The sequence below is a fragment of the Myripristis murdjan genome, chromosome 9 (assembly GCF_902150065.1).
Source record: "Myripristis murdjan chromosome 9, fMyrMur1.1, whole genome shotgun sequence".
Lineage (NCBI taxonomy): Eukaryota > Metazoa > Chordata > Actinopteri > Holocentriformes > Holocentridae > Myripristis > Myripristis murdjan.
Window position 1 is genome coordinate 28956245 of NC_043988.1, and position 72089 is coordinate 29028333.

At 41.5% G+C, this 72089-nt stretch overlaps 1 protein-coding gene across 1 annotated transcript; it reads right to left on the reverse strand.

Annotated features, from left to right (window-relative positions):
- Window positions 1-8771: 8771 nt before the first annotated feature.
- Window positions 8772-53800, reverse strand: rtn4r (reticulon 4 receptor). Its single transcript, XM_030060182.1, has 2 exons — window positions 53274-53800; window positions 8772-10796 (listed from the first exon to the last, which is right to left on the reverse strand). The coding sequence occupies exons 1-2, from the start codon at window positions 53293-53295 to the stop codon at window positions 9415-9417; spliced, it is 1404 nt and encodes a 467-aa protein (XP_029916042.1). The 5' UTR covers window positions 53296-53800; the 3' UTR covers window positions 8772-9414.
- Window positions 53801-72089: the final 18289 nt, after the last annotated feature.

Here is a 72089-nt window from a genome sequence, read left to right on the forward strand (position 1 = left end):
TCCTACGAATAGCCACACAGCTGCACACGTCCTCACAATAACTGACATGTAACTGGGCTATGTGAATAGCCTTGTTCTCACAGTGTGTATGCTTTTTTTTTAAAGTGTGCATGCCTGTTTGTGTGTATGTGTGTGCATGCACGGGTGTACAAGACAGAGAGACAAAGACAAGGGAGGACAAGGGAGAGAAAGACCATGCAGATAGGGGTGGTTTTATTCTTTTTAATCATATTAAGTTGGATCATTAGATGCGCCCATTCTATGCCGTGCTTTCATGAGGTGTACAGGACCAAATCCTTTTGGATATCGGCCTAATCTACTGCAAAAGCTCTGCAGATTCCATTCGCAGCTTTGGTGGGACTCGGTGTCCCTCAGTACAGGCTCGGGTATGAGCATACGTGCCGCATTAATTCGGGTGAATTGGGATTGAGAACAAATTGCCACTCTACATGCCCAAATCCAGGCATGATTGAGAAATAATGAGCAGCTCAACTCACATAAATGGTTCATGAGATTATCCCCTTCTGAATTATACAGCTCACCTCTTTCCCAGCGTGGAAGTCAAATGGTTTCGTAATGTACAGAATTATCATGGACATTACAAGCCTCGATAAAGTCTCAGCAAGAGTGAGTGTGATAGGGCGGCTCTCATCAGCTGATGATCCTCAGCATTGATGTCAATCGAACCATAATTCTTGCTCTCTATAATGAGCCTCGTGTTATTTTGAGAATGTTTTGCAACCTTGTGTCCTAGTTCTCACACATTCGGTGACTTATCACTTTCAGCGTGATGTGAATATTGTGTTGTGTTTGCATGTTGCTGAAAAAGGATCGCCCCTCAGATACTTTTGACCTTCCTTGGATGGTGAGAGCCTCATACTCTTTCCAGTCCCATCTAAAATTCTTACAGATTATCCCCCAGCAGCATTTCATGCTATGATACCACTAATGGCAAAAATAGACCCGTGATCCAAATCGTTTAAAAGAGGATCAAGAGGAAGGTCCCGGTGGCATGACCTTTAAAGTGGACTCTGGGGTCTAATGCCAATACAGTCAGAATTTTGGGGTTGGCTCTACAGAACGGTGAAATTGGTAAAGGTTAGAGGAATTACAAGACCTCAGCTCATATTCATAAAATGAAACTGCTCATATGGTGTTTATGTGAGCTCCTGCATTCTACTGAGAGGGACAAAGCTCCACGCTCTCTGATCCCGATACAGCTGAAAGTCTTGAGTTCATGGTTTCGACTTGGGAAGTTGAGAACACAATACGCTTGGTGTTCAAGTGGTGAAATTGTGAGCCATGGTCAGATTCTCAACAAAGGCTCCTCAACAAAGCTCACATGAAAGCTGCGTAAAAAACATGCAGATTTCCTAGTAAACACACATTTTCTGTCTATGCTCAAAAATTCCCACCAAAGCATATTACGTGTGTTCTTGAGCCATATTAAAACATGCTGAATGCTTCATTTGCAAAGCCTAATTCTGGGATATTTTGAAAGTTGCATTGTTCACATCGGCATGTGTAATATGTCTCCCTCATGCTCATGATGTGCTGGAAGAACATATTATGTGAACAAAGCAGACAAGGACCCAGTTAGTTTGCACTGTAGCACCACATCGCAAACTACATTGGGCACCTTTACAATTAATGTTACTTTTATGTATCAAACCCACCAAAGTTAATGATTTACCTAGCCAACAAATACATAGTTAAATTACCAAGAGGGACTATATACAAATAAAATTACAGTATAATTATGCTGGCCATCCACCCCAAGATGAATGATCCTTTGCTCCAACCTCTGAAAACCACAACCTGCACAGCGGTGGCTTGTTTATACAGTAACACGGTAAACACGACCCAAGCAGCAGGCAGCGTGACTTTCTTAATCTAATGAACTGGGTGGTGGTTTCAACAATTTTGGTGTAAATAAACAGAGTTCAAGTTCTAGTTATTACACCAAAATTGTTGCAATAAATAGAACTTGAACTGTATTTATTACACCAACATTGTTGTAATAAATAGAGTTCAAGTTCTGTGGTTCAATAGGTGTCTGCTAGCTGCTGTGAAATTGGCATTGGCTACATTTATTTGCAGCTATTGGCGATACTCTGGTTAAAAGTTTTTTTTTCTTTCTTTCTTTCTTCAGGTTAAACTATTTATACGCACTGCAATTGAGTATCCCAGTTGCCGTGAATAAACCAATTACAAGAATATTCCTGTCCACATGCAGAGAAGCCCATTGGTAAAAATGTATGAAACAGCGTCAGCCTGCCAGCTACCCGTCTTTGACTGAGCGGCAGGTTACTTCTAATACACAGCAAAGAAATGATGATCCCAATAATAGAAGGGATTGCTGCTGCCTTTATTGAAGACATCAAAATGTTCCCACATCACTGTGTGAGTCAGAGTCCACGCACAACTCTGACTCAGAACAAGTGAAACACCAGGAATGAAAGCAATGAGATGGTTGCAGGGAACATTTAGTGATACTGAAGGACCATACCTTTGTGCTGGTGTGTTTTAGCCCTGTTACTACACTGCGCCAATACTTTTTCATCACTAACCACCATTCTTCAAAGCATAGAATACATTTTTAGAGTTTAAGAATAAACTTGATTTCCCTATTTTCTAAAATGCAAGTGTTCAGGTGGAAAACATACGTTAAAATCCTAAATTCATTCCCAGGTCTGTTAATCAAACTCTAAATCTAATTCCTTTAAAAGTAATCTAAAAAAAAAAAAAACTTTGTTCCTTAGTTACATTATTACATTATCATATTTTTTATATTGTTACATGGGTTTGAGTTTCCAATCAAGTGTAGTTGGAAATCTGATGAATGCGTGAAGCCGTTTGACAGACAGTTTTTGAAGTCTGTGATGTCACAGCGTCCCAACACCATGTGAATGCACCAGAACAATTTTTTCCCAGTCTTTTCCAAAATCAAAATTACCACACAACAATGGAGTAACTGACAAAAATAAACCCAGGCAAGCAAGTTTCAAGTTTCAAGTTTCAAGTTTTCATACAGAACACAAAGAATGGAAACGAAAGGCTGCCTGGGAGCAAGGAAAATTCATTCAAATCTCAAAAAGCTCACTCGCTCCTCATGCAGTGTGATAAATGCAAAGCAGTGGTGTGGTCTTTTAACAGCAGTTCGATATTGGAGGAAACCAGGCATTTTTCTTATAAGGTAACCAATAATTAGAAGTATTAACTTGCCCAGGGTATTCTCATTGAGTTATTATGTTTTCACTGACCTCGCATATAAGCAGCAGTAAACAGCAACTTTAGAAGTCTGATTTAATTCCTGAATTGAATTTATCTGTGATTCTGTCTGTATAGTATAATATGCTGATACTTTCCATGTACATCCTACAACAAAAAATGTATTTTCTTAGATTGCAAATGTTTAACAGCCTCAAGACACATTGCATTTTTTTTTTTTTTTTCCTTGAAGAACTGGTGCTTCAGATATTATTCAGGAAGACTGGGATTTCATAGGCACAAACTGGAGTGTGTGTGCAGGTGAGTGTATCAAAGACCCAGAGAGAGGCATGAAGACAGTGACAGAAAAAGACAGGACAGGGAGACAGAGGAGGAAAGGGAGCAAGAGTGAGAGATTTGATGGAAAGAAGGAGTGATAGTTCATCCACGTTTAGTATGCAGAGCGGAAGGCAAACACTTTTAGCCTTAATTCTGTCGATGTGTCTGGGACTCCTCTGCAGTCTAAACTTTCTCATATAAGCCTTTGCCTCGAGCCATGAACTCAAATATTTCAGTCACATTCACTGAAGCTAAGAAAAAAAAGCCTTATTACTTATGATCAAAGGTTGGTGTTTTCTGGAGGAGACATGGAGAGTCTGATAGAATTTGCATTAGGAGTTGAAGGCGGGTCATTTTCATTGAATAGAAAGACATCCAGAAACTGGCTGGAATTCGTTGTTTTTTTTTTGTTTTGTTTTGTTTTGTTTTTTCCTTTCACACTCACTTTCTTTGAAGAAATTTTAAATAAGAGTAAACGCAGCTGTATGAGATTGAAACGTATTAAGAATTAAGAAAATTAAGATTTTCTTCTCTCTAAATCACATTCTCCAGACTTACCCATTTCCAGTACTTATGCCTGTTTTCACTTCCGTCTTTAAAAAACAATCCGTCTGACTTTATTTATTTGTTGACTTACTTATGTTTTTTTTATTATTATTTTTTACCTCGTTCATACATAATATATCACACAAGGTCTAAACTGCATTTCGGACATTTTTCCAGTCTGTGGAGAATGTAATTCTGAGGGAGATTTTGAATCCTTGAACATTTTCAACATAAAAATGGCCAAATAGTATTCACATAATATCAGATACTTGCAGCCACAATCCAAAATATTGGTACTGGCATTAAAAAACCCATGTAGGTCAAGTCAGAGCCTTCTATAAATGTTAAAATGTGTAATTTGTGAGATGCAAATCATAAACAAGACCCCTGACATTATTACAGTGTAACAAAAGTCATTAGTATTCACAAGCTTAACAAGGACTGTCATCCAACGTATGATTCACAAAGATGTGCACATCAGCTGCAGAGTGAAGAAAACCAGCTAAATGCAACATTTTGCTATGCTGATTATTTTCCTTTAACAGTGTTTCTTCCACAGCCCAAAGTTATTTTGGTTCCCTGCCAAGATGCTAATCCATGTTGCATCCAGGCCTTCACTGCAGATGGAGTGCCCATAATTAGTTTCATTTCCCTTCATCAGTGCGATAGGAGGATAAAACTGTTACTGAGAGCAAGAAATACACTCTTTGACTGAGGGGTGGGTTTCAGTGGTTGCAGCATCTGATGAGAAAGTTCTTGGCGTCCAGCAGGAGCCTGGAGGCTCAGGTCATCCTGTTCCTTGGCACTACTAAATGGAACTGTGGCCCCAGCATGGCACTGCTGTCAGACCTCACAGCCTCTGTTGGCAACTTTAGGGGCTTGTAAAGAGGCCAGGGCTGATGGGTTTTTGGTCTCCTTGGGCAGACAGTAGGAAGAAAATTGGAATGATGCTGTGGTGTGTATTTGGGTGTGCATGTGTACTGTATGTAGTGTGAAAGTGTATCTCACAGCAAGACATAGTTGACAACCATGTCCAGAAATAGACTGATCAAGATCCTCCCACAGAAAACATTAAGATTCAGGAAACTTATTTTTAAGCTTAAAAAATATAATACATGGATTACAATGGAAATATAATACAAACAACATCTGCATCTTTTCAGTTCATAAAATTACTTCTCTCTCAGTGTCTACATTTCACAATTTTACCAGAGTATAAAGTTGTACATATAATAGATTTGGGCCTGTAATGGGGCATTATACTCATTTGGCTGCAACCACCAGCAAAACCATAACCACAGAGGCTATATTTTTAGTGTAATTTAGTGTGTTGATTGTTGAAAAAAGCAGTGACAGCAGTTTTACTATTTTTAACATATATATGGTCTAGCCAGGAAATGATAAAAATTTGAATTTGATTGAAATATGGAAGAAATTGTGAGAAATACCACCACTGGAGAAAGCAGTCAGAAAGACATGGAAATTGGGGCAGTTAGCAAGTAAGCAGCAGCAGAGAGAGAGAAAAACTAAAAGTGAAATGTAGATTATAATGTATTCATATGTGAAGATAGGGTTGGGAAATGTATGAAAAATGCTTTTCTTGTGATCTGCGATGTGTTTGTGAGGGTGGATCTTTTTATCCTGCTCATGTTCCTGATGTTATTCATGCTAGGAAGAACTAGAGCTCCCTCTCAGCATGGGTCTGTTTCTCAAAGTCTCAAATCCACAGGCGCTGTTTGCCGAAATGGCAAGAACTTGTGATGATCAAGCTAATTTCAAAGTGTGCTCTTGAACTAAAGACACTTGATATTATTTTTTTTGACAGGGGAGTGCTTTGTAACTAGTAATCAGTGACATTCTCATAAAGCAAATGAGGAGTGAAAGTCATCTTGGTTGTACAGGCAAGGAAAAGAGCGCCACCTATGCAGAAAGTCAAATTTCATCAACCAAAAAAAAAAAAAAAAAAAAAAAAAAAAAAAAAATAGAACACAGGACACAATGATTGACATTGTGATTTCTGTGGAAAAACACCACGGCAATGACCATGTAGCCAAAAAAAAAAAAAAAAATCTCATGGATTACCAATTTAAACAGCTTATTCAACCCTGGTATGCTCACCCCAAAAAACCTCCCTCCATTCATCCACAACAGATAGCACAGCTGCAGAGGAGCTGATATCAACCATGTGGACAGCGTTGAGGCATCAGTGCTACTGGAGTCATTTATGAAAGCAGAAATTTCTCAGTTTCACACCTACGGTATGCACTGTGGCTGCCAGCATGATATCATAGCGAGCTACAGCAGCATCCTGCTCTTGAATTAAAGAAAGCATGTTATTCATATTCCAGTCATGCTGCGTTTGGAGTGTCCCTTACTGATTCTCAACTTACTATAAAGTGACTGTAAGGTATCGCTGAAAAATCCTCTCTTGTGAATATAGATTCACAACAGGGGGGCAGTTCATCTGTAGATATTCAGTATGTGGACTCGAGGATCAAATAGACGGGAAGAAAATCCCAAAAATGTGTTGTACCATTTTGAGTCTCTTTATTAAAAGTTGAGAAGCTGTAGGCTATATATGATGGAAAAGGTGTATTAGAAAATTGTTCAAAAATATGTGATGCTATTACTTGAAATTTTTATATAAGTGTACTGGTCCACCATGCAGTAACTATTCCATTTTCCAGGGAAATAATGTGATTTTAGTATAAAAATGTGCTTAAAAAGGAAATATTCTGGTTGTAATATGTTGTTGTATGGACATTTAGCCAACAAGGAGAACAAGTCATTTTTTTATTTTCATTGCAACTTTATGGATTTTTTATTTATTTATTTATTTTTAACTTTATTTTTAACTTTATTTCACATTATCTCTGTGCAGGTGCAAAAAAAAAGCTCACTGCCAAGCTGCTGTGCATGCTAGTCTCTCTAAACACATGTATGAGAATGAAGCAGAGTGCGCTTTTGGATGACTGCCTGAGAGGACGGACAGGGGAGGCTTGACTGAGTCAGGTGAGCTCCTGGCATCCTGTCAGCCTGCTCTAGCACATACACTGGGAAAGGGTAGGGGAAGTCTGTTAAATTGGAAAGAGGGTCTTGTTGATTTTCCCTGCTGATTCCCACTCTAGATCAATATCTTCCCAGGTCCTCTTAGGTCCTCTCACTTTCCAGGGTTAATCGACGACAATGAAAAGCTCCAGGGATTTGTGGAGACCCTGACTTCTAATCCTCTCACTTTGTAGGAGATAAATCCAGGCCATCTGACAAGATCTTAACTTAATTTGGTGCAGATTATCAGCCTCTATTATTCCAGCTTGTGGATATGTCAACACGGACTGATCGCGGACAATTCGCCCCAGCAAGTCTGCATGACAGCGTGGCAATTAAAACCTCATGTTATTCAGTATAGATGCAAATACCAAATGTTTTATACTACACTGTCCATGTGAATAAACTAAACTGTGCTTAATATGATGACTTGAGGCATCTTTCCCTCTCAGAGTCAAGGACTTGATGTGTAGTCATTTCTTTGAATATTCCTTCAACATCTCCATACAGTGTTTAATAATTCACTGATTTTTTTTAATAATATACATAAACTATGTCTAATCTTATGCTGAATTTTGAAAGTTGCCTGAGGCATTTCATTCAAGCATCACACTGCATGCACAGCAGTCACTAAGGTTTTATAAATATAGTGCATAGATGGTACCTCAGTTGGCTAGCTTGTTTTGGATTGCATATTATAACATAATCGTTGATTTGTTTGATCTTTTTCGAAAGCCCTAAGAGATTGTACCAAAATAACAGAGACTATAACTTCTGCAGATCAAACAGAGGCATGATAAATTAATGCCAAAATGTGTTATTCTTAGACCAGACGTCCTTTGACCAAAAAGATAAAAGATAAACGTGATAAACCAAAGAACTAAAGGTCCAAGGTAAAAAGTTCAGAGTGCGTGTTGTTGAAAAGCCCAAGGGTGTAAGGTGAACTGTTGAACATGTTGTCCCCAGTCACCTTTTTTTCTGCTTGTATTTGAGCAGCAGATGAATGGGCTCTTCACCATGAGTGAGCTCATGCTGGTTTTGGGCAAACCACACACTCACTCTGGAGTTTTCCAAGCAACTGAATGCCAGCGTCCTGTAGAGGCTAAGGAGAAAACCAACTAAATGAGGAGAACTGAGGTTTGGGATGAGGCCAGACTTGACAAAGCAGTCGGTCATCGCTCTCCCAACTACCCCCAAAACAATGAGCATGCTGCAGTATTCTCACCATCTGCTTGGGAGGGACAAGAGGAGGGATGTTGTTCTGCTTGCAGTGTGACTGGGTGAGACATAATGGGATCCGACATTATTGTTCACAATAGACTCAAATGCATCTTCATACGTATTTAAATTGGCTTTTGCTGACATGATCTTAAAGAAAAGTGGGGTCGATTAGCCTCAAAACAGTACACCAGCACAAAGACCATATCTTTATGAGTTCAAGTGTACAGTGTATTTTGCTTTTTCCTTATGAATATGCAGTGTAATATCTGGGTGTACAGGTTGTATCAAGATGTCAACTTGCACTCTGCTTTATCATGAAGGCATGCTTATGAATAACACACTGTCAAAAAGTCCTACGAAATAAGAACTTTTATTCATAATATATTCATACTTGTACACAAGTAAAATAAAATGCATATCTATGGTTCCATTGCAATCTCCATGAACAATATGACAGCATTCTTTTAGTAAATGCTACCCATATACCCTCTCTGTCATGAAAATAGAACTAAAATTGGGGGAGGTAAACATTTGTCTTTACTGAATTACTTATAAACATAAAAAACATAACAGTACCCAACAAATGCATCACTTTTGAATAAATAATGGGGAATGGAGATCATCTTCTTCATTAAACGGACCCAAACATTCTTTGTGTGCGTTCGGCCTTTGATATCCTGTATTTCATTTTTTTTATTTTTCTGGTGGTCTGTCTAAGCAGTCGCTGTCTTTGCAGTAAAAGCTTTTGAGAGGGGAAAAAGGGAGGAGTCTCCAAAGTGTAGCTTAGACACAGTACAGTTAAGTACATACAGAACAAACAATTTTGGGCACCGATTCATTATATACATTAGATCTGAAGTGTTCTGTAAAGGCATCCATTTTGTTAAATGTACGCTAACGTCTTCATTATTGTTAGTCTTTACCCATATTGGGTCAATGTGATCTCTTACTTTTCAGTCACTGCCTGTTGTAGATGTCACTGCATCAACTGTATCATTGTCATGAGCATCAACAATCTTGAGTCCTGTGTTTATAATGTGGTCAGGAGTCCTAAGACATGGCTAGAGATATCCAGATCATGGGAATGAGGAGAAAGCTCAGCACTTGCAAAGTAGATCCCTGGCCTTTGAGACAATGGGTGTCTGATTTGGGCTTTTTGGAACACTTCTTTTTCTTTTTGTTTGGGGCTGTAGATGGTTCCAGATTGTCTATAAGCTCAGGATTTAGGTCTTCCAAAGACTTATCTAGGTTGTTGGACAAGGTTCCCAACGGTCCATCACTCTGCTTGTTCCGGGTGTCATTTTTTGTTCGTTCTGGCTCCTTGTATTTAGTCTTAGATATGTTCTCCTTTTCCTTTAGGGGGTTGTTGGTGATTTGGCGGCTCTTGCCTGATAGGATGGAGGACTTGTCATTATCTCCAAGACAACATCTGGGAATGGTGTCCCCCAAGGGATTTTCTGTGGAGGGGAATTTCCCTGATCGTGCCTTGGAGTTGAAGAGATTGGTCTGAATTTGAGGCGTTTCCACACACCCCTCCAAGTCATCACTTTTCAGTCGTTTCAGGTCCTTCCCTGCCAGGAAATCGGGAACACTGCACTCCAGTTCAGAGCTGGAACCTTTGAAACGTTTGAACCAGTCCCACAAGGTCCTCGCCCGACAGTCACAAATCCACTGGTTCCCATTTAGACGCAAATACTGGAGAGACACCAGTGGGTCCATGGTCTCTCCTGTCAAGACCGTGAGATTGTTGAAGAACAGGAACAGGGATTTCAGCTTACCCAGATCACTAAAAGCCCGTGGTTGGACATAGATAACCCGGTTCTGGTGTAGCAGCAGTCGGTCCAGATTGATCAAGCCACGAAACATGTTGTCCGACACTATCTTGATCTTGTTGTTGTGAAGATAGAGATAGGTGAGGTTGGCAAGGTCCAGGAAAGTGTCATCATGCAGGGTTAGAATGTTATTGTCCTGCAGGTAAAGGTACTGTAGGGAGAACATTCCTCGGAAAACTCCAACAGGGAGCTCTGACAGGCCACATCTGTGCAGGTGGAGGGTGTGCAGCTTAGTTAAACCCCTAAAGGCAGTAGGGCTGATGGTACGGAGGTTACTGTTGTCTCCAATGTCCAATTCCTCCAATTTTTCTAAGCCATAGAAGGCTCCGGCCTCAATGTGGCTGATGTTGTTGGAGTAAAGCCAGAGAACAGTGAGGTTGTGGCAAGAGCTGAAGCTGGTGGACCTCACCACTGTCAGCTTGTTGCTCTGGAGGAATATCCGTTGGCTCCGCACAGGGATTTCAGTGGGAATGGAAAACAGTCCTTGTTGCTGGCAGGCCACAGTGGGCCTAGGCTCACTGTAACACACACACTTGGCAGGGCAGCCCTCAGTTTGAGGCACAAGGTTCAGCCACATCACCAGAAACAGGAGTCGCCCCCCTAGTGAGACAGAGGGAAAGAGATGAATGGGTTAGTGTATGTATTTTAATCTATGGCGGTTCAAATACAGTCATAGAAATGTATATAAATAGTTGCATTCAGGCCAGGTTCTAACACGGATAAACCCTTTCAAGGACACTGTACATTTTCTGGGTTTTCAAACCGACGGCTTAATATGAGAATCAGCCATTCTGTTATACAGCATGTGGGTGCCTGTAAAAAATTGAATAAATAGGCATGTAAGAGATTGTAGGTGCATATGCTTGTGAAGTTTCCTTTTTCTTTTTGATCATTATGTTTTGTGATTCATGTTAATGTTTTGAGAAAATTGATAGTTTCAAACCACAGCAATAATTTCATGGTATCAGCAGCTTTCTACTTTAACACTGAAATACCAAGAATAATATTATGCACACCCTCATATTACCAGTGTCAGATATTTTCCTGAGCAAAGTGTAATGTTCAGTGTGTAGTACGGAATACCCACACAGGGAACTCAATTCATAACAGTGATGCAGTGCATCTTTTACTTGTGACCTGTTTGTAGTTATTTCACACACACGCGCACACAGGCACACACGCACACACACACACACACACACACACACACACACACACACACACACGCACACACACACACACACACACACGCACACACACGCACACACACACACAAAGTCCTGAAAACCTGAGCAGTGGAAAGGAGTCCCGTGAAGCCAGACTCATTTAAAATAGGTGGGTGGCTTTTATGTGGAATTAGCTAACTCTAATAAGGTGGAAGTAACTAATGGTGTTTCAGTGCTCCTGAGGTTGACATTTAGGCTGACGCTGGGAGATAAGCTTTCATGGCAGGCTCAGAGATTGATGCTTGAGGCCAAGGTGGAAAGAGGGCTACAGAGGCCCCATGGGAGGTTCCACTGTGCGGCCATGACTGAAGCATTTTTTTCTCTGTGCAGCATGAAGATGAGATATACAAGATGTGTGGTAGTACTCAGAGTGAGGCTTGTGAAGATTCCTGTATGTGTTTGCCCTGAAGGCATCCATGTTCAAAATAAGGCATATTCTGCGTTTGCTCGCATTAATTATTAATGCTTGTCCTCCACCACGGTTCAGATGAGCTTGCTACACAGCACCATGTTCAGTGCAAAGGCCGGAATTATCACATATGAATGATCACTTCTGACATTACATGGTCGGTGTTACAGCTGAGGCAAAAATGAAGTGCATCTACTGGGGCACACCAATTCTTCAAGGAGAGATGAAGGTGTCAAAGTGTCACAGAGACATCTAGCTTCAACATATCATGGCAGATGCTCCAAATCTCCGAATCCTCCTCAGCTTCTGTCCTTAGTGAGGATTTCCAATCTCTGCTCCCATGCACATGGGAGGAATCCCAGACTTGCTGGCATGACAGGTAGAGAAGCACTAGAAAATGCATGAGTTTTACTCAGCCCTCCCTACATCCCTCTCTCCCTCTTCTCATTCCCCTGCAATGTGTTGTGGTGCAGCTCATCTCTGGACCTTGTTAAACGGAGCTCTGGTGTGGCCTGACAGCAGCCCTCTGCTGCACTTTCCCTCCAATCTCCCTGCTCAACCGTCAGACTGCCACCGGAAAGCTGTCAAGACTTTCCACTCTTTCTGCATCGCAGCACTTTTCCCTTTGCACTGCCTAACAATAGCAATATTTTACCGCACAGCACGCTTCGTGTATCTCTTCTGCCATCTTCATTTCTTCCCCCTCTGCTGTCTATTCATTAACAGGCTATTTCTACCCACGCGTTGCATGTCAAAGCCTGGTTTCCTCAGCTCTCAGCATAATATGTCTCGTCTTTGTTACCGTCGGTTGAATGACAGCGTAAGCCACTCAAATGTCATCAGCTCTGGACCAATTATTATTTGCTCGCCAATGCCATCTTCAAAACAGTGTCACATTGATTGCATCACCTGTGTTAAAAGCAAAGCTGACCTCCCCGTGTGCTTCCAGACCTATACTTTTTCACTGTTCAATATCCATGAAAAACCTCTGCATGACTTCACAGTAGACCTCTCACCTTCCACCCAGGGGGAGTTTTATCTATACACAAAGATGTAAGAGCTGTGTTCACACAATTGATCAGTTAGGTGCCAACAACACTATCCTTTCCCCTTATCTCCTTATTCTCCTACCATGTTTTTGTTGTCCTCTGTTCCAATCTAAATCACACCGCTGATAACATGCATAATGGAATTTACACGTCATGTGCGTTCGTCTTCAGCTCTGTTGCTGAGTTCCTGATGCAAACTTTTATATCTTGGAATGCCATATAACTACAGCATCAAGGTTGTGAAACAAGCCATTCCTTATCGTCGTCAGCCAGCTTTGGATTCAACACTTAATCTTCCCCTATCTGGTGTGTCAAAACACAGCTCTGGGCACCTCCAGGACTTCCTGTTTCAGACCCTGCCAGTGGCCTCTCTTCTGAGAGCTCTATTATTGTACAATAGCAATCATCATTCTGTAAGAGAGAAGACAAGCCTTCTTTGTCTACTTCTGACTGACACTGGAGCCCCTTCAGCCTTGAGTAAAGCACATCACTTCACCCTCTTCCTCTATTCCTAGACAAGCTCTTTTCTTTACAGTGAGGGTTTGAGAATATATGGCAGATTGACAAAGCACTGGCAACTGGCACTCTTTGGTGATGCAGACTCCTTGCATGAGTAACTGAATTATTTGCACAAAATGTATATTCTTATGCTCAGAACACTAGGCCTAGACAGATATATTGGTCTGATATCCATGTCTTAGTGAAAATCAGATTTAAGCTTGTCGCCGAGTCCCTGGCTGATATGATGAAGGTGAGGATATTATTTTATTTGATCAGCTTGAGTACTGGTATGTACTGGTATATCAAAATGCTGTTTTAGAGGCTTTTCCACACTGAAAAATCAAATTCCGGGGGCAATACTGACAACCCTTCATGTGTGTATTGACCCCCCAGGAATATTTCAGACCTTTGGGAAACACTATGATGTGTGTATTATGTATTGCATTTAAAGACCCTGGATACTGGCTAACGGCAACCCAAACCCAAACATAATGGTGTCAGTACTGACCTTTAAAAGTCCTTAGTGGTCAATACCTTGAGGACACAACAGACAGTGACAAAATAGTGGTATGTACAAAGGTGTTGTATGAGTGTTAGCAGCCAGCTTTGTTTACTTACTGTAAATTAATGCATCACTTAGCCAGACTCCTTGCTCATTTGCATGTGCCCCTGGCATGTTTGGGAGCTCTAAACAAGCTCTCAGCCCTCCTTTGTCTTAATGCGACAAAAGCATCCAAACCCATCCTCATGCTCGGAAACTCGCAGTGCCCTGAGAACATGGAGGGCATGTCAGGACAGCAGATTCAGAGAGCCTCCGATTCATCACGGTGGCTTTACTTTGAAGGGATGGGGATTGGGCAGGGACGGCTAACATGACAGCCTTATCCCCCTGGCCCAGAGTAGAAGGGATGTCTCTGTCGAAGATGAATCACAGTGGTTCTCCAGAGGGCCCGCCTGGCCTCTTTCTGAAATCATACATTATTGTGTTGCTCAGAGGCTTGCCTGCACCTAATATAGTCATGATCTCTCTCAGCAAGGTTGTGTATCTTTGGTAAACCCATCCATGCATCCATAAATTGTTCTTATATCATGTTGAAATGAATAACGGCGACGAACTCTATGGGACATCATGATGGCCACCGATGCTGTCAGAGCCAATGCTGCAATAAATGAATTTGTGTGGGGACAATAATAAGGGCCAGTGATTTACCACAACACAGCAGCACAAGTTGCTGTATAAAATAAAATAAAATAAAATAAAATAAAATAAAATAAAATAAAATAAAATAAAATAAATCATGGATATGATTATGGGTTGTAGACAGAAAATATTGTGTTGATTATGTTCTGTCACCATAAAACTATTTTGTAGCACAAATAGGACGTGACAGTTAACATCTAAGTTTGGGAAGTGAAAAAAAAAAAAAAAAACAACAACTTTCTTTAAGGTTGGTGTTTGTTTTGTTTTATAGCAATAAAAAAGTTCAGATTAGGTTAAGGTTTGATCGTGGTGAAATAAGAAAAAAAACAAAACACTGCTGAAAGTAAAAACTTCACTCGCGGCATAGCAATTCTTTGCATGAGTTGGAGGTTGCCCTCGGGTCACCAGAGTAGAAGGGAAGTGTATACCCATCCACCTCCTCACCCTCAGCACATTTTGTTTCCACAGCACTATTCAATGTCAAACTACTGTCTGTTTCTACTTATCTCTTCTACATATAATCCTTTCATGGTGGGCTAGTTTGCCTTTCTGTAAAGGGCATGTTACAGGTTGTAATCATTTCACAAATTGCCGTGACAACAGAAATAAGGAAATAAACTTTTTCCCTCCAGTCTGCCCCCATTTTTGACAGAATGTCTCATCATCAACCAATCCCAAGGGAATACAGAGTGTAAACTATTCCCAAACACACGCACATGCATACAACATGCACACACACACGCACACTCACTCGAACTCTCGCACGGACACGGATTTGCACTTGCCCCTACAACATTGATGAACCAGATGCTATGATCTTAAATAAAGATGCATGCTTTAGATCAAACAGGTTATTTAGGACATGATGGACCAGCGAGTCAAGTAAGACTCCCTCGGCTAACTGCGGTGCGTTGCAGAGGCATCAGTGGCGGCTTCAGCATGCAGACTAGGACACAATTAGAAGAAGAACAGGGGGGACAGATGAGGTCCTGTTTGACACACATCTGACACAGCACTCGTCCAAGCAGATGGCTCATGAATAACTGAGGGAACCGGAGGTCGGCAGGCGGAGGCAAAAAAAAAAAAAGAGAGAGAGCCAAGCAACAGTGTGTTTGCGCGTGTGTATTTTCTCTGTGTGTATGTGACTGTGTGCATACACATGGAAGGGTCCCTGGCTGTTTGTGTGTGAGAGAGAAATCAAAACAATAGCAAAGCATATAAGTACCTCTGGCTCTGCATAACTGTGTTAGGCAGATAGGCTGTCATGTGGCACTACTGAGAAGTGACAGCAGTAACAATAGACAGTGGAATGGCAATATCCTAACACGGAGCGAATGAGCCTGCAATCAGAGGGCTGTCAGTTCGAATCTCTGCTGAACTGGCAAAAAAGAGTGGCCTAGGAAAGTGCAAGTGTTGGGTTTTCCCTCCCAACAACTACCATCAAACTGCAACTGACCCTTATAGCGCACTGACCTCCCAAACTGCTCCAGTCAAGGTCCTTAGTAGCAAACCATTCAGGACTGTGTTGTACATGACACCTCCCAGGTGTGTGTACCGTATGCACGCAATTAGCTTGTTGCTAAAAATGGCAATGCAGTCCGCTGTTCTGGATAAGATGGTTAAAATAAAGTTCTGCTCAGAGGTACCAAGTGGCATTAGAGTGGATAAATTCTAGTGTGATGGCACTGCGCCACTGGATTAGGGGCAAAAAAAAAAGGAACATTCCTCTTGACTCTATTGTATAATTGGCAACAAACCAGGCCGCCCTCAGTGCTGGTAAAGCTCACTATGAAATGTTCCATGAAAGGCGTTGGGAGTCAAGTCTACCCGTGAGGTTTTGCAGAATGGCCCAAATCCAGCTTCGAGACCGCCTCCACATACCACAGTCATGGGCAATTTTTGCATGTGAAACCATGTAAAATGCATAATGCAAGTAATGTGAGCTGAAAATAATGTAGGCATCAGCTGAGCAAGAGTGTGTGGGGGTGTCCAAATGTACTCCTCAAGCCACAGAGGAACAACATTTCTGAGTGGCCTAGTTTGGGTTGTATCATGCGGTCTGCCAGTAGCAAAGCCAAGATGTTTTTTTTTTCTTTTTTTTTTTTTTTTTGCCTCAGAGTGTAAAGGGTTTTTATCTTATCTACATATGGCTGTAGAGAAAACAAGTCAGTGTGGCTGCCAGATGCCCCATGTGTCTTAGTATTGCTTAGCTCTGAGGCAGGCCATTGCACAGGTGTTAGCCATGTTTTAAGAGGCATCATACGGGTATATAAAGAGTGTGTCATCTCCTTCAATATTTTTTTTGTTTTGTTTTTTGAGGATTTTTTGTATTTTTTTTTTTTTTTTTTGCCAATCTAAATTGTAAAGAGACACATGAAAATGAGGCGAACTGGAGCAGCACAACCACAGTACAAGGCGTACCCATAAACCGGCTGAGCCACGGCTCTGGTTTATCATAATGTGAATGACATCATCACATTTGAAGTGCTTTCAGCAAAGAGAAACATGAGTGCTCACCATTCCCAATGCTGGGTCATAGTCTCACATTTGGTGGTCTTTTATCAGCAATAAAGTTCAGTTTGAAATTGGTGAAGTTTGCAAGCCCTCAGAGAGAGCGAATTCATTACACCTTACTGGGATAAAAGGGGATGAAGTCTATTGATTTCCAACTGTATTGTCTAAAAAGAAAATGGCAGTTTTGGCTGATTGCTTCAGATGATACTAGCACGTCCTCATGTGAAGTGTCAGCTGGAGAGGTACTGGAGAGAGCGGTAACAGCACCTACAGGCAACCCACAGATTTAGAAATATGAAGATGAGAAAACACATTCAGGTGGTCTGAGTAGGGAGCATGCTGTAATGAGTAGTTGCACAAGTGCTATTTTGATATCACCGTAGCCCGTCTTTCCTATTGGCACAGATGAGCTCTCTTCAAAAGTGGTCTCCTCTGTTCCCCAGGCCTGGAAGTGGAACCGGTGCTAACATTATCCACTCCACATCTTTCTGACAGGTTCATTACAACAAAATTCCTGTGTTTGGCAGCGGCCCTCATAGACTGGCACTTGTTGTGCTTGTCGACAAGAAACTTGCTCCAGATGAAGTGTTGTTTTTGTGTGAGTTACAGGAAAAATAAATCAAACAAGCACTTAATCTTTGACTGGTCTAGACTAAACCAAAGTCATTCTGTGAGTAATCCGTTTAGTTTGTTTGGAGAATTGCTGTGTTGGAAAGTTGCTAGAGGAGAAACATAAAAGGATTTCTAAATTGCCAACACCTATGCTGCTTTATTCTTGACATGGAGCTCAACTTAACCTTGCAAAACCCTTGTGCGCAGGAAAGAAACAATTGCAGGCACACAGATTAGTCATTCCAAGGTTATACATAGGTGAATGTACAACACAGAATGGTATTTTGAGTAGGCAGTGCTCTCATTCATGTGAAAATGAAATGAATGATACAGATAGATCCACTGCCAGGGGCAGGAGGCAGTGAAAATGAGCCTGTGAATACTTCACGAGACAAACCATTATTGACGCCCTTTTTATTGCTTTAATGTGTCATCTAACCTCTCTCAGTCTTCTCCAGTTCTGCAATATTGCACTCTGCTGGATTGGCCAGCTGACTATGCACACTGGCAGCAAATGTGTCATCTACAATCACCTCAAACTTACTGAGATTAGGTAAGTCCTACAATATACGGGTTAACGAGCAGGGCTAACTAAAGCTATCTAATCATTCAGCCAACCAAAAATATCACTGAACTCATATGCTGCATTTTAATTGCAGACACGCTGCATAGATGCACCCATATGCAAGGGCTGTTTGTACTGCCATGCTGCACCTGCTCTTACCTAGCAGCATGCACACACGTACGCAAATCGGCACACATTTGCACTCCATATGGTTTAAAACATTTAAGAGTTCAGTTGCATATGTTCGCTACAAACCGTGTATGCAAAATGAATGATGCACATTTTTTCTGACATTTTCTAAACACATCAAATTTAGGAAAAAAAAAAAAAAAAAAGATATGCCTGACTTAATATTCTGCTACACAGTCAAAAGACAAGCCTCCCTTTCTTCAGATTAACAAAGTGACACAGATCACCCTGAGATGACAGAGCATCTGCTCTGCATGGCACAAGTTACTATTTGTGATTCTAGCCACAGAGGAGCTGCACTATGGTAGACAGGTGGATGTGCATCTGAAGAGAAAGACAAGGGAGTCACATGGGATCAGTGGGCCATACCTCTGACAAAGAGAGGGCCGTTTCAACGATGTGTGAATGACAGAAAGGGGATGGACTGCAGTCGGAGAGAGGGTAATGGATGAAATCTCAAGAGGATGAAGATGAATGGGACAGATAATTGGGACAGTGCAGGGAGGCAGCGCACATTAGAGCTTGTGGTGACCGACTGTATTGTGGTTGTGTGTGTGTGTCTGTATGTGTATAAAACAGATTTACCAGCAGCATCAGTGATATTTACATGGTCTATTTCATCACAACAGAGTGTCAGCGTGTTTCATCTGTCAACTCATAATTGCAGCATAATCAGTTACTCCATCTCGCACAACACATATGCTCTCGGGTGACATCTCACATAGCGGCCATTAGCTATCCATTACCTCAAACAGTGCCTGTAAGTGTGTGAGCCCTCCCCTTACTCCTTGGCATGACTCACCAGGAATGTGGTGGAAGCAACACAGAGTCACAAGCATCCTTGAGCAATCACTAAAGGGAGCAAGACCCCTCGAGACTAACAAAAAAAAAAAAAAAAAAAGAAAAAGAAAAAGCGGATTAGGTAGATCATTGAGCGAGCGTTAACTAATTCTAACCAGCTTTCTTGCAGATCCATCTGTTTTGGATGTGTAGGCAGCCCTGGAGGGATGTTGACCTGAAAAAGAAAAACCTCTCCCATCCTTTCATCTTTGCGAGCCTGTTCCTGCAAGCGAACGTGTTTGGCCAATAACATAAGGCCTTCTTCTACTGTTCTGACCTGCAACAAAAGGAGCGCTTTTAGAAGTGTTTTGCCCCCCATCACTTTGGATTTTGTTACTGTCTTCTCCCTCCAAAATAGCAAATGTCAAAGGAATACATTTATTGCGCAACAAAACTGTTGGAAATCTGGTAAATATTTGTGGAGGCCGCAATGCTTTCCCATGTGCGTATGTGGGTGGATATTTGACATTAGTGAGGTATAGGATCTCTTATCTTTCCTGCCTCCGCATATATCTGATTCATTCTCTATCCTCGACTTTCTGCTTAGACCCAAAGCATGTGAAATATGCAGGTAGAAACTGAATTTAGCCAGCCTCTGTTGACTCAAAATGTCTTTACTGTATACTTTGAAGCAGGATGGAGAATAGGGACCTTCTAGCGTGCTTGACTGTGTTGCGGAAAAAAAAAAGAAATCACAACCCTCTCTGCATTGAAACTTGATTGAACATGAAACATCACTGGAGATAATACAAACCAGGGCCAAAATAGGCATAGAAAACAAGAGGGTGGATAAAGAACGAGAGAATGAGCCAGACAAACAGAGAGGGAGGGACGAGGTGTAAAAAGGGGACATGCCAGAATAAGTCTGAGAGCTTTCATGTCAAGGTTAGGGCACTGCCTGTCAGGCTAAACGAGGATGTTTCAAGTCACCAACTTGAATTCAATCAACCATTGCTCTGAATCCTGTCCAGAGGATGAGGATGTGTGGGCCATCTGCTCCTCTTTTCCACGATTTCTGTTGGTAATGTCAAAAACCAGCAATTACAAGGCAAAGCACCAATCTGTCCCGTGATCTGGGAACAAGTCCACTATCTCATCACTCAGCCAGGATCGGCTATGGCCTGACTGCAGGGTGGACCTCTCTGCAGCTCACTGCAGCAAAGGCACACATGGCGACTTTGGAGTGATGAGCTCGCTGGGTCACCAATTTTGATTCTTCTTTTATTTTCAACAGGGAGGGGTTGGGCGAAAGGGGTAATGGGCCCTTGCTGTGTGTGCTCTGGGCTGTGATATTTTTTCGGGACATTGTGACCTTCTCCTCACCTCGTCCCTAAAAAAGGAGCGAAAAGGCCAGGTCCTGGTTGGTTTAATAAGCCCACTTCAGAGAGGTTCTTGTAGCGAGTGCTCCCTCCTTTGGAAGAATGAAAAGAGAAAGCCTTGTGCATTATTTACCACCTGCCTCAGTACCACCGCGCCCTGCGCAGACAAAGCACCCTACTGCAGGAAAATGGATTTTTCTGCAGAGGAGCTGAGATAAGAAGGACAGGGGGAGGAAAGGATAGAGAGAGGGAAACAACAGAGGAGGAGGAGGAGAGAAAGAAAGGGAGGCATCAGGAATGGCCCTACCCAGCCAAGCCCTGCATCAGTTAAACTTTCTTCTCACCAGCCTGTCTGCTATCTGCTCCTCTCCCTCCCTGTTGGCCTGATAAGGGCAGTTCTTTACATCAGAGGCCTCCACGGATCAGTCACCTTTTTTACCAGGAAAGGTCAAGTCCTGGCCCTAAGCTCAGCTCACGCTGGGAAGTCATCGTCCCTGCTCTTTATCTCCCAGGTGAGGGATGAGACTGAGTGCCATGCTAGCCTGCCCCCAATATGCCCTCCATCCCCCTCAACATCCCCCTCACACCCCCCCTGGGCTGCATCTGGAGAGATAGGAGGAGAGGTAGTGACGTGGGAGCACGGGTTTCACAACATCTCACGGCAGAGCAGCCATCAGATAAGACTAGAGTAAAGATCCAATAGTGGCAAGGCGTCACGGCGGTGCGGTGGTATCTGAACGATGGGTTGGCCAGGCTATCTCCCAACGCACCTCGCTTTTGAACAAGTGAGGAAGGAGATGAGAAGAGGGGATAAACACGTCAGCATCTGGCAGCCACCTGAGACTTTATCCCTTTATCCTACAGCTAAAACGAAATTCGTTCACACTCTGCACACATCACTTCTCTGGATTGCAACACAGGTGTACGTGTGTGTGTGTGTGTGTGTGTCTGCATTGCTGTCACAGTCCCAAACTGACTGTAGCACTGTAACTGATGCACCGGCGCAATTTGCGTGTCACTATACTGTGGGACGACCCAGCTGACAAGACTTCCTGCTTTGCTGCCTGGGTAATGAGTCATTCCAGCCCTGGAGAAAAACAATCTGGTATTTTTAAACTACATCCTTCAGCTGTTCCTTTCTCCCTGGAGCCCTGGCTTGTAAGATCGTGGTGGCTTGTGATATGAATGCCATTTCCAGTAGTTGTGCTAATGGGCCCGATATGTCTGAATAACACAAGCACATTACAATGCTTTTAATGGCACTCTTGGTCCATCTATGCCCCTCTGGTTAGGACTTAATGCTCTGCACAATGCAACCGAATAGCATGCACTGTGTGAGTGCAAAAACTAACTGCTAGACCGTCATTATTAGTGAGTTGTTAGAAAATTACATTACATCCTTTTAAGTGCTGAAGAAGAGCATCATAATATTAATGGCGCAAAAGTCTGAGGAAGACATGTTCCTATCTACCCCAATATCTGAGTCGATATTGCCAAAGTCAAACCACTGAACACACACGGGAGCGTTTTTCTTTCTCTAAATTGGATATTCACCATGAAAAAAGATTTGTTCTTACTAAACTACAGCAAAATCATGGGTCTTTTTGACAGAATAATGAAAACTTACATGCTGGACTGTTAAGGTAGCGAATTTTGTTATATAAAATAATGTGTGTGAAAAAGCTCTTTTGCTCAACTTTCACACTGTTGTAAAAGACACTGGTTTGTATTTGGTCGTTGCCGCCTAGTCGTGATAGGCTAATGAAGAGTTTCCCAATTCATGCTAACACCCTCAAATACAGCCTCAGTTGGCAGAGGAGCATCCGAGGGACTGTTTTTGAGGAGCTGCCATGTCTTTCAAATGTTCTTTTCTACTTTGGCCGTTTGTGTGAAAGTTATGTGGATCTTTGTGTGTGTTCTTCCGCCGGTGCTCTGTATTTGTACGAGCCAGTTGTTTGTACATGCGCCTCTTCACATTCACTTAGCGTTTGCAGCCTGCATGCGACATGAAGCCCAACGACAAATAAGAGACAGACAGCGCAGGACAGAGCTCCCTTGAGCTCCAATAATAAGCAAACCTCTGAAGCCCTCTCTCTCTCTCCCCCTCTCTATGCATTCTGCTTACAGAGGTGCTCTGCGCTCTGCCTCATCACCTGAGCAGCCATCACCTGACAGTAGGGATTTCGATCATTCTGCTGAGCTCGTAACCCCATCTCCAGTAACTCCAACAGCAACCCCCCCCTCCATTCTCAATGCAACCACCCGCCACTGTCATGCTAATTTAGTACCGCATGCTGATGTGAGCATTCACATTTTAGAGCTTTCTCATAGACCACATCACGAGCTGGCAATTAAAGTTATGCACGATTTGAAACAGGAGCACAAGAGAAGGTAATTTCCCTGTCTCCTGTGAAACTCCTCTCACTCATTGGCCATAAGGCAGCGGTGTATAGCAATACACATATGTTTTCCTTGGGAGAAAATAGCTTGGAGGCAGTAAAAACAGCAAACAGGGAGAGCTACATGTAGTTTTATAGGTATATCAGACCCGCAGCACATTTCTACAGGGCACCTAGAAATAGCAGCTGTGCCGCAACTGCGTTGGTTAACAATAGATTATGTTTGCTCTTCCACTTTTGTTGGCTATATCTATGGTAAACCGCCTCCGGTAAACTAGGGTAAACAAGAAAATAAAGGCTCTGTATCTGCTCTGAGCAACAAATCATGCTTTCACAGATTATCATTAGTCTCACCAGCAAGCAGAAAGCAAGACAAAGGCATGTGCCGTAATGAATTAAACACAATTTGCTCACACAGAAAAGCAACAAATCACAGCTTGCGTGTACCACCTTTGTATGGGCTCATGTTAACCAACAGAACACCTTGACACGCTAATCTGCAAATTAACCACAACCCCTGCCTGGATTTTAGAAAACAAACCACAATGCACCTCCAAAGCTCTTCAAGAGCTTATGGAGATTCCATACTGCCTCGTGAACATGACGTGCCATTTCTTATTAATGGCATTACTAGCTAGGCCAGGATAAGAGCTCAATTAGCTGTGTGGGCAAGGACCTTGACTCTATCTCCAATGGCTAATCCCATGGCTTTTGTTATGATTAACAAGAACAGAGTTTTAATCTTGGCTGCCGTGCGCCTGGCATTGGCCCAAACGCATACTGATTCATTAGCAGTTAAAACACATTTCTGCTAAGTGGCACAGTTCACCATTCCAAGATGGTGGCTGCGAGGATGTTTATTTCACCCGATCTACCAATTCCACTGCTGATGTCCTTTGGCAATATCAGTGGCAACACTCATTGGTAGAAAATTAAATTAAAGTCTTTTAAGTGAAATGAATTCATCCACCTTGTTAATATTTTAGCAAGAGGGGCCTCCTGAGAGATATCAGCCATACTTAGCCCACTCATCTTCCCAGAGGGTGTCCTGCCTACATGCTTCATCTGATGCTAGTTTTCTACAAATGTATTTCCAGCTACAGTAACATTGCTCAGGGAGTTTTGTTGAAGCACATACAACTCTACAGAACTCCCGAACTGTCAAACAACTACAGCCCCCCCGGATCTCAGAGAGCTACGACACAAAACGGGTCCCATTGCCAAGCGCTCAATAAATCACTACTTATGCATTAAATAAAATCATGTCAGGACAATCCTTTCACCCTCAGTGGTTGAAGTCTTTGTGGTACCAGGCTCTGACGAAACTTTTCAACTTCTTTGCTTCATTGGCCCTCTCTGGGAGCCAAACGCACACCTGACCATCCTGGAAGTGGCTCATAACAGGTAATAGTGACTTGTTAGCCTACTCTGTGTTGCATATGACCATTTTTCTGCTTTGTATGTATGTCTACAAAGAGGAACTGGCGGATTTTTTTAAGCATCTCAAAGAATAAGATCTCAAAACTGAGTCAAATGGCACTTACAGATTTAGAAATCAAATGTCGTGTTTTACGCTATTGTGGAACTATTTTTGCCACTGCAACTTTCTCACCATATTGATGTGAGGATGTTGTTCTGCAGTGGGATAAACAAAGTGTTTGGAGGGATAACCACTCACTTCCTTTTTATAATTAGTGGTGATGGGATTTGGGATGGAATTGGACCAAGTTGGAGATGTTTAAACATGTCACAGCCAAATTGGAACTGAGGCATGCTGTTTTCTCAGAGAAAATAAATTAATCTTGTCATCTTGTCAGAAGGAAAAAAATGAAATAAAATGTAAACAATCACTAAGATAGGCCATATTTTAATGATTGGGCTGTTGGGGCCTATGTGTGAGAATGGCTGGTTTTCATAATGTGGGAATCGTGAATTCCTCTGGGGCCCTAGTTGTGATTGAAGCTTAAAGGGGTCTCCACTCCAAGTCTGTCGTTTTTTAAATCCAATTTACAACTACACCCGGGTCACTAATGAACCAGACAGGAACCGAGCCCTCTACAGCACATAATACATACATACCCTCATATATTTATCATGTGTGTATCTGGTATAGCAGTCTCACTACACCTGACACTCACTGGACTACCAAAAAAAAAAAAATCTAAAGTTTTTTTTGCAAGCATTACATGGATGTGTGGTTAGGTCCCTCAAAAACGCCATACAAGGATAAACTTTTCAAACATCAAAAGCGATTGGCACAATTTGCCGTGAACTGTAGCGTTGGGCGCCCGATGTATAGCACATACTGTTCTGTACGAGCTGCTGCCTGTGCTGTTATCTACAGTTCACAAAAAGCCAGTTCAAAGTCTGAGTGATCTACTGAGGTAGCATATACTCTCTTCTGCAGTAAAAACCGTCTTGCATGATGCTGCACTTTGTAGTCCTTGCCCTCCGCAGGGGAAAACGTGGCGCACCATCTGTTCTCCAATCCACAACAACAAATAACAGGCAGACCAACGCAGCAGACAGACCAGCAGACGCAGGCAGGCACCACTCCCGCACCAGCAAAGAATTGTGGGAAACAGAGTGGTGGCTACATGGATACAAGGCAGCTCAATGTGGGATGAAAGCAGTCATCAGCTGCTGGGATTTGATCAGGAGGCCTGAGCTGACACCGCACACCGAGGAATGATGCAAATTGAGGCAGACACTGCAAAGGAGCTGCCATGCAATAAGAGAGACTCTCAGCGTTAAGAGAGAGAGCGAGAGAGAGAGAGGGTGGGAGAGAGAGGGAGGGCGAGAAGGCAGCCAGAGAAATGGAGAAAGAGAGGGTGGGAAAGAGAAGAGAGACCGAGGGAGAGGGAGAGACTTTGGGATGCAAGAACGACCATGCAGTGGGAGAAACGCACCGACGTGAGAGACCAGGCGGCGGGGAAAAACGAGCGGGAAAAAGATGAAAAGAGGGGAAAAGAAAGAGGAGTTGAGAGAGGATGCAAAGAGACGCCACGCAATGAGAGGCTGGATGAGGAGACGGGGGAGGAGGGAGAGGGGGGATTTGGGATCGCAATCCATTTTTAATCCGAGGTGCCAGAATAAAGTCCACACAACTTGCCTCAAACAGAATGCTAAGTAGCCCCACAAATGTTATTTTTGGATTAAGATTAATGCGGGTGGCTCACCACACACATGCCCACACACAAACAAACACTGACAAACATGTGTGATTCCACGCTCTCTCAAAAGCATACAAAGCAAAAACACACACGAGCACACAGCCATTCTGAAGTGTTAGAGGATGGAAGAGGATAGAAGAGATCTAATCGCCTCAATATGGCATGCTATATACAGACATGTGTGAAAGGCTTAAGCTTGCCCCCTAGTGTTCATCCCGGTCCCTGTTGGCATCAGAACATCAGAACTGCTCAGCAGGGGTCAGAGTTATAGCATCCTCACTGTGAGAGCTTGCTTGTAATGGTTTAGGATTTTAAAACTCCCAGTGTTAATATTAATATTATCATTATTTTCGATGGAAAAATAAGCATGCTTAGATGTTTTCATCTCAATGGAAAGCAGCATTTATCCTAGTCCAGTAATTATTATGTATGAGAATAGATCATATCCCTACAGTGGGGTGTCCCAAAATGAGGATAAACAATCACTTGAAGGCGAGCTGCATGTCAAAAATTGATCATCTCTCACTTTCTTCTTTCTAGATAAAGTGCATAAATTAATGTAACAGATTTGTAGATTGAAAGAAAGAAAGAAAGAAAGAAAGAAAGAAAGGAAGAAAGAAAGAAAGAAAGAAAGAAAGAAAGAAAGAAAGAAAGAAAGAAAGAGAATTCCTAGTTGTTGTTGTTTTTTCATGGATACAGGAATCTTTAAATACAAATATTTTCTTCAGTAACTGGAAATATCTGTATGCTGATACATAAAAAAAAAACAAAAAACAGTCTGGCATCAAAGACCACTAAAAAGTATCTGTTACAATGGAGGGAAAGACAGAGTACAGTAAGGAGTAGACAGCTTCGTGGATAATGATGTATATGCCTGTGGATCAACATCAAAGTCAGCACTGCATTAATAGAAAGAATCATTATTTGGGAGATAAAAAGAATGTGATCCATTAACTAGACCTTATTCAGCTCAGCTCTGGAAATTCTCCATTTTGTCTTGCCAGCAGCAGATTTGATTTAATAATGTGCAGTGATTCAACACTGAAATGTCAGCACCAGGCAAGCCAAATGGAGAAAACACACAATACCATTTACATTCAACATACTTGAATTAAGGGACGTGACATAAAGTTATTTAATGAAAGTGAAATGAGATGGAGATGTTGTGAGTTTAACACAGCGGTGCTCCCACTGTAATCATAAAAAAAAAAAAAAAAAAGTTAATGAACAATTACTGCTTTACTCTAAAGCGGAAGATAATAAACTTGTATTACACAAAAGCATAAAAAAGTGCTACACAAGATATCTGCATTATCTGTGACTATCAGTGATGGAAAAATGGTGCAATGCTATTTCAGTCAAACAAGTGACGTGAACATGTTATTAATACATGACAATGAAATGTGTATACAGAGTGTGAGCATGTGCCTGTGCAAGCTGGGAGAAGCAGGGAGTGGCAGTAGGTATCTGACCCCCGTATTGAGGGACCTGTAATAAAAGCCTACAGGTGGATGCTGAGGTGGAGGTGGAAGTGAAGACTGCAGCAGCCGGGCAGCAAGCAGCATTATGGAAGAGCAAAGGGTGAATAAGCATGCTTTGTTGGTTTAAAAAGACCGGAATGGAGTGTTTGCTGTGAGCAAGTGTAGACCGCCTGAACTCACTTCATTTGTTTACATGAAGCTTATTTTCGTCTCGTTACGCTTTTCCCGTAGCCCGGGCAAGATCCGTCTCCATAAGCGAAGAAGGAGAAAGGAATGGGTAATTTTGCCATTATGTCCATATTATTCTACAAGCCTGCAGTCCAGAGAGATGAGCGAAACAGCTTGTCTCCTCCTCCTCTTTGTTTAGGAAACAGGCTTTGCTGTTTGACAGCTCAAATCCCAGTAGTCAGTGGGGTGAATAGCAAATCAGTGGAGAAGTGGCTGTCATCGCATGTTGTTACTAACATGGTTATCAATGGTGCGTTAAAACATCAATGAAAAGTGTCAATAGGCCTAATCAAGGTAAATTCCTATAATCAACATCATGTCAACAAGGGTGGTTTTCTCTTATTAGCTGATAATATTAGTTGACGAGGGGTTAGAAGTGCAATCAATAATCCATTTGTAAACAAAATGGTAGCTCTGAGACATTATGTCAAGCTATGGGATTAAAGATGGTTTAGAATTTGTTTTTGTTTTACCCCAGTCCCCCATGAGAGGATGTCATGGGATAAAAACATCTAAGGATGCACCAACAAATACCATAGATACTTCTGGCAATAATACAAACATCCTGACATCTAAGTCAAGAAGGAAAAGGAACATATAAAGTGAGTGTTATTTGCAATGGACCCGCACGCTAAAAGTGTCAAGGGGCGTATCAAACCATATTGCAGAGCACCACAGGAGCGTCAAATTAGGAACCTCAAATGATGCATGTCGAACATCACACCCAGTGCACTGGGCCTTAACAGAGACTGAAGCAGTGTCATTACATATCTCCTCACTTTCCAAGACTCTGTGCAGCTCAAAATCTTAACACCGAGGACATTGACTCTCCCAGACTCTGGCTTCCAGTAAGTATTTTGCACAAGACTAATTTTGGCTCTGGTGGGAAATCACTACATGCAACAGGAAGTGTGGTAAAAACAAGCTGCCTATTTTGGTTGTGTGTTTAAATTTGCTGATTTCAATCACAGTTCTAGGAAAAACTGTGCTTTATACAAGGATGAAGGGCATTTTTTCAAAAGAATGCCCTTCATTCCACTCTGAATAATGCCCACTCTGAATAAAGAGTGACAGAAAGAAAGGACAGATGTGATAGATGGCCCTGGTAACATTGTGATAGATGGCCATGGTTTAATGAACCCTAATCAAGAGCTGCTGACTGATTTCCACCTTGCTCCCCTCAACTTTTAGACTTGTCTCCTGCCTTGTCTTCTCATTATGATTTAATAGGGCAGAGAAAAACAATGCTGACAAACCCCCTGATACTTAAACCTATTATCTAAGCATTTCTGCTCCCCTTAGCGGAACAAATTGGTTGTCTTAACCAAGACTCCCACACAGAGTGCAAGATAAAAGAGGAAAAGGGGAAAGGGGTACAGGATGGCACACGTTTCCCACAAAAGACAGCATCTCACAGTTTGTGCTCATGGATTTCTCCACAGTGGGCCTATCTGCTGTCCATTGGTTTGTCACTGGGGAGCTTGTTCCACTCTTGAGATGGCCAGTCGACACAGAACTAGGTGTGAAGGTCGTGTCTCTACAACAGGCCAGTCAAACTCAAGGATCAAATCCTATGAACAAGATAAGCACCTGCCCTTTGCAGCTGAAGTAGCCTATTACACAGGGTTCCTCAGTATGCAGGCTGCCCTCTGATAGAGGCAGCCGAGCTTAGGAGAGAAAATGCAAAGCCATCACATTATTGGTAGGGAATAGAGACTTTGGGGATTACAGTTTTTTTAATATGTTTTTCCTAAACTGAATATCACAGCACAAAGCAGGGATAAGCAAACAATAGCAGGAAATCCGCTTGTACTTTTGAATTTACTATCAGGCCTGTTTGTGTTTGAAATAGTTCTTGTTTGGCATTTCCATATGTGTACATCTAACAAAGGATTTATTTCCTCGAAAGGCTTGAGATTGATGCTCCCTGCATGCTGACCAGCTAGACATTAATGGCAAAAGAGAGGAGCCAATAGTCATAGGGTGAAAAAAGACAAGAATCTAGAGGGATGAAAAGCAAACATCAATAGCTTGTTGTCACCTTAGCTAATGTCTTTATTCAAACTGCAGTAGCCTATTTCCTGTTTGGCCTGAGTCAATAGCATCTGGCACTGAATACTACCACTCTGTCGGTTTCTGTCCTCTCTTTGTGACTAATATCCGACCAAGACAACTTATCTGATCAGACCTTAGACTTAAATCGACACTTTGAAGATCAGGGCTGAGGTCACCATTTGGAGTCTATTCCCTAAAAGACCTTACTTTCTTGTGAGGGGTGAGACCTGACACACTCCCAAAACTAAGTCGATAAAGTATCTGCTCATCAGGAGAGGGTGACAGCCTGAGAGATGAGACCACATCAATCATGTGGGCTCCAGTGGCTGCTCTGCGACTTAGATAAAATAGGGAGTGCAGACTGGCTGCTCCTTAAGTAGGCAGTTATGGAGTCAACTGGAGACCTTCGTCATCTCTCTTGTTTGGTGAGAGGTCAATAGGTCTTTACACTCCCAAGAACTTTTGGGTTTTTCGAGCGCTATGTAGACTGAGAAGGACTGAACACCTTCTGAATTCCAAAAAGGATTCACTATCCTGTTCATCTCTTTCTTTATCGCTAGCACTGAAGTCAAATTGATTTCTCTGAAGTGATTGCTGTGAGCAATATCTGTCCATACCTGCAGGATAAAAACATAAATCAATTGATATGAATATTTTACCTCAATAAAACGGAAAGTATTGAAAGGCTAGTTCATCCCCTTCCCCACTTTGACTTCCTCTTCCCCTAACCCATTCGCTGTCAGGTCAAATTTTCACCATAACAAACTTTGAGGAAATGCGAGATGGATGGCTCATAGAACCATGAACCCAAGCCCGCTCTGTCTTCAGGCTCCGCAGAGCAACTTCAGAGCTGGCGAGTCGCAGCGGCAGCTGTTGTGTTTTGGCACCTGTTGACACGAGGTGTCACCTGAAATCTGAACATGTGTCTGTGAACTACTTAGCAGCACACATGCCATTGTATTCCTGGGCATTCTTGATCTTGTTTTGAGGCAATGCGTTGGTGGTGTGAATGTATTTTGACAGAGTTCCCATGCCAAGTTTTGACCTACTTTCTGTTTCAAACCCATATTTTGACATTTATTGTCCAACATCTAACCCTGCAGTTAAATATTGCTATTTGGCATTTCCCGTCATGCTGGATCTATTCACACTGCACTCTTTAAAAATACCATCTGAGTGTTGCGTGGTGCATTTCTTATGACTAAAAAGGCCAATGGTTTGGGGGTCTGAGGGAAGACCAAAACACTGTCAGTTGAGTGGGATAAAGACAATGATCTCTGCTGTTTCTTTGTGTGATTTGTAAAGTCCTACAAGATGGATTTGTGTGGAAGATTTAGAATAAAGTCTACTTCTAAAGTTTTTCTTAAAATGCGACTGAGACTGTCTAAAGCCATACGGGTCTTTGCAAATCACCGTATATATCTCTGATTCTCCTTCTAGGTTCACAGTGTGCTGATCTCAGTCACTTTCATCTGTTTTCATCATCCCCTCTCAGACAGAGAGCCCATTTGAGAACCTACTCAGGTATTCACTGTGGTACAGTATGCAGCTAATGACACAAATATACTACAGACACCTCACCATTTATCTTCCTGGCACCATCATATCTGAGTCAATTAGCCCAGTCAATATGCAGTGTCAGTTATTACCTACATTATACCATAGGTAAATTACTTGTATGCGGTGCAGACACCTCTATCAGGTTGACACACAAGGAAGAGGCAGTGGGATGAGAATCAGGATGACAGATTGGTGGCGAGGAATTGAAGCAAGGCCAGATCCATGATTCATGGGTGCTTCGGAAGTTATGGAAACAGGAATATTGTGTAGGAGGCATCATTACATGAAGATGGTGAAATCTCAGCTGAAGTATAGATGCCTATGTGAAGGAGAGATGAAGACAAGAAAAGAATGTGGAGGGCGGCATCAGTATGCACACTCCCCTCTCCCTCCCTCTCTCACTCCTTTTCAGCTTCCAGAGTGCTCTCGGTCTTGCGGTCTGATCTTCTGTGCCATCACCAGCCCTGCTACATCATCCTCCAGGATCCTTTATTCTCAGTTTTATCTTAAACATTGCTATGTCAGTGACAGCAATGTCGCATTGGGGAAAGAGTTGCTGAAATTTTCCTTTGAGTAGATGGAGAAACTGTGATGACACTCACTCTCTAGCATATGCTGGTGGCTGGCTGGCTCTGCAGAGAAGTAACGGGGTGTATACACCTGCCAGGGGGACATGGTTGAAATTTACTCCAAGTTTTGAGATATAAACACAGCTGGCGGAGAAACTTTCAAAGAAAGGCAAGGCCGATGAAATATACATGGAGCTGGGGTGATGAGAGAGAGGGAGGTTTTTGTCTCGCAGTCACCCTGCTAGATGTATGTTTTGTTGTGTGGTGGCAATGGATCCAGAATAGATTATTTCCATTTCCCTGGTGGTCCAGGCAGCCTTGAAAGACACTAGTGCTGATTTAGAGACGGCCCGTGTCTAGTGAAACCCTTATTTAGGTATGCCAGGAGAGTCGCAATTGGCATAATACTCTTTTTAATTTCCACACCACATTTTTGAAGCGGCGGCCGCCTCAACAGAGCTCATATTTTTTTATAGCAAGCTGGACGGGGGTGAAGCGGTGCTGCAAGTGCCCTGAGTGTTTGTCACTGACTTGGAAAACAGTCATTAATGCTCTTACTTTGGAGTGTGGTTGTGTGTGTTAGCCAGGGGCGCCAGTAGAGATTTTGGAGCCTATGAAGGGATATGACTTTGGGCCCCACCACCCCCAACCTGCTCAACAGCTGTAATTGTACATCCAGAACCCAGTCACCTTATTCAAAGCTTGATGTGCCTCTACCCAGTTTGCAGCTTTGTTGTAGTTATTGTCCAAAATTTACTGAGAACGGGCTACTTAAAAATATCTAATAATATGCAGCTACGCATGCAACTTTTGTGTAAAACTTACTATTTGACACAAAACTATCTGATACCCCCAGTAAAAAACGTGCTAAAGACTATCTTTCATAGCCTGAATGTAAGTAATGGTATAATTTGAATATTTAAGTACAAACATAATTACAAAGTACAAGCACATAAAAGTATGCATGAGTGATTATTTTATTCAAAAATCGTAATCAATCTATTTATCAAGATTCAAGTATAACATCTAAACAATTTCATACTTAATGCTTAAAACACAAAGTTTAATTATCCTATTATTTTCAGGGTCTCAACATAAAATCACTTCAAATGGGGGTTAGAGCTTAAGGAAATTAAACTTGGTTGTCTAGAACATTAGAAAAAAAAGTTTAAAAAACCCTGTTTTAGGCCCTTTGTGTCTTTTGTTCATGTCATTTCACAGTTATCACTGGTCTTACTCTCCAAGAGCCCAGCGCCAAGCCTTCCTTCTAGTAAAATTACAAATGAAGTCTTTGAAATCCAACTTCATAACCTAAAGACCGTCCTAATTCCATGGTGTACACACGGCATGGACTGTACAACATATACTAGGTAATACCATTCATCATCACATCACAATAACTTAAGTCACTACTATTTTGCATGCTTTGATTTTTAAATATGAACATTTTAGTAACTGTCACTATAACACCTACATAGCGTTAATGATATTGAGTGACTGACTATAATTTAACACCACCAGTCACCACAATGACTCTCATTTTTTGACAGTGGCTTTACAATGGCTGCTATTTGAACACTGACTTGTCACACAGGCCAAACTGTCTATAACCTAATACCTATTAGACTACTGTTGTTCTCACATAATGGTCAATTTGTGCAGAAAATTAATCATGCCCACTCTATTTTAATTGTGTGTGAACAAAATATCTAGGCCTCGACCCATCCATCCATTCATGTCTCCATAATAAAGAAAGAAATTCCCATAGACTCCTTTCTTAATCATTCTAGTGAAAGTATGTTAACTGCTTGACACTGTGCTCTGCTCACCTTTTTTTCGGGGAGTTCGTCTTGTTTGCTGCGTTCACTGGGGCACACTGCAGCAGAGGAAGCTGCGTTTTTTTGGATCTGGCCTCAAGACAACTGATTTATAAGAATAGCTTGCTGAAAGTTCGCCCGGCTGTCGCCTGCTAATTAAATTTCGGCGAGAAAAACATGAACACTCACAAAATGTTCTGTGTGAGGGAAGTGTTAAGCGTTTTCAGCACGGAAAATAATGTCAGCAGGTACATTTTAACTAACAGGTTGACTGTTCCTTGCAGGACTAATAACCCACCTTTCTTTGGGGAAAAACTGGGTGACCTACTTCCATCGCCTCTTCTCTCTCTCGTGTCACTTTTCTTTTTCGATATCCTGATTTTGTTTTTACCATCTTGTTGTGTTGCACTGGCATTCACTTCCCTTCAACTGATGGCTAAAGGAATAAAAAGGTGTTAACTTTATGATCTAACATTGTTTGAGGGCCCCTGTCAGTTGTGGGCCCTTAGAGCCGGGTCTTGGAGTCTTGGAGTCAGCTCACCCCGGTAAATATTGAAATGCACTCCCTCAGTGTTATTATTACGTTTGCTGGCCATTGCTACTACCAGCCACTCGCACAATAATCTCTCTAAGCAAACAAGAAAATAACAGTACAATTCATTTTGTCCCATTTTACATGGCTCAAATTTCATGCAGGATTAATGTCATTCTCACTCAATGTTAATGAGCCTGACAATACTGTGATTTAGTTATTAAACCTGCATTATAGTAATTGCAGCCGCTTAAACTATGTGCTTAAACTACTTACGCTTTGGAAACCTTGTGTGTTCGCCAAATTCTTCTACTCTTCAATATTGCTCTTACTGGAATATCTACGGACAAAAAGTGGTCAGTATTTTTGTGGATGGATGAAGGAGACATTTGGGATCGCTGAAAATTCCCCAATCCATTGCGAATGAAGCCTCCTTTCCCCTAGATGAGCATCTGCAACCTGCATTTCTTCCTTTCGTCTTTTCATTCCGTCTCTCCTTCTTTGTGTGTCTGATATTTTTAGGTTCGTTTTATTCACATTGCATTTTAATTTGGGCTGGCATCCTTGAAATTAAAGGAAGATAAAAGGGAAACTGGCGCTATGTTAACATCTCTTTGAAGATGGAGTCAATTTGGCAGTAGAATCCCTGGCCCTTATTTTCCCTTCTCTTGCCCCTCTTCCTGAATTCAGCATGGCGTTGAGGAGATACTGCAGACTCAGCTGAGCAAAAGCTTTGCTTAGGTGGAGGAACACTTGAAGCCCTTTGCTTTCATCTTGCTCCTGTGGCAGATATCGCGTGTTGTTTTTGTAGATCTACATTTGGACACATTGAATATTTACATATGTAGCTTGTTTTTTTTTTTTTATTTTTACCCTTTTCCCTGCAGAGATAATATGGATTGAATTTTGTCTGACTGGATCAAAACTATGGATTAGTCTGCATTGTTTTTCTTTTTTTTCTGACAGGAATGTGCAATGAGCAAGATCAGTTCATTGGAAATCAACTATTTCATGCTTTTTAGGCTGTATGCTGTTTCTGGAATAATGGTCTCACAGAAATTATGCACAATGTGATCTTTTACAACAGTAGCCAGTGTAGCCGTCCTTCATGTATTTATCTTTTCTAGCCTGTATTTGTACCAAAGGTAAGCAACTCTTGCAAGTTATACTGTGGAAACAAATTGAACACAAAACTCTTATGTCAGTCAAGGATTTTCAGCAACATCCTTTGGAAGTTCTGATGGAGAAGAAGACAGGAAAATACAATTTTTCAGAGCTCCTCCTGACACAGAAAATATCTAAAACTACAGGAGTGCACTCAGTAGAGTGCAGATCTCAAGCAGGCGTGTCTCCCCTCTCCGATGCTCGGACTTCCCAACAAACCACCCCTTTCCTCGCCTACCTCACCTTAACATGCAGCGCTCAAGCTAAAAAATCTATGCAATAAAAACAGTTTGCCTGTCGGTCTGTGGATGCACAGCCTCCCAGGCAGACCGTCACATAAATGTGAGTCAGATATGAACTTGCAACCATTTCGGTCGCAGTCTAGTAGCTCTGCCTTCGTTAATGTTCTGGAAAACCACAGTCAGGTCAGCTCTGGCTCCTGCGGGAGAGAGAGAGTGTGAAAGAGCAGCAATGGTCACGCGAGATAGAGAATGAATGAAGAGAGAGAGAGCAGTGGCAGCAAGAAAAAATGTTTTTCAAAGGTTTTGAATCCCCACAGCCACAACAGGTCATTGATTATCCACTCATAACTGCTCAGAAATATTAGGCTGATAGGCTCAGTAATAATATGAGATTAGCTGAGGACTGATACACACACAAACAAACACATACACATATAAACACACACACAACCAAATGTGTGATACCCTCAAGGCTGCCACCTGGTAGAGGTAATAAAAAATTAAAAATTCTGCACCTTTGCAGGAACCAAAGTTTCTCTAACATCCATCAAACTGTTTACCCCAACTTTATTTTCCACATATTTTGTATTCAGTACTTCACCAGTACCTGTTCTAATCTTCACTGGCCAGGATATAACGTCAGCACATATTAATGCAGATGTCTGTTTGTTGACAAACTACCTGAATTAAAAAAAAAAAAAAAAATCTGAATTCTGCTCATCTAATAAAGTCACCTTAGCTAACCATTTGATGCGCGTCTTTGTCTCATTACTCAGACTGTGACAGAAAGCAAGGGAACAGAGGGAGACACGGTTTCCTGGGTTTTCAAGGATCCTCGAGGAGAGCTTTTGAATTAAAGTGTGAGAAGCAATCCGACAGAGTTGAGACGACACCCGTATCTGTGTTCTGCAGGCCAACCTCCATCTTGTCTCGTCTGAGAGCTGGTGAACACATCACGCTGCGACTTTAATACCGTTAATTACTCTCATCTTGACCTGCCAGTAAAATGAGCCCTGCTGCCACTGCCGCCCATGTTTCTGTTATCTGTGCAAAAATGCATTAACTTGTGCCCCCTTTAATGGCTTTAATTAGTCGTAAACGGAGCTGATTCTCCTGTTAAGTGGATGAGGAGTCGATACAGTAACACAGTCTTAATATGCACCGCTCCAAATGTATCTAGTCAGGGAGGTGGTGCACAGGAGTATATTGTGTGCATCGATGATAGAGGGGCTGGCTGGATAAACCCATCCAATTATGGTGAGAGTATCTCATGCTCTCAACTCAGGCCATATCAGGCAGTATTCACTCACTGCACAGATATGAAAAGGACACAATTAAAGCGCTGCTGTATTGGCAATAGAATCCTTAGGGAGGAACTGTTTCAATGTCAGTTGAATAATGGAGAAAAGTTTCCACTGGAGCAGAGAAACATCAGTAGGGCCTATTGTCAGAGGAGGGAAAGGGAGTCATTTTCTTGTCATAATAAAATAAGAATATCTTTTGGATTAGTGGCTAGACAAAGAATACTGGTGTACTATAAAAAGAAAAAAAAAAAAGAAATGCTTCAAGGAAAGGCTAGCATGGGAGGGCGTTTCTTCGTTTTTTCAAGAGTTAGGGATGCATATATTAATAGTGTCAACACAAACTAATCAACGTAGGGCTTATTATTGCAGCAATCAGCTGATAATGTTGATTTGGGAGTGAACTTCCCCAACAAGCTCAGTAAATGAGCCCGCTTGAAGCCATAGGGGGCCCATAAAATTAACGACAGTAAACCGTATCTCCCTTCATCATGTGCAATAAAGTTTCCAGTCTCCAGTCTCTCCGCTTGCTGAGTAATGCTTTGCCTGGTCAGTGGTGAGGTGCAACGCTCTTACACGATGATGCTAATGGCTATTTATGGTTTCTAATGTAAAATGCTGTAGCTCTCCAAACAGGTGTCCATTACAGTGTTGTGCGCTGATAGAATCTATTATGCTGAGATATTATGATGGCGCGTTTTAGTGACCTGACCGAGTTTGGAACCCTTGGAACCTGGTGTGATCAAAATTTAACCAACATGTTTTTGTTTTTTTTTGTTTTTTTGTTTTTCCTGGAATTGGATCCATAAATGATGATTAATTACCTGATGCAGGAAATCATAGAGCAGAGAAATTTACCAGACATAGCAAAACGTTGCTTACATTTAACTGATGTCTGGTATTAATGTCTTAACTTGATCCAGATACAGCAAAACAGTTGAATAAAGCCCTAGAGCTAAGCCTATATTATTATTATTATTATTATTATTATTATTATTATATTGAATCCTACATGAGATTACAGATAGTCTATTGGCCATGTCAAAGTACATGTGTTTGAAAGTGAAAAGGCATTTTGACTAGGGGTCTGCAAGTTTGATGGTCTGTAGTTGATAATGTATTTTTTTTTTTTTTTTTTTTTTTTTTTTTATGTTGAATGCTATTGTTTGTGTGTTCTAATACAGGGGTTTACAGTTTCATTAACTGTAGATAGAAGTAAATTGATTCAAAGACTGAAATATAATATGCTTTTTCCCTCTTTTTTTTCTCATTAAATTATAGTGAAATTAAAACTATTCCCTATTTTGCCCTGCAACACCTCACGGACCTCTAGGGGCACACAGACCCCACTTTGAAAACCACTGTTCACATAAGATTACATTACTTTTGCAATTTTAAACTGCCTATCGGCTTACACTTTGAAAGTGGAGTTCCCGACGCTGATTTCAGATCATGGATGCATGGCAGGGTTGGCAACAATAAACAAGAAAAAAACCCGAGGTGACTCAGGGTGCCTTTAACTTACAGGGGCAGGTGTACCTATTTCATGGCTGTTTCTCCAGAGTTTAACTGTGGGAGATGAGAATGTTAACGTGAGCTACACACACCTCCTGAAAATACGGTCCGCCTCCTAAACCTTGTGTGAGTCAGCGAGCAGCAGGAGTTCTAACAGTTGGTGTGTACGTGTGTGTGCACATGCGTGAGTGTGTGTGAGTGCACATCCTGTCCAAGAGTGTATGTGCCGAGTGGAAGGTGAAGAAAGAGCGTGCTCTCTCCTGTCTCATATTTCTCTGCGGTGTAATGTGCCGCCTATTCATGCGATGCCTTTTAAAGGCATGGTGGGAATCGCTTCACAGTCAGGCACGAAACTCAATATGCTAATGCCTTCCAAGGGAGCGATGGAGGGGGAGAAAACATAACCTGTCAATTATCTGTGGCACAACCACTGAAAGATTTATTGAAAACCACCAGAAATTTCCACAAGACAAAAGAGCCTAAATATGATAGATCAAAACACAAGCCACTGGTTGTTTAACTAATTTACAAAATCATGTCAGTTAAATTAACCTCCTCTGACTTAATGACATCAAGTTGAATTGCATTAAGTTTAAGGAGGCATATGGCAATTGCATTTTCATCAATTATGTCTACAAAGTGCCTGGTGTTAATTTCTTTGATTTTTTTTTTTTTTTCCAACAGAGAGAAAGCCTAATCTAAAAAAAAAAAAAAACTCAGTTCATGACCCAAATTCATAAACAAATGTCAGTACTTTTGAACGGCAATGGGATACTCTTAAATGCATCCTTGGAGGAGACAAACAATACATTACATCCACAACAATACATTAGGAATGCATAAGCAGCTTCCTTCCGCTGGAGCTTAATTTTTGCCTGCACGCCCCATGAGCATCTGCTGGCGGAGGACCCAAGACAGCACAGTGGGGCCATCAGAATTGGTTTCAGACTATTTCATTTCTCACACAGACATCATCGAGACCCCTCAGCATAATTTGTTTACAGCTTGGAGATGGAGTGCTGGCAGTGCTCATCTCCCTCACTGGAGTTAATTGCTGTGATGATAGGCTTTGCTGGGAACATGTACAGGCAAGTGAAAACAAGCACCGTTTCTGATTAGAGGTTATGGAAACCGAGCCAAGCTGAGAAGCCCACGACAGCAACACATCCCCGGTACAATCTTTCCCTCTCATCAGATCAATTCTTCCAGTGTGCACCCGGCTCCTGAATTGGATGTCAACATGATTCCATGGGAAATTTTTACACAGATCCGCCTCCCCCTCGCATGCGTTGAGAATCATGTCAAGATGCCACGCTGCGGGATCGAAACATTGTGGGTGTCCTGACATAACTTAAGGTAATAACCCACAACATTTTCAGATAGATACATTTCTGTTTTGCAGCTCTCTCCCTCTCTCTCTCTCTCTGCTGCTATAACACAATAATGATTCAGCCTGCAGCCATTTTCATGAAAACTTTTATATTTGCTGTTTGAAACAACTGTTGTCAGGTAGGCCGTTCCTTTGGTGCACAGGAAGTGATGCACTCCACATTTCCATCGGCAGCAGCATCAGCCAATGGAAATGTGGAATGTGGAATAAACAGAGGAGGAACCGGGTTGTTAGGAAAAGAGCGCCACCTACACAAAATCATATTTCAGCAACAGAAAATCCAAAGAAAATTACAGTATTAGACACACTGTTTGATGAGGTGCAGTGCCAAATCAAATAAAAACAGAGATGAATACGTCATGCAAACATTTTCCTAAAATAAAATAAAATAAAATAAAACAAAATAAAACAAAATACAATAAAATAAATAATAATAATAATAATAATAATAATAATAATAATAATAATAATAATAAAATGAATGATCAGGATTAATCAATCAGGAAATGTGAAAACTGATAGATAAATGGATAAAAAATATATAAATGAACTGATAATTTGATCATCATATGATCATATGTATATATACTAGTGGTGTCAAGAGATTAAAAAAATTGAGAGATTAATTAATTATGATCTGTAATTAATTGATCTAATTAATCTCTTTTTTAATCTCACCTAAAATTGCTGAGAAAAGCCCTGAACTTGAGGTATTTCCCTTTAAATTGATTACATTATTGTAGCAGATCAGTCCGATGCGGGTCGGGGGGACGACCCCTCTTTTTCAAGACCCTTTTTTGGAAAAAAAAAAATATATATATATATATAAATATATATATATATATATATGGACAAAATCTTGTTTGAATAAAAAAGCCACCGGTCGGCATCAGGCGAGCCGGCCGCGGCACCGGGTCTGGTCTGCCGGATCTGACAGGTGAGCGGCGCACACACAGCCTACTGCCATATCAATTTTTGTTCATACGCGGCTGCAATGACTGAGCAATGCGGCCATTCGCCGGTAATCGCGGCATCAGGCGAGCCTACCTACTGGTTTACATATGCACAATACATGTGTATTTGCTTAGACCCCCAATATTAGACGAGGGCGTTTTTTCAGGGCATTTTCAATGGAAAAAATATCGTCTTATATTCGGATGAATACGGTAATGTATTAACTTCGACCACGCAACCTTTTCTTCCACCTCCTCTCCTCTCCTCCACAGTCAGACACACACACGAGTCGCGACACCCCCTCCTCAACATGCGCTGCCTGTTTACAACGGACTCGGACTGTTGGGGCGGGTGTTAATCAAAACAAACCAATCATGTCTTGACCTCTTCACAGGTTGCTGGCCTCTGATTGGCCTGGCCTGTCTCTCTGACTTAAAAAAAAAAAAAAAAAGATCAGACTGGTGAGGCCAGCCGGACCGGACCGACAGCTGATTGGCCTGGCCGGCGACCTGTTTAAAAAAAAAAAAAAAAAAAAAAAAAGACGGTCAGGCCACCGGGCCAGTGACAGGCCGGCACAAACACAATGACAGCCAATCAATGTCCACTTCAGGGTGTGACTGACCATTGTTTTCCACCCCCAACAATTTAAGCACAGGAAGCCCAACGCCTACAAACCGATTTTATAAAAAGTAAAATTAGAGATTAGAAATTAGATTAACTCGATTAAAAAACATAACGCGCTAAATATGACTGTAATTAATTAATCTCAATTAACGCGATAATTTGACACCACTAATATATACATATAGATAGATAGATAGATAGATAGATAGATAGATAGATAGATAGATAGATAGATAGATAGATAGATTTTTTTGAGTTGTTGGTTACTTTCTCAGTTATTGATTATTACACTTTTGATGTGTTGATTGTTTTATCTGTTGCTCTTTTTATTTTCAGTTCCTCACTGTGCCAGGAGGTGGAACCGTCATCTCTAGATGTCCTGAACTCCAACCCATACAGCCAATCAGATTTAAGGATGAAGATGTCTGGACTATGGAATGAGTGGACAGTGAGGCGCTGATGTTTGGCACTCACAATAAGTTACAGTTTATTTGTACAATGTGGTTACTAACCTTTGACAATTCTTACTGAAAGCAGTCTCCTTCATGTATCTATAGCACAGACATTAGCAGACACTAAGGCAGTAGCTGCATCACCTCATACTCTGATAAATGCATTAGCTGCCGTCTGGCCTGACGTTGGCGAGGCAGATACAGCCTGGTTTTTCTGCTCATGAGTCCATCAAAGAATAACTAACCATTATAAAAATAATTATTAGTGATCATGATGACTTCCACTTACATTTTCTGAGTGCACCTGAACAAAAGATTAATAATTTATACCAGCAAGATTATGTTGATGTGCTAAAAGGCTATGTCACTATGCGATCAAGGAGGTGCAAAATAGGCAAGTGGAGTTTGTAGCTACCTATAATAATAATAATAATAATAATAATAATAATCATACATAAAGGGGACTGCTTCAAATGGGAAATAATTTTTACAAAGCTTTAGTAACAAATAACACAATCAAACTGAAACTTTCTGAGTGTTGCATGAAGTCAGCCAACACTTATTTCTCCATTTTCCATAGTCACCTGGTGAAAACATTTATCCTTAAATCTGATTGGCTGCAGAGGAAATTACTGTATCCAGCCAATTAATGTAGACAAGCCCACCTCCTGGTGCAGTAAAGATATAATAATCAATAACAGAAAAAGCAAATGACAAATCAAAAATATATAAAAATGATCACTCAGTTGTAACATTATAAAAAATATTTTGATTTATTCACATTTGTTTTAATAATTTTTGTTAGTTTCTGTTTTATTGATTAATTCATTTCGGATTACCAAGATTGTTGATTCATTCATTGATTTACTGATTTGTCAAATGATTTATCTGTTGATTAACTGATTACTGAGTGACACAAATTGGCCCCCATAGAAAACGAGTTGGAGCTGGCAGCAGAGTGGCAAGTCTCTCATTACCAAACCCGGCAGTGACGTTGTGCTATGCACGTAAATGATGGATATCAACGTTTTAATTCTGAGCCTAAAAATGGCTCCACAGCCTCAGCATTGGATGACAGCCCGGACTTGGGTGGGCTTCAGTTGGGCACGAGTCCCTTGAGACTTAAACCCATGCAGGCATATGGTCCTGTGGTCCATGTGAACCTGATCATTTCAGGAAAATCCATAGCCACTGCTTTCCTGCCAGGCACCAGATCCATATTCAATCCACCTCCATCATCATCCCTCCATCTTCACATCCCTCCCCTCTGCCTCCCCTGAGCCCAGCAGATTACAGATATCATTATAATGGACGTCCTGGCAGGCTAGCTGCGGTCACATTTAATTTGCCGTGTCCTGATATCTACACAAGATAATCAGCATTTACACCTGAGAGAGAAGACAGAAAGATGAGAGACAGTATGTGGCTGGGAAGGGAGTGAGTAGCAGAATTAGAAAGAGAAGAATGAGCAACACAATGTGAGAGGAGACAGAGCAAGAGAGAGAAAGAGAGAGAAAGACTGTAAAGAAAGAGCTGTGCAGCACACATACCGCAGGGACAAAGGGAGAGTACCGATGGAGCGCACTTGTCAGATTTGCATTTTAATAAGAATAACCTACTTTGGGCCCCTGAGATGACTGAGAGAGGAACCTGATTCACTTGGACGTCCCTGAACACAGATGTTACATCTTAGCTTACAGGGAGTTGGCTTCCCAATGCATTGCATCTTGTTTTTGAGAGTTTCGGCCGGTCCAATTATGTGTAAACATAAGTGACCAAACTGTTATTTTAAAGTTAAGATGCGAGTATTGTCCGCCTTGCATCATGCAGTCCTCTCATTTTATTGATCCCACTCTAAAGGGCATGAGTGTTTTAGGAAGTCTCACTTAACTTTTGAACCATTGCTGGATTATGTATTTCCTGCTCGACAAATCCCTTTACTCTCGCTACGACTTCCATGGAGGACCTTGATTTGTGTAAGAAAAGAAGTTATTTCTCTCTGCTAAATTCTGCAGAATTCTTGTATTAAAGCTACCAAGGAATAGCTAGCTAGATAGATAGATAGATAGATAGATAGATAGATAGATAGATATCTGTGTAACACCTTTGGGGATGGCCTTTCACATCTATAACAGTTCAATTTCCAAAGAGCCAAGGAGTGACGGACCGAAATGTTATTTCCTTTGAAGGGTGCCCCATACATATTTCAGCTGTGAACTACCAGTCAGGCTCACCGGGAGACACATTGCTGCTCTGAATCTATTGCAATGTGACTGTGTGCGCTCTGCAACCACAGTCTGCCACACAGTTTCTCAAAGTCGGCTTGTATTTTTGCCTGCATAAAGACCTCATCTGTAATTACTCTTTAGTACAAGTCACTGCACTGGCTTGATTCTTTTTTTATCTATCTATCTATCTATCTATCTATCTATCTATCTATCTATCTATCTATCTATCTGTGTGATGCTTTGTCTGATCTTTCATTTAATTTTTATTATACAGCAGAGATGAAAAGTAACATGACAGATGTTACAGTTAACTGAGTTAAAAGCTGTTTTGCAGCAGCTTCCTGCTCTGCAGAGCAGTCTAGCTAGTCTGTCTGGGTAAGCCGCCCTGTCTGTCATTGAGTGGGCTCCTCTTTCCATCTCCTCAAGGTGCTTTATTCTTTCACCCTAGACTGGTGCTACCTTTTGAAAGCTTGCTAAAATATGCAGTCACTGAAATCAGCATACGGTATTTGTCCTTCACATGGAAAAAAAGAAAATCCATATACGCAGCTATTTATGCAAGTCACGAAGTCTCTGTGAAGTGGTCCTTTTGAACTTCGCCTTGAATGAAGATAAATAACGAGAGGAACAGCATCCAGCAATGCATGCTGTCGAGAAAGGTGACCCCTTGGCTGAAGAGCCTCAACAACGTGGTGCCAAGGATTGCGAAAGATTCATCATCAAAAATCCAACTCCCATCTGTCGCGTTTGCAAACTAATCACAGCGACCAGCAGACTCTCAGAGAATGATCAGAAGGATTCGGGGAGAATCCGTTTCGTGTCATAAACGCTAATGAGATCAGCACAACTAAAAATACTGGAGAAGATTCATCCATCCATGGAATTTAAAATCAAAACTTCTTCCACAGGATCACTGGTGCCAGAACTGGGGGGACAACAAAAATTACTGTCCCCCACTTTCAGGAGTAAAGCTAAGAAAGTGGTAATATGTAAGACAGTACAGTTATAGCAGTTCTGTCTAAACCTCCTCTGGTATGTTGGTCTTTGAAATCCAATCATAATGAGCCATTGTGTAATTTAAATGAAATCAAAATGATCTGACATCCAACAAAAATTTGTTAAACAGTACCGGGTTTGGCTTGCTTAGCTAAAAGCCAGTGCAAAGCTGATTTTGCGACCAAGCCTGATATTCTGTTTGTATATTTTTCTGGAAGTTTCTGCTGGCCAAAGCACAGCAGAGGTGAATCTGTCTTTCTGTGAATCTTTGTGTCCCAGCCAAGGGTAAAAAGTTGTCGAGCTGCCATGGGCTCCAGGGCAGGCATGACCCACCAGAAATCAGACAGTTTGCTGCTGCCTGGCTCAGTGGCACAGGGGCAGTGCTAAACCGGCTTATGCACCGGGCACCATCTAACGTGGTGAAACGTCCAACACCAGTTCCCATTGCAGCTGCCACCAGCCATGAGGAAGCACTGAGATCACAATTTGGAAGTCAGATTTAGTTAAACTGGATGTTGTTTGGTGGTTTTCATGTTGGCCAGATTTACCAGAAAACTTTCAGGGGGAGGTGCATGTGCTGTGCCGCCGTGCAGCAAGGCAGCAGGGACATGCCGCAGGTTTGAGATGAGTTTGGCAAGTTAAGCAGCATGTTGACTGTCAGGAAACTGACGGAGGAGGAAGGTTTGTGAACCTGCAGGGTGTCTGCAGTGGATTTGAAGTGTGATTGGTTGTTATTTTGTGTATGTGTGTGTGTGTGTGTGTTTGTGTGTGCTGCGGTGCTGTCTATCTGTATGTTAGTAGGCATATTGGATGTAAAGACTCGGTTTTAATAAGGCATGAATTTTGATTCTCTTTCAAACCTTATTAAAAAAGAACATATTGACTGGTTGGCTGGTTGATTGGTTACAGTGTAACAGTTCTGACAGTGAGAAAAATAAGGGTCTGTATCAGCAGGAGCCAGGACGCTCCTTTTGAGTCAAACCTGTTTAGGCGCTTATTGGCGGACAACTGTGCTACAAAAAAAAAAAAAAAGAAAGAAATTGATTTTGATCTGGAAGCTGGAAGTACCTCATGCCTGCCAACACTCCCATTTTTTCCCAAATTTTTCCCTTATTTCACTTCCATCTCCCAGCGCCCCCTCATTTTGCTGTTTCTCCTGTAATTCGCATTGCTCTCATACATTTTTGACCAAAGAGTAATAACCACCGTTCTGTAGGCTACAGTGGAATTTTCTAATTTGACAGCAATACTGGCGCAATCCACTGTGGCACTATACCTTAGTGGGCACAATGTGCCAAGTGTGCACTGCCAAAGCAGGAGATCAGCTCTGAGTCTGGCTAATTACAGCTGTGAAGTAGCGGCTAACTCAGATTGAATGAGGGAATACACACCGAAACAACAAGGCAGTGTTCAGATTGCTTATCACACAAGTGAATCTTTATTTTGTTTTGCACCAATGCAACTTTATTCATTTAGTAAATGTGTCTTCTTAATTACATGACATGATCGGGCTCCCACACCTACACCTCGTTGAGCCTTCTACAATAAAAATAAGTGTAAGTTGTAAAGTAAGAAAATTATGAAAACTGCTTAGACCTAAATAAGCCTGAATCCACAGTCTTTTAACCGCTTTCCCAAGATGCAACCAAGTTACTACATGAATATTATGATCGTATTACAAATGGAAACAGTGTTGTGTTGTAGGGCAACATGGGACACCAAAGCTCTCCACTACATCCTAGATTGATGAATTTTGCATGCATTAATATTTAATCAGCCACTGGCTGCTGCAGGGTTGAAGGGTAACAGGGGTGCTAAAGCATGGGCGGGCTGAGGTAAACTTAAGACTGTAAATAACTGGCTGATTTTTGATAAGCTGAGGCACTTTTTTTTTATTGGTGACATAATTTCCCACAGAAAAACAAGACTTCTGGAAAAAAATAAAGACTATCTGGTCCACCTTTGACCCGAAACTTAATCAGGATGGATGTGTTTTCACTTCTACAAGTAAAACTATACAAGGCTTACTTGTCAGGGCGACACATTTGAGGTAATTTCTTGTATCAGCAATTTCGCCAGCAATTTTGTCATTCTGTCACTCTGTAGATCTTTTCAAAAATGTTTTTTAAACTTGTATCTATCGATTTATCTATCTGTCTAACCGTCCATCCATCCATGCATCCACCCAGCAACCTAGCTGTCATGCACTCAAGCTATATATCTGCTATATATCTGCCCATAGGATTCAAATGTATTTGGAGTGAGCGAATCACTTGCATTTCACACCACTTCTGCTTGGAGCATGAGAAATTACACAGACGACGTGCTTCGGTTTTGATCAGTTATGCGAGTCTCGTCCTAACACGGTGATCAGTGACACTGAACCCAGGCCCGTGACGTGGATCAGCCAGCTACTTTATCTACGTGAGTGGCACTGTAGCCGGCAAGAAGCGAGCAGAGCAGGGCTGAGTTATAAGCCCGACAACGGCTCCATTCAGGCGTCTAATTTAAGAGCGGCTTCTGCTCTGTCTAATTAACAATTTACTAGGCCATCAGTCAGCCTCCCCATTGTGGTATAATCAGCGTCACCAACGTTCAGGCAGCTCGGCACACTCTTTCACATCTGCAATAGGATTACAACAGGCATGCAACTTTCATGGATACGTGGATAGAGGAGTGGGCACGGCAAGTTCCAAGGATGCAGGGACAATGATAAGTCTCTCGTGAAACAGCAGATTGAAACCGTGTGCTGAAGTGAGATGGGTAGCATGTTCAACAAATTAGCCGGCTTCATCCGTGCGTGCTAGGGCCTGTAGTGGTATAATGTTATTGCCGTGTGAGAGGAATCAACAGATGTATGTTTGCTCCCCCCGGGGGCCTTTCATGTTGGTCGCTGGATCAAGCCAGTTGGGACATATCACGACTCTGGTGTGAACACCGCTCTGGTACATCTGCAAATCATGTGTAGATTTCATGTGTGTGTGTGTGTGTGTGTGTGTTGGTTTGTTTGTGTGTTTTAGGGTTAGGCACATTACAGGCTTTTATCTGCTCTTCCATGTGTAGGCACCTTTAATGGATTATGATACAGTTTCAGAGTGTATTTCTCTAAAGGACATAAATAAATCCCACCTTAAAGCCTCCACCCGCCCCACCAACCCTGAGTTGCGTAACGCCTCGACACAAATTGTACTCATGCCTCCTCACCCTTACCCTTGGGACAAGTGCCAACACTTATTTCTGTTTTCCGTGTTGCAGCATTGAATTTTTTTTTTTTATGTTTGCTGTCTTTATTTATTTATTTTTGGTTGGGGGTGGTGGTGTGCTTTTGGGTTAGCAGGCTGTGCTTTCTCCTCGTTGTCCCTCCAAATATTCTGACAGTGGAATAATAACCCACAGAGAGGATTAAGGACTGGTAATCTGCGAAAATAGTGTATTCCATTTCCACCACTTTCTGTATATTTTCGCCCCTCAGCTTCCTCTGCATAAACAAATAGAATTTTCTTCGTTTATCCACTTAGTTCCTCTGTCTTGCTGATTAGCAGTGAAGGGCTGGGAGACTGGGATAACCTAGAGGGGATGATTCCAAGGATATCTGAGGCCTGCATGCCTGTGTACGTGTACATGCACAGTTACTGTACGTGTGTGTGTCTGTCTATCTGTGTGTATCTGTGTGTGTGTGTGTTTGTGTGTGTGTGTGTGTGTGCCTCTGCGCATGTATAAACAAATGCAGTGCTACTTGAGGGGCCAAACCAATTAAAAAAAGTCCCTGAAGGAGTGCCTCATCAGGATGCAGTGAACATACTAGATCCTCTCTCAGATAGCCTGCTGCAGTCTCTTGTCAGTAACTAACACATTAACACCGCCACAGCTCTGACAGACATGGCTGTCCTGCTGTTCCATCACACAATCCGTTGACATCTTGATATGTCAACTTTGATTGTCTGAGCGATCAATTGGAAAGATGTACATGCTAAAACCACACTCGACATGATTATAAATGTATAAGCAATCCAAATGATTTCACATATGAATCTCTGTCTAACAACCTCTATTACACCCCAACATTATGTGCATATTTCTATGAATGTACAGTAAATAACATTCAAATACACAGTCCTAAACTAACTGGATGAGGAAATGTCATTCCTTTGAAAAGTGGACTTGTAATCATCACTCAAATATGGCTTGAAGCAGCTGATGATGTAATATAAAAAAATATTAAAATGTAACGAAATGTCTCTCTAAATGCGCCACCACTGCTGTAAAATGTGTTATTGTACCTTTTTCCACTGACAATGTAATGCAATTATTTCATGATACAAATTATTATTATTACATGCATGTGAAAGGTGTAACTTTTTTTTAATGTAATGTTAATTAAGATGTTTTTACAATGCCTTGCAACTGATGATGTTAATATGTTTTATCACATTTTGAACTCATTTGGAAGAATTACATTACATTGTCACCAGTCATCAGCGTACTTTATCAAACTGTTATTATACAATCAGTTGCTAAAATGCTCCAATTAACAATCTAGATGAAAAGGTAACGGGTTATTAGACGTTGACGCCTTTGTCTGTTGTCTATTGTGATGGAACAAAGATTTCCGTGCCGCACAGATGAAGCAAAAAGAACCACAAAGGAATAAAGACTGGGAGTTTTGTGTTTGATCTCTTGCCTCCTATTAGCTTTAAACAACATTCTGCATCCGCCTTCCACCCCACCACCCTGATGTGTTTTGTAACAGCACACCACTGGAATCCCAAGCCAAGTCTACTGTTTCCCTCCTTCACTGTAACTAGGTCTTGGGTAGCAGAGTGCTGGGTAGCAGCCAAACCACATGTTGCACTGAACACGGTTTGTGTTGACCGCTATTGACCCTCGGAGGTGTATCATTAAGTAATTATGACCTTCATCAACCTCTATTGGCAACTGGTAGAAATTACAACAACATCGATAGACCTTATCCTCTGGCATGGCCGCTCTTATCTGCAATTAGACACAATTTCATTATAATGATGAGCAAGCTAAGATACAGGAGCAGACAGGCAACAGTGACATCTAGTAAGCAGGGAATATATCCCAAAGCAAATACCATCATCACAATGCTTCTTTGTCATCTGCTTTTTGGCTTGAGAATGAGGCTTATTAGCCTTGCAGCGGAAATGCCTTGCTCCTAGCACTGTCCTCCATCACGTAGCAGTTAATAATGCAAGTCGGTGGGGGAAGGAGATGGGGAGTGTCTTGAAATGCCAGTGGCTGAAGGAGATTTTGTTCCAAACCAGAGCACAGCGACAAAATGAGTTTAGAAAGCCAGATATCTTGGCACCTGCGTGTGTAATCACTGAGGCATTGGTATTAGTCAATAACCCTATCAACCCACCTGCAGGAATATTATGGTCATCTTGTGCCACGAGGCAGTAAAAATTCTTATTTAATGCCCTTTGAAGACTTCATGAAAAGAGCCGTGCTTCTCTTCTCTTGGTCCCCTTACTGACCTTGCCCAATTAAGAGAAAAATGAATAGAATATGACTAATCAACACTAGTGAAGCTAAGGTTAACGAAAAGTGCAGAGGCTCTAATTATTTCTCTCTCTCCCTTTGTTGTGACATCCGTTCAATTGTCAACTGTCATGCTATCACTTCTGAGAGGCACAAAGGGCACACTTTATCTGGAGAAGTGGTGAGATGTCAGAACAACAAAAAGTGGAATAAATCACTCCATCTCCACATCTCCAACCTTCTCAGTCTCACACACACTTGTTGTTTCTTTCATCCATTCATTCTTTTTTCTTTGTGTCTTGAACACAGTCTCCCTCTCCCCTCCCCAAACCTCCCCGCACACCCACATGCGCGTACACCCACACATTATTATCCCTCTCAACCCTCCCCGTTTGCTCACACACACTCATGCAAACACAGAGATGGATCAATTTCACATTCCCTTTCAGGATACAGAAGATACCGTGCCTCATTGTCAATTTATGGCATGACGTTTGATCCCACCTAATGCCCCAGTGCAAATCAGCTTTTGTTATTCTTGTTTGCCTGCCGTCTCTCCAACAGCTTGATACATCCTAAACAATCATTTTGCCACCTCACAACCCGCGTCATGTGCCCTACTTATGAAAATAGAGCAGGATTTTTGGCAAGGCACTGCCAAAACAATAACAAAGTTAACTAATTGAAAACTCCTGACGAAAAAAAGCATTCAGTTCCACTGTAATGGTTTTATCCATTCATTTGCGCTTTATTGGCTTTGCTTGGCAGCAGACAGGGAGGAAAGGCACCCCCAAGCAACAGCTTTCCCACGGAGGCATTTGATCATATGCTGACTGGGTGAAAAAGAGTGTAAATTAAAGTCCCTCCTCAGCTTGACACTTTAAACACAAGACACGACAGGCCATATTTTCTCAGACAAATCAGGGGCCTTAGAGATGGATACCAATTATAATTGCACTGAGAAAAAAAACATACATAGGTGTGTGTCAGGAGCCTAGTGCTAAATCACACCAGCAGTTGGATGATGAAAATCTGCCTGTAGGATCTGTGGGACCTGGAGCCATTCTGTGCCAATGAAGGGGTGTACACTTGAATTTGCATCACCCTGTGACATATCAAAGAGAATGCACAAGTAGATGTGCCTCTTTGATTTTGCCAGTTGTGAAATGCAAAGTTACTCTGTGGGGCCGCAATAATCTGCTGCTTTCTTACCATAATCCTGCAGTTTTAGCCGAGTAATGAACAAACAGTGAGGAAGAGGGAGTGTGCACGGCATGTTGCATAAGCACTCTGTTTGTCTGCATGTGTGTGTGTGTGTGTGTGTGTGTGTGTGTGTTTGTGTACAGGGGTGGGGCAGGGTGGGATGAGGGTTTTCCCAGAGCTGTTGGTGGTGCATGTTGGGTATGATATACATGCACTGGTCTCATTGTGCTGCTTATCAAACACAAACACTGCAAACACACAACCGTGTCACTATCATCTCCTCTGCATTGTATTAAATATAATACAGGAAAAAAGGCAGTTGGGCACGTACAATTTCAGGCGCACACACTCACTGACACATGCCAGGTGCCTCTTCTTCTCTGCGCCCACCCCACCTCCTCTCCGACTCTCCCCCCAAAGCACCCATACACACATATACAAACAAGACAAAATATTGCCAAGGAATGCAATTCTAAGCAGGAATGGAGGAACGTTCTGCTCCTTATTAGAATAGCTCCAATTACCCTCCAAGTCCAGTTGGTAAAAGCCACAAGGCCCAATTTCCTGTCACTTTGGTGGCACCCTGAGTGGGACGGTGCCACAAAAACACCAATTATAGCCAAGGAGCTGGAAAGTGAAGCGGTATTATTGGGCCGCCAAGCGGACCATCTGCAGGCTTCATCAAAGGCTCAGCCCACAGCGTCCAGACGGGCTGAAGCGGATGCCCGGGTTAAGTTGCGATATCATGCAGAGCATATTGACCGCTACAAACACTACACGGCCGCTCTCTCACACGCGCGCGCGCACACACAAGCATAAAGGGGGGGTGCGCGCAAAATCTGTTATAGTATGAGTTATGGCTCAATTAAGGACCACTGAGTCAAGGTCGTTTACAGCCGCAATATCCATAATTGATAGCGGCTCTCTTCTTTTCCTCCTCGCACCTTCACATGTAAATTAATTAATTCGGCGTTGCTGAGATTCTAACTGGGTGTGCGCATAGTTGCATTCTCAGTCATGTATCAGCTTAGCCAAACCCCGAAGGAGCCCGCAGAGTAAACTCAAATTAGGACGTCTATAGCCTGATTTATACCCAGGCTTCGGTTCTGTAGGTTCTCTCCACAGAGCAGCAGCCCGTTGTGACAATGACATTGCCCGGGGTGGATTTTATTAGTGCGCAATTTACAGCCAAGCGAGCAGCATCCTCCTGCCTTCTTTATGTGAAAACTTTACAAAGATATCCTATTGTCTAATGTGTACTCACCATCTATAATAGTGGTCTTCATGATTCAGAGGGAGAGGGGGGAGGTAAAAATCCAGAAGCTGTATAAATCCAAGTAGAAGGATTCCCGTGTGAGGAGACAGACAGTAACCTATATCCGCTGTTTATTGCAATTTATTGCTAATTGCAAATCCAGAGCACGGTTGGACACGGGCAGCCCTTAGCACCCCTGCACCCTTCAAACTTTAGCCGTAGGTCTTCCCGAGTGGAGAGCCAGGTCTCCGGCTGGATCCGAGCTCAGTCATTTGGACGAGGGATTCGAAAAAAAATCGGCAGCAATAAAAATCCAAATTGGGATCAGTATACTCGACACCGGGCGACACCTCCCCAAATATAGGACGCGCAAACAGCCCCCAAAAGAGCGCAAAGTGGTGCGCAGGAGTGGAGAATCAAAGATAAAGGCGAAAAATCAGAATTGAATCCATTTTTTGACATTGAAATACATATCCAATCTGATCATTTGCCCTCTGTATTTCCCAAGTATACGAAGCAAGCTGTGTGGATGCGCACGGATGTTGGCCGCACTGGCGCGCGTCTTACAGTATGCATTTAGCACGGGGAGGTGGAAAGGGAGGGCGGGGCAGCGAGGTGCGTTTGGCAGAGAGAGAGAGAGAGAGAGAGAGAGAGAGAGAGAGAGAGAGAGAGAGAGAGAGAGAGAGAGAGAATTCGGAGATGAATGTTTTATAGGTCTGTATCACACTGCAAAAAATATCCTTCTTAACAAACCGTTTAATCTTAAAATCTTATTTTCGAAAGTAAAAAAAAAAAAAGCCAAAGGTATCGACGCAAACCAGCTCAAGGAATTAGCTGAGCCCATGTGCCGTTTTCGTGATAGTGGACTTATCTGCTTAATCTTCTGCCTCTTTTCCCCACATATCCCAAACCTTTCTCGGGAAAATAAACTAACCAAAAACGCATAGAGAAAAGTAAAGTTATTTCACACCTTTGGCAGGGTTTCCCCCTCGCACATTTTCACAAACATAAGATTTTAAGACAGAAACCTGAGAGACAAAGTGATTTATTCGAACGGACATTTTTTGCAGTGCCGGGGCTGCGCTCTAATGAATGTTTTATGCGCTGGGGGTGTGGGGGGTTGACGTGAGGCGAATCTATTTAGATCGGACATGGCCAAGCACGCACATGCATACGAAAACACCCCAAAAGACAGGTGGAGAGCCAGGCCCGCTGTAGGACCGGTTTACTGGGTGTTTTGACTGGGCTGGTGGAGGCGGAAGGGTCATACCTGGTGAAAACATTTTGGAGCTACGATGTCAGCTGTATACACCTAGAATAACATCCAGCTCACCTCAGACTTACCTGAGACCGAGACACACACCGTGCATACATGTGCTCCTCGTAGTGCGCCTCTCTAAAGCTTTTTCTGCCCTCTTACATCAGCTCCACAACAACGTGCAGAATACATTTTCCCTGAAGGATTATTATTTTTCTCTTTCTCTTTTTTGCTTTGTTAGTTTTATTTATTTTATTTTCATGCAAGGCGCTTTGATGAATGCGTTATTATTATTATTATTATTATTATTGTCGCTGCTTTTGAGTTGACAGTTTTCTCTTTTTTCCTTTTTTTTTTTTTTTTTTTTTTTTTTGTCCATTTGGCAAAATCACAAAAGCAGCGCATGCAGGCAGAGCCACGGGACCTCACACAGAATCCGACATGATAAATTCCATTTACATGCATTTGATGTGATAATGGTGGCTTTTAAAAAGTGATTAGACTATTGAGCACCATCGACACCCTCTGCCAAAGCTGATTGGACCGAGGACCAATTCCCCGTCGCCCTCTGCAGCTATGCTGGGTTTGCTGAAACCCTAGAGAATTGGATGCTCATCAGTGTGCTATTATCTTTGGGTACCATGCGCCCCCTACCGGCGGACTTGCTTAAAATACATTTTAAGCACCATGGACAGAGACACAGGAGCGCTTCATCTCTGGGAAATGGCATGCTGTGCGACCACTCTTATGGTTTATGTTTGTCATTAGACTGAATATTGTATTGTATGCTGCGACACAGTTATTTTTATTTCCTACTAGGGAATCTGAAACGTTTCCATCCACTTACATATGAATTCAAAAGGTCTTTATGTATGTTTTCAAATTGCATGTCTAGCAGCTAAGCTGATATGTGCAAACAGTGACATATTGTATGCATAATAATGCACTCGGGTCCCTGATCAAATGCATTCATTAATTATACCATGAACACTATAAGAAAAGAAAATAGGCAAGGAGATTACCATTGGGAACAGGTGAATGGAAACCATAGCCAGGTGGGCGGTGTACTCGAGTGAATTGGAGGTATGTACAGCAGGCTTATCCCTGGCTTACAACTACCTCCAATATTGAATCACACCATCAGAATATGTCAGTGAGCTACTCGCCTGGTATTTGCTCACAGTGGAGGCCAGCAGGGCCAGATGGCTAGTAGTGACACAACCCAAAGCTGCAGCCGACCTGCTGAGAACGAGGTCACCCCACGAGAAAAGGAAATGCTGTCACCTTTCACAGTTGTCTCTGCCTCTTCTCCTTTATCTGAATGCATTTGTGTGTGTGTATAAACATACATGTCTGCATAATCCCTTCTTGTATTTATTTGGCTCTCTCTCTCCTTCTCTCTCTCTCTCTCTCTCTCTCTCTCTCTCTCCAACTGTGTGTGTCTGGCTGCACACATGCTTGTGTGGTGTGTGTGTGCTTGTACAATATGTGTGATAGTGTGCTGTAAGAAGCAACATAGTACTTCCTTTTTTTGTGCTCAAAATTTTTTTCATGGCTTTTCATGAGGGAAAAAAGAAAAAAAAAAACATGCAAATTAAGTACAATCATCCCCACTAACAATAATACGGTAGAAGAGAAAATGAAGGGGACATACAATGCCGTAAAATGTTTCATGATGCTACAGGACTATTAAATTATTCACCTTTTAGATTCAATAAAAAATTAGATGACAGATAGTCTCACGCTTTAACTGTAGATGGTGTAACTTGTTTAAATCTTTCATTCATACATTTGGGATTTGCAGTATTTTGCAGGGAATATATCAAAAAATCCTTTGATATGAACATCTGGAGTAATCACTTGTTGAAAAATTGATTTCATATCAGTTGTAAATCATGGAAATATTGTCTTTTGTCTGGTAGCTCTTACAAGTACACTATCCAAAAATGTCTTAGAAGCAGTATGTTGGATACTTTACAGTTATAATTAACTGCTGAATTAAGTAAGGACCATTTAGACACAACCAACAATGAACATGGAATAAGGATGTAATTTGATGGTTGAGTCTATTTGGCTCCAATCACTGCAATGACTCACTGATTAGTTCATCAGTTGAGTCTAAGAGGCCCTCATTTGAATTGACCCTTGGTAATGTTAAAGAGTGCACCTTTAAAACCAGAAGTATCATTAAATAGTTGTTAAAAAAAAAAAAAGTATTGAGTGTAAAATGGATCTTAAATAAGTCACAGAGAACTGTGTTGACATGATCCCAAAATTTGGCTACAACAACACAGTCCCAGAGCATAATCCTTCCTGAATATACCCCCCGGTCAGAGAAACACACACATCTGGCTGACAGGTGAAGACGTGTGGGTTCCTGCATGGGAAAACCAATTTGGAAACTGTCCTGATGCATGCAATGTATATGAACGTGTTTGTCTCCCTGTGCTGGGAGGGAAGGATATACTGCTACTTATTACACACAGCTATACCTCCCCCAACTCATTATACAACACGCCCACTCACTTCTAACTCCTAACCTCATTCCATTATAGTATATCACAATGATATGTGCCAGTGAGTGAAAAGGACACACAGGTAAATTGTCATGGGAGCTTTGAGGCTGGAGGCCCTGCACAACGAGCGACTGTAAATTAAGTAAGGGTGGATCATTGCCATGCGAATGGAAAAAGGAGATCGGGGATCTTTAATTCATGACAGTAATGAAATGAGTCAAGCTGTTGAGTCTCAAAGGCTGCGGCTCCCTCAGCTGAGGCTCTGCTATTCTTTTCATCAAAAATCTGAGGGATCAAAAGGAGGACGGGGGCATAAATGACTTCCTTTGGTTAAAGGAAAGTTGGTTGTGTCCTGTTGCCATAGGAGGTACAGTATGCCCAGCCAGTGCTAATTAAATGAGTGGAAGGTATATGCAAAATCTGAGGGTTTATAATGATTCTTTAAATTAAGGAAAGAAGCGATTGAAAATATTTAATGTGGGTGACCTAACACGTAGCTTACATATTCTGTACCCCCTACATGGATGATCGTATTGAATGATTACTTTAACCTTTACATTAGATTTTCCAGAGGGACACCAAATGTATAGATTTACAGGGTGCATCCACTATGCACTCACATATCAAGCATGCTTGTGTAATATTGATTATGAAAGAGTGTTTCCCCATGATTGGAATACTGATCAGTTATCCTTATATCTTCCAAAGTACAGTAGAATGAATGGCACAAGAGATGGCAGGGGTTTGGCAGGGTTTAACACAATCTCCGCTGAATTTGGCTATGGCTAATTCACAACAGAGCTTGAATAGTATAGCCTACTTGTCACTTTAGGCAATAACATTCTCTTCACAACTTCCCTCCAGTTGCTGCAGCACAGAGACGGCAAGATGAAAATACTGAAATTTAATTTAGGGGGGGGGGGGAATCATTTCTCTGGCTAAAGAAAGGAGAAGAAAATACAAATCCTCTTTAGGGAATGAGGCACAAGTGGCCATGCTCAAAAAAAAAAAAAAAATCTTTTTCTTTTCCCCAATCATGGCCATAATCAGTTTTACTGGCCAATAGACATAGATATAGATATATATTAAAGTAGGGCCATCCATTTTCCTTAAGTGCGTATGCCTTTTCAGGGTCACGGGGGAGATGGCGCGCGTCCCAGAATGCACTGGATGGAAGGCAGGGAAACACCATGGACAGGTTAGCAGTTCATCACAGAGTAAAGGCAAACACACAGAGAAATACACTCATATATTCACACCTATGGCAATTTACCTTGCTCAGTTCATCTGACCTGCATGTGTTTGGACTGTGGAAGGAGATCAGAGCACCAAAGGGAAAACTACGCAAACATGAGGAGAAAATGTCACGCAAACTCCACATTGAAAGAACCCAGGCCAAAATCTGTACCCTGTACCACTTCTAATTAAAATGGAAATCTCGGAAATATGTGTCATGAGTGCTAGTGCATACAGAAGTGTAAATAGCGCATGTTTTAAATAATAAGACAAGATCTCATATACGTAGTATGCACCTGGCTTTCTGTTGGAATCTGACTTATAGCTGTAATACACAACTATACAACCAAAACAAAATTGAGAATAAATAATAAAAAAAAAAGTTTCTTATTCCTGTTGACGGCTTATAGCTGATGAAGACTGTGATAAACAGTGGGTTTGACTAACGCTGACAAAATGTATTACTGTAAGTCACCATGTGCAAAGGGGTCCGCTGAGTGACAGAAAGTAATGTAATGTAATGTAATGTAATGTAATGTACTGGCTGCCAGCGGTGAAATTACAGTAATCGGCCAGACAACAAGATTCCAGTTTGTTGTTTGGTCGACCAAATTTGGCAGCTTAATTATTTCCCTTGTTTGTTTGGATATTGTTGTCATGTATTGCGATGTAAAGTAAAGGGGGAAAAAAAAAAAAACTTTGAGAATATTGTTGATTTTTTTTTTTTTTTTTTTTTGTACAACCATGCTGATAAAGCATTGTTGAATAAAAATAGTCAGATAGTCATCACCCTTGAGGCACAAAATCCAATCACAGCGATGTATTCCTTCAGAAGTGCCATTACTGTATGAGCCATCCATTTTTTATTTATTTATTTATTTGTTTGTTTGTTCATTTTTATTTTTTGGTTTTCTCCACTCTCTCTTCTCCAAACTTGCAGGACAAACAGTTCGCTCTGCTCTCCCAGCTCTTGCTCATTAGGCCTGGGAGTCAGATATTAATTCTGGCCTGGGTGAAAACCCTGTCGCCATTAAGATCGGGTGACAGCTCATTTTCCTTGGTGGCCTGGAGAAGACAATAGCAGTGATGGAATTGTTTTTCCAGTCCGTAACCTCATTAACTCATTGGAATAAAGACAATGTGGACTTGTTTGCATTAAGCTGTAATTATGCTGATTCACTCAGTTTCTGGCTCTCTCTCCCCTTCTCTCTCTTCTCTTTCCATTTGCCATTTTAATTAGATTCTCCTCTACTCAAACATGGACAATGTGGACTTGCTTGAGACTCATGAATTAAGCCTCCGTTCCCCTCATTCCCCGGTCTCTTCCAGTATTCCTGCTGCTGTGCAAGACGAAGAGGGACAGGAGAAAAGTGAGGGCAGACCATGAAGGAGGGCCCCATGCAAACATGCAATATGTCTTCACTAGTCATATATTATCAGGCTTGACAAGGCTACATTCCTTGAGACTGGCAATGTGTCTGAAAGGACAAGTAGGTGGAAATTTATTCTCCTGCAACTTCACGTGCTCAGTGGCCTGACCTTGATTTTCTCTCTTCCTTTCAAGAGAGAAAGCGGAGGAGAAAGAGAGAGGCAGAGAGAGAGAGAGAGAGAGAGAGAGAGAGAGAGAGCTTGCTGCTTGGATGAGCACAAGCTTTGTGCATCTGTCTCATCTGGAGTTGGTTTGGTCTTGTCTACTGGGTGATAGGGGCATAGATACCAGATGTCAGCCTAGATTTCTCCCTGCTACAGTTTCCAGTTCAGCGGCATGTACGTAATATTTTCCTAGATGTTATATACTGAAATTCACAGCTTCCTTTAGAATCCATTCACACATTTGCACAGTGCCAATGTTTTAGGGAGGAAAAACCTGTGTTCACTAAGTGGGCTTGACTTTGTTGACATTGTGGAGGGTATGAGTTCACCCGCATTGGTTAGGCTGTCTGTCAGAAAGCGGGGTAGCTCAAAAACTCGCACTGATTTTAGTGAAATTTGGTGGACAGAAAGATGTTGAGTCAAGGAACAATTTGTTAGACCTTGATGGTGGTCTGGATCTGGGGTTTCCACCACTAGATGATGAGCTTTTTCACAGCCAGAAATGAATAAACAGAGATTTGATGTGTGTGGTCAAAAAATTCAACTTAACAAACAGATTATAATTGTAATATATTACTAGTGCTTTCCTTGACTGTATTGCTGTGTAATTTCACTGCTGGGTCAGTACCTATTGCACACCTGTCTGGCCAGAGAGGGGTCTTTTCGGGGGTTTTCATTTTTTCCCTGTTCCATCTGTGGGATTTTTTTTTCTCAGTTTCACTGGAGTTTTTTTTTTTTTTTTTGCCCGCTATGAGGATTAAGTCAATCTGTTTTGTTTGCTGTAAATTTGTGAGCCTGTAAAGCCTCAAGAGACATGGAGTGATTTTGGGCTCAAAATAAACATGAACTTGAAACTTGAGCATAAAATTTAAATTATCAGAAAGATGTCTTTTGATGTGATATCAACTTGGAGAACTGTTCCACCTCATTGGAGATATGTTGATTGAAAAAAACAAACAAACACAATTTACAGGATTGCAGTGCAATAATAATGATGATAACAATAAAGTCATTATTAAACTTCAATGTTAAGTGTTTTGAGTTTATCGTACAAAAGGTCTTAGTCATGAAATGTTACTGGTACATCATGTGTATGTAGCCTTAATTACTGTACACATCATATTTTTGGATTTTTTTCAGTTGAAGTTTACCAAATTATGTTGTTACTAAGTTAGGAATAATTTCATAATATTGTTTTGGACTTTGGCAGAAGTAAGGGAATTATTTTATAAGATTTTTCAGTATCATTAACGGCACTTTAACTATAATTTTATTCATATGTTCATGTGAAACATTTGAGTTACTATTCATATTCCTTCGCCTAAGGACAAAGTAATTCTAGTTCCTAGTTGTCTTTGTTTTATAGGGGGACATGTTAGTGTAATGGACTGAGAGAGAGAGAGAGAGAGAGAGAGAGAGAGAGAGAGAGAGAGAGAGAGAGAGAGAGGTGATGTTGAGAGTAAGATGCTGCAGAGTACAAGCCTGATTTGTATCTGAAAGTTGGGTTTTCTGGTGGATTAATAAAAGGAGGCTTTTGAAAGAACTGCAGCTGCACTTTACCCACGGCCCAGAGTGCCGGAGAACATCAAGACACAAGGGTTACAATGCCACATACACATCTCTATTGGATGAGAAAATACTCAGTCACCTTGAATGCTCCTAAAAATATTTTCAACTCTTAAACTGAATCAGCTGTATGCACTATTTTTAAGCCCTTTAAGAAAAATCTGAAACATAATGTGCTTTCTGCATGCAGTTCAAGGATTATTCGTGCCTGTTTAGAAGCCGCGTCTCAAAATAGAAGACTTTAAGTGTGGTCATTGCATCTCAAAACAGATTATTCAGCCATCTTTAAGATCAAGAACTTGTTGTGCTTTTGTTTAGCTTACCTCCTGCCGGCATGTAAAAGCAACACAGCAGCAGGATTTGCCCTGACTGATTTGAGCAACCAACAACAAAGGCCGGTCGAGTCTTACATAAAGAAGCCATCTTGCGCTCCGTTGCACCGCAGGTTGAGGCGGGTCAGGGGAGAAAGCCAAGGTGAGCTGACAAGCATCAGCTGAGGTAATTCTCTCTTGGTTCCTCCTTTTCTTAAGTTGCCCTCATTCCAGATTATTTAGGGGCTAAAGCGTCCTCCATGGTAGATAAAGCTGATTACACACCATCTCTGCGTGGAATTAGGTAATTTGCCTCGCTTCATTCGGTGTAATCTTGATGTTGCACCTTGACATCAAATTTAGCGCCTTGGAAAAGATTTTGGAATATGTCCAAAACAAGCTATCGTAATTGGAATAGCTTCTTCTCTTATGGGGAACTGTTGATTTTCAATGTGGAAGCCAGTCACACTTCCTTAATAGTAATAGTTAAAATCCAATACTTGCCACAGTGTAACCTCTCCAATTATTAAGGGAGGCGAGGATTTGCTACCACATCCTATAGTGTTAAGCGCTGCCGTTATTCACCAGCTGAGTGAAGGCAGATCTCATTGTAGTTCTGAATCAGATTGGATTATCAGCTTACTCTATTTTTTCCTCCTCTCTTATTGTATTCATCTCGGCAAAACCATCACAAGGAGTGCAATAATGCGGTGCTTTTTCCCGGCACGATCAGATTTGTTGTATTCCTCAAGACAATTACTGTTTAAAGTCATTCCTTCCCGGCGAATGTAACACAATACGCCACAAAGTTATTTCAGAGAGAGTTTTATCTATTGATGATCTTTCAATCCACTGGAGTCCAATATTGAAATTCAAATGCAGGCCGCAGCCACAGATACTGAGTTTATGAAGTGAAATCATATAATGAGATCTTCTTATTCCCTAGATATATAGATGGTATCATCCTACAACATCAATAATATGTGGCATACGTGTATTACACAGCGATAGACCGAGACTGATGCACTGTGATGGCATATGCATGTTAAGAATCTAAATGTGGTAATCTTTCAGAATAATGTGCTTTGGAGATATGAATATTTTCTGTGACAGTGCATAATCGATGTCACAAAGAATCTAAAGTTTTCTTCTCTAAGCTTACAAAAGCGGATGAGATATGAGCGTAAAGATTGCATGGCTATGTCCATTCAAAGAGTGACCGCTGCACAATGCCAAACCACAAAACAAATGTTATATTTCTCAGACCATCAATAATCTGTCAATCTGTCTTGTCTGTCTTAATTTTTCCTCAGAAATGTTCCCTGCTTATGAAAAAAAGACCCAAAAGCTTCTTAGTGCAGCATGCATGAATATACATTTTTTTTCTCCCCCCAGCAACACTCAATGAATCTTCCTTCTCCATTTCACAGGTAGAGCAAGATGAACTCTTCTCACATTAAATTTTTCTATCACCACCGCAGATGAGGCAGTCCGTTTGATTTGAAGAACTTGCCCGTGTAAAAAGGGTTTCAAACTAGCCTTGAGCAGGAACTGAAAGAGGAAGATGGGAAGCCCTCAGTCAGGCAGGGTGAGGGATGAGGGGGGGCGGTTGCATCTGCTCACTTTGCCGGCTTTGCATAAGAAGTTGATGGAAAGTCATGAGGGGTTCGCCTGAGGATTCTCTTTTTAGATGTCCAGAAAATGGCAAATGCAAAGTCCTTCAAATTCACTCTCGCTTCTAAGCACAGGCTCGCTGATGTTGGTGAAATCTAGTTTGCATTTCACAACTGATAATGCACAGCTAATATTCTTCCCAACAGGCATGAGCACCTGTATGGCTGCCACTGCTATAAATCCCACAACCATCCAAACTATAGGAAATAATGACTCACCCCCCTCTGTAGCATGATCTGTCGAGGAGACCGTGGTATTATATAATGCGAACATGAGGCGCTTATGAGCTTAGTGCCTAACAGAAATTAATTAACTATATATGGAATGAAATCCATTACATTAACCATAATAGGAATCGGGGGAACATGCCTGGATATACCCTTGGATCCCGCCACTCTGCAGCATAAGAAGGAATGAGAAATGATGGATTCGAGAAGCCTAAGCATTGCCAATACTCCACTGCCACCTCTCCCATGTTCCAAAAACTCTCTGAAATTTTATAAGTGATGGATGGCTCGCACGCCTGTCTGTGACGTCCTTCACGTGTCCCGCAACCACAGACTTGACTTTTGAACCTGACATCTGCAGAGCTAGGCACCACACCGGGATGAACCATTTGTTATAATTTCGGAGGCTATCCTGGACATTTCTAGTGCCATCTCAAGCCAGCGGGAGAGACAGGTATTAGTCACTGAAAGACTTTCCGCAAGCTTCACAGGCCAACTTTCTTTTGAGTTTGTGGAGAAGCGTGACCTCTGCAAACACGACGTTCAAGATAAATCAAGCGCAGTCCACATAGTGAGGGAATGCATGTTTAGATTTGTGCACTGACCATCTTTTGAATCATTCACCCACCATCTTTTGTTTGCATTATTTAATTTGTGAGGGACACCCTCCATAGGTCTCTTCATACTCTGCTATGAAACAAGTTCCTGTGCTGAGTTTTGGCCTGAAAACACGAAGGGAGCGTTTTACAAGAATGAAATAATTAAAAAATTGAGTTGATAAATGATTGAAAATGAGTGATAAAAGTGCAATTGAACTGATTAATTAGTCATTAAATTTTGTTTCATTATGACAGGGATGTTCTTATCAAATCAAATGTGGTAAACAGAGCACTCCTGTCTTTATCGAAACGAGTTATAATTTAAGACCAAATTCATCAATTCAATTACACTTTTATCAGTCTTAATCATTTATCAGCTAAATTTTTATCATTTAATTTGTATGACTTCCACGCTATATGCAGCTGTGCATCGCGTGCACAGACTGGGGGAGTGCTGATAGCTTGGATGAGGGGCCAGTTTGTGAGAAGAAGTCTGCGGGTTTGAAACAAAGGGAAAACAGGAGCAGGGAAAGTGACTGAATAACTCACTCTTGTCTAAGCAAGGCACTTAACCTGAAACAGCTCCAGTGAAGCTGCCAACACACTGCTTACCGGGCAGCCGGAGGTGTGAATGTGTGAAACTGCAGGACTGTGAAATAGGGCATTGTTAGAGAGAGAGCAAGTACACTCACTCACTCATCAACAAAAGTTGAAAAGAAAATATGGCTGCTGGTGAAGTTTGTAGAAATCATTGAAATCATGAGATGAGCACAGGTATGGTCGTATTCCACCGAGCATGATGAGCTCCAAGGCCCGTCTTTATCCCTGCTAGAGCTGCAGAAGATCTGGATAGCTGCTTCCACTGAATCCCATGGCTAACAGCTCTCACTTTGTCTCTCTGCAGGCATCTGGCCCCGGGCTACTGGCCATCTCCGCAAAGGTCAGCAGGAACCCTTTGGGCCCATAAAGACAGGCCAATTAACGCACCCGCACTTGGAAGCCTGCATTATTTATTCAGGACCCCTCCTTAGGAGGAGAAAGGGAGTGAAGGAGGAGGCAGAGAGAATGTAGGAAGAGATGAAGGAGATCAATGGAAATGTGGAGCTTAATTACCGTCAGCTCGGCAGGCCATTTTAACAGGTCTAAATCCTTGGCAGGGGCTGGTGGAGACAAACCGGCAGCACCCCGAGCCAGTGTCTGTGTTTCTGACACATTTTAGTATTCACACTGGTGTTGTGTTTAACAGCACTTAGATCAGGGTGAGAGCGGCACAACTTGACAAGGCCGACTCGCTTTATGATCAATAATCAAAGATGTGGAGTCGCCAAAAGCTGGTAGCTGACTGAAAGGAGCGAAGCAATTGGCTGGAATGTGAAAATAAATAAATAAAAAAAATCAAAAACTCTCTTCTTGTCAAGATGTGATTGAACGTCTTGTGCAGATAACCTTCCCGTCATGATGCACTTAGAGCATTGCAAAACACAAACATGTTAGCCAGGCTTAAGGATAAACACTTTGCTTCACGCTAAGTGAAGGAAATGCGATTAACTCCTTAGATCTACACATCAAGTGATAAACATCATTAGATGGAAACCGCACCATCTAATTTGCTGTGATGTGCCTGTGATGTCATGATCGGTTGTGTTGCTCTAAATGGGAGAGAGGTACTTCCACCCGATTCGGAAAAACACTTTGATTAGTCATGTCATGTTGTTGACTGCAATTACACTTTCATAATGAGACAGAGGTAACTTCAAGCATGATTCAGACCAGCAGGCCGACACAACATACGGCTGAAATGTGGCCGTGTGTATACATGTATATAACGACAAAACATTGTGATGTTGTAGCATTAATGTGATGCAAATGAACCATAGGATAATACGTTGCACACTCACATGTCTTATCACAGCACAACAGGACATGATAGCTTAAAGCCTTTTCATGTGAGGTATGTTTTGGCACATTTTATCTGTTCGTAACAGAAATCCCATAATTGCATGAGTCGTGTATGGAAAATGATGTGTTTACTTTATATTCATGTAAGCAATGTTTTTTTTTTTTTTTTTTTTTTTTTTTTTTTCTCAGTTACTATGCAAAATGGCAATCCAAATCCCTTTGAACACACTGAGGAGGCACATTTCCATCTAGCTTGTTAATGCTAGGTACAGTGAACGTCAGTGTTAGCTTTGTGATCCATTTTCACAACATCAAAGACTATGGTATGTTAATGTGTGTTTAGATTCTGTGCTGGTATGAGTGTTTAATCTTGGATGCCTGTTCGCTGCGTAAGTGTCACACAGAATCAAATTCACAATGAATTATGGTCCTTTAACAACCGAACACATTCTGCTTTTTCAACATCTTGCCGAGGAAAATGTTGTGCTCGGGTTTAATTGGAGTAATTTTTCAGTTAGACTTTCAAAGTCTCAGGTGTTGGTTGACTTATCTGCAGGTGTCAAATTTGACACTGCACTGTTTCTTAAGTTCATAACTAAATAGATTCATGCATCTTTATATTTGCCTCATTCCAGTTCCACTCTAAAGCACACTCTGTACATCAGGTTTAGGTTAGATAACAGTAAATATGGACAAATAAAACCAGATGAGCCCCATGCAGAATTCTAATATATGAAAATATATGCCCTATATCTGAGAAATGTTATTATATATGTTACATATACAGTTTAGTCATATATGAACCCTTATAACCCCACCCCCCCACCCCCCAACATTCATAAAAACAAAACACTGAGGAGGACATGTATATATATGTTAGAGAAATATGTGACAATATACCCATATTATCCATATGGGGTATTTTGTAACAAGCTATATTTCCTATATTTCCATGTAAAGCAGTAATAAGTCAGAGGAATTATCCATGGGTTTATTAAAGGTTGTCCTCTGGGACGACTTCCTACGAAACCAAGCTGAACTATTGGTGTAGGGAGTCAAGTCAGGTAGCAAGCTCGTTCACCCCGCTGACCTGGGGGAGCGTGGACTCGTCCCACCAGCAGCCCGAAAGGGGAACCAATTGGACCCTTTATCCAACACTTCCACATGACAGAAGGACTCACCCATGACCTGAAGACAGAAACATGAATCAGAGAATGAAGGCGAGTGCGGGGCAGGACCTCGCCTTTGACCGCTCTCCCGAGTGCATCGACCACCTGTGTCACAACGAGTGTTCAATACACTCAGGCCCAATTAAAGGACCCTTCACTTGGCACAGTGAGGGGTGTAATTGCATTGCTTTTTCAGAGGCTTTTGAATCAGTTGACCTGTGTGCTGGATCTTTTTCTTGTGTGTGTGTGTGTGTGTGTGTGTGTGTGTTTGGGAGGGTGAGGGGATGTATGGAGGGGTGGGTCTGAGTGTGAGAGCAGCATTTAAAGTAATAATCAGTGACATTTCTATGTAAATAAATGCCTGCTTTGCTACTCTCTTGCCGTCTGATGTAATACAATAGTGATTCATCTGCTGTCTGGCAGGTCTTTCTTGGGAAAAATTCCTCTGGCACGCAGGAAATGATGTGTTTTATGTTTCTGGCAGCAGCAACAATGGTTTGTTTGGGATAAACAGAGGAAGAACTGCGTAGTTAGCATGAGCGGTGACAGCCACCACAGCTGAGCAGACAAAGAAGAGCGCCACCTACAGAAACTCAGACTTCATCGACAGAACATTCAGGCGGAAAGACGTCACAGGGCTGGACTCGCTGGTTGTTTCGCAAACTCTTTCACATCAGCAGAACCACACTCAATATATGAGGGGCCCCTCCACCACGCTCACACTGCATGAAATAAGATTATGTACACAGAGAAAACTAGACAGATTCTGCATATTTGTCAGCTACTAAAACAAAATCCCCTAAACGAAAAACAAAAAGGAGAACACTGTGTCTCGCTGTTCTCTCTTCTTACAATGAACGGGTAAAAGAGCACCTAAAAATCTGGGTAACACTTTATTTATTTATGGTTCCAGTTATTAGCCATCATTTTAGTGTCAGCATTAGTAGTTTATTAGCTTTATAATAGCCATTATTTACTAATTATTAGCTCCTAATTTTTCATACTCTATTCTATTCGCTATAAACTGTTTGTTTGTTTTTTCTTCTCAATATGCCCATAGTTATTGCTCACTAATGGTTAGTATGAAACATGTTAGACCTGAATTAAACCCTTTATATTGTTTTCCAGCATGGGTCTAGTTAGGAACTAATTACACAAGAGTAACTAACACAGAGGTATAAACGCTATTTGTATCCACTTATCTGCAAATGATTGCCCCAAATTTGCCCCAATTTTAAAAGCATATATTGTTTCATGAGTCATCATCATTAAATATTTATGCAAAACCACAAAGCCAGACAATGAACAATCAGGGCCTCCAGCGATTGGTGGCCCCTAGTGCTCTGGGGCCTCGGGGCTGGTGCCCTATGGTTCCAATCAGTAATCCTGCCCAGAGCACCAGAACTGTTTCCAAGTTTAAAAAAAAAAAAAAAAAGAAAAAAAAGAAAGAAAAATCAGATTACCACTTTAAATGCTAATGCATGTGCACATGAGTGTTTGTGAGCCATTTTTGACTTGCTCTATTTAACGAAAATATTCACACAGGCTATAGAAAAGTGCCGTGTTAAAGATGTGGGAGATTTAATGACAACTGTAATGGGTTGTGACACTATTATCCTTTACTGCACAGTAATAAGAATTGATTTCTACATGATCTAGTGCTGGACATCCTGGCCTTAATACCCTCTCAGATATTATCCAGGGTCCATTTCTGCTATATCTTTCCAGTACAGAAGATAGCAGTCTGCATAATATACCCTATGCATTGAACCAAAGTGGCTACTGTGTTCTTTAGACCAAACGAGTGGGTATTAGTCATTAGTTTCTGTGCTTGGGTTGCTGTTGATTTTGCTCACTGTGTGGGCAGGGGTATATATATCATGAGATTACTGTACTGATCCTGCTCTACCTAGAGAACTAAATCAAGCCTTCTTCATATTCAAAATTATGATTAACCCTGGACTTCAAGCAGACTGAAAGCTGGTTTAATTTGTGCACACTGTCCAGTGTACCCTTCAGCAAGACAATCATGTTCATTCTGATATCCGATTCAGCGGCTTAACGCAGAATTTCTGACTTGATACTGAAGGAGTGGGGCTTCTCGGTCACAAAAAAAAACAAAAAAAAAAAACAATTCCTATCTAATATTCTTTTCATTTCGTCTGTGCCAAGCAGAGCAAGTACATGTGCTTCATTTACAGCCCCGCCGCCCCCCAACCTAACACTCCTAAACAAGCTAGAGCGACTTGTAAAAGTGGCCCACTGGTTTTTACACATTCATGTATGCAATAACCCCACAACACATCATCATTTATATGAAAAGCTGTTTACGGAAATGAAATTGGCCTGGCGTAAAAAACAAACAAACAAACAAACAAAAAAACGGGTGCAAATGTTTCACTTCAAATTATGTGAAGAATAATCTTAACGATTATAGGTTAATTGCAAAAGACAGAGTTGCATTACTCTATGGCTTTATCATGTAGAGGTAAAATGCAATATGATGTGTAAAATAATAATAAAAAAAAAAAAAAAAAAAAAAAAACTTTAAAACAACCTCTTTATTCAACTTCATCAACTTCATTTTTTAATTATACATACAGAAAAAGTAGCCAATTAACTGGTTGTTCTGAATTCAAAGTGAGGTTTCTGTTTCAGAAAAATAGAATATTACTTTCTTTTCAATTAGGTTTTTGATCTGTGTAAAAATCCTGCAGTTTTCTTTTCCATCTTTTGAACCAGTTTGAAGCTGTGTTTGTGATTAAACATCAAAAACTGGCGCTCGGGGTGAAGCCTGGTTACATGCTACCATCCTGTTAAGGGGCTGGACTTTCAGCTGTTGAATAAGGACACTGGCCTGTGGCGTATCCTCAGGGCTGCAGCCAAGGCCACCGTTTTTGAATCCCAGTCAATCTCAAGGCCAGGAACAGATGAACTCGAGAAAAGACGGTCCAAAGGGATTGAGATATAGTCAACAACGAGACTGCAGCAAAAAGAGTCTGACTGAAGAAGACGAAAAAGGCAGTAGACAGTAACCTATGAGTCTTTTCAAATGTAAAAATATTGTTTAAGGAGTTTCTTGCCATTTAACTCCGGCTGTTTTTGCCCTATGCCCCATTTTCTGATCATTCCTCATCATACTGATCGATTGTGAAAATCTCATCAACTTCTTCACTACGCTACATATGTCTTGCCTGCCTCATGTGTGGCTCTCCAATACAGACCTAATGGGCCCATGAATACTCAAAAAATCAATCCCAAAAGCACCCAAAGCATGTCTTTTCTCAATTTTGTGACACTCACTCTTTATTGAGATGCATGTTTGTGCATGACCTGGCAGCTTCCAATCTTATTTTGCACTACTTTACACAGGGGGTGCATACAGTACAGCCAGGCAGCCAGCAAGTGCTGAAGCAAACTGCATCAAAACTGCATGACAAAGGAAAGACTTTGGATGATTTTCATTAATATTTTTTTACTGGCATGTCTTGGTGCAAAATGATGAGTTGAAAATGAGTTGAAAAAGACAAGTTTGGGGTTGTTTTAAGGGTTGATTGTAAGCATCTAGTGGTTTGTTTGGACTGTATTGGTAAACCACACCCCAAATAGATATATATATATATATATATATAAGCAGCTTTGTAAATAACTGAGGAGAGTTTTGTCAGAATTAATCAGTATGATGGATGGAGATGAGAAAATAAGGACCATATCAAAAAATGGGAGGGACTGTGGTTTAAGGTCAAGAGAAAAGAGGATGTGTTTGTATGAAATCTGATTTGTACCATCTAATCAATGTATAGGATTTTGACTAATCACCAAAAAGGACATGCAGTAGTGGCTGATGACAAGACAAGTCGGTGTAAAGACAGGCATGCTCCAAAAGTGGCTTTGAGACAGAACCGAGGAGCTGCAGCCATGCTTATGCTTATTGGCTGGTTATAGCTTTCACAATGGCTCCTTGCCTCTTACCATTATTACTTTCCCAGCTTCGGCCCTGGCAGGTAAGTATGGTCTCAAAGCAAACAATACACATAAATTTCACAGGAGAGTACCACAGGAGAAAACTGGAGAAAACTGGAGAAAACTGGCAACACACTCGTATCCTGTTCAGGGTGAACTTGTCCATCAAACTGACACATGCTACAAAATCATAAAATGGGCTCTTGGTCTAGAGACTGTTATGGGTTTAGGTTTCACTTATATGGCTCTACACCCTTTACTCTTATTATTTTCCCAAACCCAGGCCATATCGGGCTTGTTATCCAACCCAGTTGTGTTTTTGTTTATCATTGTGCTTTTTTTTGCTTGTGTGTTTATTTCTCTGTTTCTTATGAGGTGAGAAGTTTTTATAATTCTCTTGGGTTTTTGTCTGTCTCACCTGCATAATCTGTATTTTCTTTCTTTCTTTCTTTCCGTGGTATATCTTTTTCATGTGAGCAAATAAATAAACCAGAGTCTTAACTATGTTAGAGTGCCCTAATCTCCATCCCATCCTCCACTCACAATCCCTGCCAACCCATCCCAAAATGCGATTGAGCATCCCATATGCCCCTTTCTACTAGGACTGTGAAAAACATCCATAATTTCATGGGGAACACTAGAAAGTCATTTCAGTCAGTGTCTTGCTTCAAAAAGGACTGACTTGCTTAACTTTGGGAGCTGGAAAATAAATTCCCTGCTTTATAAAAGCTGAATTCATGTCTTTGCACTTGTCTTGAAAAATATATTATATATTCATTGCTTAAGTAAAGAAAAAGAACTGAATATGTATTTT

Excerpts from the sequence above, each read along its gene's own strand:
- rtn4r (XM_030060182.1), bottom strand. The coding sequence starts at position 53,295 with ATGAAGACCACTATTATAGATG. Across the intron at positions 10,797-53,273 it reads GAAGACCACTATTATAGATG|GGGGGCGACTCCTGTTTCTG; the intron begins GTGAGTACACAT and ends CTGTCTCACTAG.